This window comes from Myodes glareolus, chromosome 17, assembly GCF_982192425.1.
Source record: "Myodes glareolus chromosome 17, mMyoGla1.1, whole genome shotgun sequence".
In the NCBI taxonomy this organism is placed as follows: Eukaryota; Metazoa; Chordata; class Mammalia; order Rodentia; family Cricetidae; genus Myodes; species Myodes glareolus.
The window spans coordinates 49,751,862-49,810,135 of record NC_142042.1 but is presented as its reverse complement, the minus strand read 5'-3'; the positions used below and the strand labels follow the sequence as shown (position 1 = coordinate 49,810,135).

Here is a 58,274-nt window from a genome sequence, read left to right as displayed (position 1 = left end):
GTTTTTCTCCATGTCTCTCTGTCTCCCTCTTCTTTAAGTCATAAATGTCTCCCTCTTCTTTAAGTAATACTATGTCCTCTGAGCCTTTTATCCGCTGTACCCGCTGCCTGACTCGCCTGGCCGCATGGTGCTGCCACCCTGGAGATCTTGCAGGAACCCACAGCCATCCTTGTCGGACTAGCGGCTGCTCTGCGAGCCTGCCAGGAAACACACATATCTTTTTAAAGAACAAAAAAGTTAGATTGTAATCTTGAGGATAATCTTGAGAAACAGGGAGTTGCCCCCTTGTCATTATCATTGGTATTTTTGGAATTTTCTATGATGCTCTCCCTACCCCTTTGGATTACTGGGCTGTGGATTTTTCCCTTAAAAACCCCTTCTCCCAGCTACTCGGGGTCGAACTCTTCCCCTGCGTGGGTTATGAGTCTCGGCCCCAGTGCACTAGTTCCTGTCATTAAATCTCGTGTGATTGCAGCAAGGACGGTCTCTCGTGAGTTACTGGGGGGGAGGGGGGACGTGTTATCCCGAGACTTGAGTGAGAGTCTCCCCATATCGGGGGGCCTTTCACTTCTTATTTTTTTTTCAGATTGGCTTTGGAGGAACTGTCCTTGTTCCTGCAGAATAGCCAGACAATGACTCAAAGGGTAGGCTCAAGCACTATGGGTTCATTTTCTCATCACTACGTTGGAACCAAATATACAACAAAAGCAATTTAAGGAAGCAGGTGGGGGTTAGTTAGGCTCACAGTTTGAAGGGATACAGGTCTTCATGGAGAGAACATCATGGAGGGGAGTGTGAAACAGGTCATTTTGCCTCCACAAACAGAGAACAAAAGGAGATGAACGCTGATGGCCTGCTCTGGGACGTGGGCTGGTGCAGAGCTCATTCAAGGTGTGTCTCCCATCGGGGACCAAACTCAACAAAAATAACACTCACCAAGGTAAGGGCATGGGGATTTAGAAATATAGTAAAGAATATGGAGACACGAATGAAATAATAAAATGTAGAAACAAATAGGATAGTACCAGGAGGGAATTTTTCAGTGAGTACTGAAAATTTGCCCTCGTTTAATTTCTAGCTGCTTAAAATACCCCTGACCCCAGAAGGAAAGAGTAAAAGACTGCATTAATATGATATAAGGAAATTGTAATCCCAGCCTAGGCCTCCATCTTTGGAGGCCCCTCCCCTGTGCCTGCCAAACCTTGACCCCTCCCCAGGAAAGGTCAAGACCACTCCCACAAGCTGTTTAAACTGCTCCCCAGAAAATAAACACTTGGTTTCCTTCTTCCTCTCCATTGGTCATGGTCACCTTGGCAGCTTCCCATTTCCCCTCAGGACCACCTGGGAGCACAGCTGTCTAATTAAAACTGGATATCTTTTAATTTGGTTTGATAAGGATTATTTTGCATTGGTGGAGTGGCTCGGTTAAGAAATATTCTTGAGAGAAATGAACACACCAATTGGAAGTCATGGGCTACATTCATAGTTAAACATTCTGTTACTAGAACAAAACAAGTCCCCAAGTCACGCTCACATCCTGGACCAAAACTCTTTGTAGGCAAACCACTCCCTAGGTGGAATCCCAAGTTATTTCCATAAAGATCTGGAACTTAGCTGGATCCTTAGACTTTTGTTTGCAGTAGGAACCAACTATTTCCCTATTCCAGGAGCACCAGGTCTAGCAATTAGCCACAGCTGTTGACAACAGCCTTGAGAGAGCAGAACTCTCTTGATTCACAACTAGGTCTTGTCTGAGGTAAAATAAGTCCCAACTCTCTAACCTCTGGTCACTGTGGAAATAGACCCTTTTGGGCCTCCATAGCCTCCCTTGGTTAAGCCTCTTGGAAACACTCTCACCAGCATGCCCAAAGGTATAGCCCATAAATGACTCCTCTTCCAGCCAAGTTAATGATGACTTTTATCATTTGAAACCTTGAGAAGGCAGGCTTTCACTAACAGTGGATCGGAGTTGGGACAGAGTGAGTGCCCAAAGTACAGAAGGGTTTGAAGTTGGCATTAGCTTTCCATGAGGTCCTCTTGGGCCTTATTGACACAGCCTAATGGTCAGCCAGAGATGTGTGGGAAGAATACGTACTCTCTTTGAAGCTCTCTTTCTTCCAGATTCCTGTAAGATTACTGAATTGGTTGAGCTTCCAACCAACAGGGTTACAACCAGCACAGCCCAGAGCAGGCCAGCACAGCCCAGAGCAGGCACATTTGCTTTGTATCAAGTTTGCCCCATGTACTGAAAACTCTACTGAGTGCAGAGTTTTGTCCTCTTTTCCAAACCAAGACAACTTTCTTTGAAGGAAACCATAGCCTTTCCTTACCCAAGCTTGGAAGGAAGAAAGCAACCTAAGCAAGAATACCACAAATTCCCACTTTTCTCATGAATAATCTCAATACACTATTTGTATCTGATCAACTTCAAGAGCCCTTAAATGATGGGATTTTTTTTTAATATAATTCAATCTCACATCATTTTTTAGAGGGTTTGTCAACCATTTAGCTCTTGAGATTGCTAGAAATCTAACTGAAATTACCTGGCACACGTGAGAAGGAAACACGGGACATGCAACAAACCCAAGCGGAGTTTATTAGAAGGGTGGTGTACAGACCTGGGGAAGTCAGTGTGCAGAGAGAGAGAGAGAGAGAGAGAGAGAGAGAGAGAGAGAGAGAGAGAGAGAGAGAGAGAGAGAGAGAGAGAGAGAGAGAGGAGGATGGAGCATCCAGCTTTTAAAAGCTGCCTAGCACATGCGCACCGGGGTTTGACGTGGCTACATCATATGCAGATGACAAGACCCACGCATGCGCGCAAGAGCTTAGCTGAGTCATACATGGATGATGCAACCATGCATGCATGCAAGGGTTTAGCTGAGTCGTATGTGGATGATCCACACCGCACATGGGTCATACGGGGGCCCTTTAACATCCCCGGGAGCCGTTAGGCACTTCTGCATGAGGGCTTGTTTGCACATGCATGGCCCCTAGAATTTGGGATCTTTAATGAGTAGGAATGGGGTGTCGTTAAGGTCTCTCGTGATTGCTTCCTGATGATTTTGTGGGTGTCGGAGAGTTGAGATGCTTGACCATGTGCTGGGGTGGCTGATTATTTTTGTGTTTTTTCTGGGATCTGTGGAACAGGCTGACTGGCAGCTTGGACCTTGTAAGATGCTAGAAAGACAGAAATTATGTCTGGAAAAAAAATTTAAGTGCCGTTAATTAAGGGAGGAGAGTCCCAAGATACAAGATAGAGGGTGTTTTGGGGGGGTGGAGGAGGGAATTTCCCAGGGGTTCCCAAGACCAGAAATGATAAGGGAAGAATTAAATGATACTTATTCTGGGTGAGTCTGGTCCATTTAGATAGGTCCAGTTGGCTCCCTGGAGCTTATAAAAAAATGTTTGAAAAATAAATAAATTTTAGACATATTGAAAGCTTATGATTACAGTGATATAGTTTTTGAATGAAAGACGGTAGGGAGGAGGGAGGAAAAGAAGGGGGAATTATTAGACCCCTTAATGTTTTACCTGAAGTAAATCTTAAGGCACTTGTTCTCCTTTAGCACCATGGTATTACCTTAATATCCAGGAGACACTGCTACAGTCAGTGATAACCCTGTTATGTTAAAGTCTGTTTTGTGAGTTCTTGGAGTTTGGTTCTGTGAATGTCCCCAAAGTCATTATTGTTTCTTACCACCTGGGCTTTTGACAGGCCTTATACCTCCGGCTCTGTGTTTAATGATGGTCCCTGTAATAACAGCTGAGTGGTTAACTGGATTTTTAAACATGACATTGAAGATATAGAGAAGTTGATAAAGCAGATAGGAGAGAGAGGAAGAGGGAGAGCATATGGAGTTTGGGCACAGGAGCGTTGAGTACGGTGATGAGACTTCTATTTTTCTTGAACTGGAGCTGATCTTGGTGCCCTCTGGAACTTAAGGGAACAGCGTCCTGTTTGAGTTACCATATAAGAGGGAGTATCTTAAGCTGGAAGTGTAAAAGGTTTAAGGTGGGACAGGCGGATCCAATGAGGAAGTCCCTTGAGCTTGGCAGCTGTGAGAGTTACAAGAATTACTTTAAAGTGACCCTGCCATTTAGGAGAAAGGGGTGAGGGGCGTTGGTATGGGGGAGAGAATAGTACCTGATCCCCTATTTTAATCGGTGGTGGGCATTAATTATCACATGGTTGAGGCAATGAGTAATTTGGGGGAGAGCCCTAAGCCTGAGAAGGGCCAGAGGCAAAAAATTTACCCAGTTGAGATGAAGCTCCTGTGACATCTTAACAAGAACATTTTTTAAAGGACAGTTAGTTCATTCTACCTTCCCTGAAGACTGAAGGTGATGTGGGATTTGAAAATGCCAGGGAATGTTAAGAGCCTTAGTCAAAGTTTGAGAAATCTGGGAAGTAAACTCCGGACCATTATCCAACTGAAAAGAGGTTGGAATTCCAAACCAGGGGATGATTTCTCAGAGAAGAAAATCAGAAACCGTCTGGGCCCTCTTGTTAGTGTTGGGAAGTGCTTCAATCCACTCAGACATTGTGTCAACCAAAACCAGGAGATATGTAGCTCTTCTGACCGTGGGCATATGAGTAAAATCCAGCTACCCATCAGTTCCTGGAAGAGAACCCCTGACCTGTGGGTGGGAAAAAAAGAAGCTACAATATTTGGTCTTGGGATCTGATTTTTGATGGATTTTACAAGAGGCAGTGATAGCTTTTAAGAACTCTAAGTCCTCATGGGTGGGTTGGAGGTGAGCCTTGACAAAATGAAACAGAGCTTTGCTATTAGGCTGAAAGAGCTGATGTAGGTAGGACAGAATTTGCTGGGTGTCAGGGGGTGTCTGCAAGAATGCGGGCCATATTGTATGAACCCCCTGAAGCAATTGAGGTAGATTTGGGCTCTGGAATGCTGCTATTCTAGCTACTTGGTCATCATCCTGATACAGTAATGTTTACCTGTGGCTTCCTGTTACAGATGATGGTTGTGGTCAGGTCAAAGGAGCCTAGGCAGCCTCACTTGTCAATGGCCAGATCTAGAAGGTCAACTTGGGAATATTTGGCTGATATCTCCAAGCCACTATGTGCACGAGGACAATTGACTGCTCAATGTCCTTCCCTATAGCATCTTAGACAGGTCTCAAGGGACCAAGATGAGGATTAGGGCATGCTTGGGCCTAGTGATCAGTTCTACCACATTTGAAACACAGGCCTGGGAGTTCTTGAGCCCTGGGAGGCAAGGGAGCAGAATGAACAGCACGCCTCGGCTGGTTGGAGGGCCGTGGCTAGCACATGACAGTGATTGTGGGCTTTGTCATTCCTTGCATGGTACACCTTAAAAACCTACTCTAAGACTTCTGCCTGCAGGGTCAAGGGGCCTTTCGCCAAACGTCCAAGTTTAGCCTTAATGTCAGGGTAGCACGGAGGAAAAAAATGAGTCGTGAGTAACTGTCTGCCTTCCGTGGTTTCTATAAGTTAGTTTGTTGTAACAGAGCTTAAGTGAGGTGTTCCAAAAGTGCAGAAGGATTTTCCTTCATATCTTGAATGACCTTTGAGATCTTATTATAGTTTACTGGCTTGAGGGCAGATTTACAGAGACCTGCCAGGAGACAAGTCAAAAACTGGTCCCTAGATAAAATCCCACCTGGAGTGTTATAGTCCCAGTGAGGTTCCTGCCCAGGGACCACCTCTGATCCCAGAGGGTGTGCTGCATGTGTTTGGTGAATCTCATCTGCATGTAGTCTGGCCTGCCCCCAAACTTGCCTGCGTTCTTCAGTAAGTAAGCTATTAGATAGAATCATATAGATATCATGAAAGGTGAAATTATAAGACTGGGAATTGCTTTATGAAAGAGATAGCATTAGATGTGTAGGACCCCAGTCTTTGTTCTATATGGGAGAGTTCTGAGAGGGAGAAGGAGATGTGTACTCTAACCAATCCATCTACACTAGCCACCTCTCGCAATTGGAGAACTGCAACCAGCTTGGCTTGGTCAGGGTTGGGTTCCATAGCATCACATTAGCATGTGAGAGGAGAGGTAAAGGTGGGTGCCAGAGCTGGGTGACTGCTGTGGCCAGGCACTAGAGAGGAAGAATGATCCAGCAGGGCTGATGGAGTAGTTAGTGGGGGGAGAGAGAGAGCTGAAGAGTGAACGGAAGTTGGCAAGGCAGCGGGAAGTAAAGGAGCAGAAGTAACTGTTTGCTGAGGTCGGGAAGGTGTGGATTCCTTAGAGGGGTCCAGAGCAGAGCAGTAGGTGAAGGAATGAGGGTAGAAGCTGGAGGGACAGTGGTAGGAGCTAAAGGAACAGGGTAGGAACTAAAGGAACAGGGGTGGGAGCTGAAGGGATGGCAGTAGGAGCTAAAGGAATGGGGGCAGCTTCCCACTGAGGTAAAAAAAAAGGCAGGGGTTTGTTAGCTGGGTCCAAAGTGGAAGTGGAATGTTCTTCCAGCTCAGAGAGCATAGCCAGGAACATGTGAGTGGCAAACAACTTGCAAGGACAGAGAGCTCAGACTTGGAGCTTAGACAGTAAAAGGCTTGGATATAAGGAAACTCCTTCCATCTGTCTGTGCACTGACAGTAGTTAGAAAGCTCGCAAAGAATATTAGGATCAAAGGTGCCATTAGGCGACCACTTTAGATTGCTGTCTAAATTGTAACAAGGCCAATTTTTGAACAAAGATGGACAAGTGTGAAAATCTGTAAGTAGGGCATTAAGGCCTGAGGTTTCAGGGCCTCTAAAAGGCATCCTAGGGAAGAGGCTTGGATGGCTTGCTACCCATAGCTGAAACTGTGAAAACCAACTAAAATGGCAACACTACAAGGGCTACAGAGAGATGTCTCCACTCTGTAGTCAAGGTGTAAATTAGCGGCAAACACCACAGGACCTGTAGGAGAGCATCTTCTGCCTACAGGTGGAGTGCCACAGCCTGACTGGATCCTGTCTGGGTGACTCAGAAGCCAGAGAGGCCAGAGGCCACTCTGAGCAGCCTTTCACAGCGAGGGGAGGGGAGAGAAAAGAAAAGAAAAAGAAAAATCTGAGGTACCTTGGGCCCCCAGTTGCTGGAGGACCAACCCCAGGTCTTCCAAACATGGTTTTAGCTAAGGGAAGCAATCCAGAGATGAATGTCAGCAAAGGGCTCAACTGTAGCCATAAAGACCATGTTTGGGGGCTGTCCCCCCATTTCTAGGAACACCAGAAGATTTCCGGGAGCTCAACGGTCAATTCCTCAGGTTCAGAGAAACGGTTAAGCTGAACAGAATGGGGGAAACTCACCAATTGAAGCTGGTGGTGTGATAGAAATTGCGCTCGTGTAAATAGAACAGTTGGTTGTTGTTGGAAAAATACCCAGTTCTGGATCCCAACCCCAGGAGAGGGGCTTGGAGCAGTAGAGCTTCCTGAGTCTCATGGCAATGAAATTACCTGGCGCAAGTGAGAAGAAAAAAATGGAACACACAACAAACCCACTTAGGAGTTTATTAGAGTGTGCATGTACAGGCCTGGGGAAGTCAGTGTGCAGAGAGAGAGAGAGAGAGGGAGAGGAAGAGAGAGAGAGAGAGAGAGAGAGAGAGAGAGAGAGAGAGAGAGAGGAAGATGGCACACTCAACTTTTAAAAGCTTCCTAGCGCATGTGCACAGGGAGTTAACCTGGCTATGTCATATGCAGATGACAGAACTCACGCATGCATGCAAGGGCTTAGCTGAGTCATACGTGGATGATTCACGCCGCACGTGGGTCCCATGGAGCCCTTTAACATCCCCGGGGGCCATCGGGCACTTCTGCCTGAGGGCTTGTCTGCACATGCATGGCCCCTAGAACCCAGAAGTATCAGCCTTATGTGGCTGAAATCATTACACTAACCTCTTGTTTTTAACAAGAGTTGTAATCAGGCTGTCCACACAAGCTATACTCCACAGTCCTGAAGCACAATTAATAAAAACTCAGAAAGAGATATTGGAGTTCAACCTGAAGACCAGAAAAGCAAAGCAACTAGCCACTGGCTCTGATCTCAACTTCAGTCCAAAAGTCGTGATCCTGACACCAGGAAACCTCAGAATGAGATTGAGATTGAGAGCTGTCTCTTCCCATTGTATAATTCTCTCTAGTGCTGGGATTAAGGGTGTGCACCACTACTGCCTGGTTTCTATGACAAACTAGTGTGACTACTGAGATTAAAGGTGTGTGTCATAGCTGCCTGGTCTGTAAGGCTGGCCAGTGAGGCTGTTTTACTTTTCTGATCCTCGGGCAAGCTTTATTTATTGAAATACCAATGGAATGTCACTACACAGTCCTCTGCATTTTATAAAGTCGGTGCATTATATAACCCAGGAGGACTGCAGTTAAAGTTAGCCTTAAAACTCACACTTTGCAGAAACATTTAAAATATCACTTAATGAGCCACTGTCTGTGCAGCCAATGAGCAGACTGGGGTGGGGAGGGACCGAGCAAGTCAGACCCCCAAGCCGGTGCCTGAACCCAAGATTGAAGGCCCAAAGGGACAGTGATGTGTGCTTTCCTGATGTAGAATGTCAAAAGCCTGAGGAAAAGTTACACCTTTACTTCTGACGAGGCTGCCCAGACCAAACAGAATGTCAAGTGCTGTTTCCGTGGGCTGAATTCTCACACTTCAGTGAGGCGTGTACGGCCTCTCACACTGGCCAGAAGCCGTGTTGGCTGTTACAGATGTTCACACGGCTAACAGTACATGGCTTCACCATCTTTGCCTAATAAAAGCAGTTTTGCAGGCGAAAAGATCTGCCACATAGGACACCTTGGGGGATGGGCGGTAGGATATTTCAAGACGAAGAATGAAGGAGAGGCAGGCACTGAGCCATGGACTGCCGATCTGAGAGACTGTCTTCTTCTCCTTTGTGCCGTACCTTCAGTGAGCCCTGCTCACCCACCACTCCTTTCGTTCCAGGCTCTGGAGAACAGATCCACAGCTGGTGCCCTGCCAGAGCTGCCCGACTCCCTCCCCCACCCCTCATCATTCCTTCTGCCAGGGAAAGAACCTTCCCTCACAGTGATGGCCCTGAAAAAGGGTAAAAAAAAAAAAAAAAAAAAAAAAAAGTCAAGCAAAGCTATTGGCAGCCATGCCTAGGAGACAGGATTCCCTTTCCATAGGGCAAGATATGCTACCAGTCACGGTGGGGGCAAAGTGCAGCAAGCACACCCAGGAGAAGGGGGTGATGAACAGTGAGCTCCTGGCACCTGTGGTCCTTAGGCAAGCCTAGAACCTCTGGGGTGAGCTTTAAGACACTGCTCAGTTCTACAGGCCTGAAAAGCTGGTCTGCATACATGGACCACATGGAGGGGGAGGAAGAGGAGGCGTCTAGACGGAGAGACCTGGAGGTATGAGGTCAGGGCAGCATCAGAGATGTCAAATTTGGTTGGAGGCTGACAGATGCCTCCTGGCCCTAGTTAGACTCCAAGTCAGTGCCTAAAATCCCCCCCCCCCAAGCTCTCCCATTCCCGTTCCAAAGCTGACACAGTTGACAGCCATTTTTGCTGTGTACAAGGTACAGGGACCCCCTTGATTAGGTCCAAGCAGCCTCAGGAAGACTGGGAGTGTTGTTCTGAGGAAGGCTGGAGCTGTTTAACTTCGCTGAAGCTTCCGTTCCTAGAGGCTGTATTTTTAGAATAGGGAAGGGGGGGTGTCATAAGAGATGTGACCTCAGGTGACTGAAGGTGCCGGGGCTTGAGGCTTGGCAGATAGGTGGGAAAACTCTCATTTTAAACTCTCAAAATCTCACCTTCCCCTTTAAAAAAGAATAAATCCCCCAGGACATTGAGGAGTGTGCAGTGGGGGAGGGTGATGCAGTTAGTTCAAAAACTCAGGCCTGCAGCCCTGCAGTCTCAAAGCCTCTCCTGGTGCGTGGGTGTAGGATGGCTTCAGGGACATCTTCAGGTTGTTACCTCAGTCAGAGCCGCAATCTGCAGCGCCATTATGTGTGGCTCCCTCTGGTGGCTGATGGCCGCACATGCAACTGACTCAGTGTGCTTGAGGAGATTTCCACGGAGGAAGGGGTTCATGCTTTTACAGATAACCTGCTAAAGGTGGTAGGTGCAGACTTCATCACCAAAGTCACACAGCACGGTCTGGGTTACTACTCCATACAGCTTAGCTTGTGCTTCCTATGTGCTCGGCACAGGGCTAACAGGTAACGTGGAAGTAATGTGTAGGCCCCCCAAAAAAAAAAAAAAAAAGAAGTTGAAGGGCTGGACTCATAAGACTGGGGTAGAGCCTCTGGGGACAGTGGGGACAGCCAGTGCGAAAACCATTGTCCTTCTCTGTGCTTTCTGAGTTTGAGGACCAACAAGGAGGCAGCTGGCCCAGCAGAATGAACACAGGGAGGGTGGCTGGAAATGAGGTCAGAAAGGTACCCAGGGACAGATGGTAGAGAGCCTTCTAGGCCACAGAGGACTTTGGCTGTGGTTCTGAGGGTGAGAACAGCCATTGAATTTTGAACAAAGTCATACCACCACCTGGTTTGTTTGTTGTTTGTTTTTTTTAGGTCTCTCTTGCGAAGGTAAGAGCAGGGGCCCTGGGAGTCCTCATTTAAGATCACACTGTCTGGTACTGGTACTGAAATAAGGGATTAGATACTCCATTCAGGTAGATTGGTCAAAGGCTGCATCCTGGGGTTTGTATCTGAGCAATTAAGGGGAGTTGCTACCTAGAGAGGTGGGGGCAGGGATTGGGGCTGTAAAAAGCAAATGAGAATTTGCCAAGCCTTGACTTTAAGTATTTAAAGTTAGACTTTAAGTATTGAAGCTAAGTCACCCAAGGAGGTTTCTTCACCTCGTTGGCCTACGTTGTGGGCTGGCTGGTTGCTTGTTAGATTTGGTCTTGCTTTATTTTAGAGAAGATCTTTTGGTGTAGCTTCAGCTAACCTTGCTGGGCTGACCGGTCTATCCTCGGTCTTCTTGCCTCTGTCTCCCGAGTGCTGGAAGTATAGGCATGGACCGGTGAGTGCGGTCCTTGTATTTCTTTTATTCTTTTATAATTCTCCCTGCTTTTTCTTAGCTAAAGGTCTGGACTCAAGGCAATGCAGACATTCCAGGGAGCAATTAGAAAAAAATCCTTTCCCACACAAGCATAGGGGTCACCCTTCATATGACACAGGGTGTGTCAATGTGTAGTCCCATGAGCCCTGTCTGTAAGCAGATAAGACCATGTCTTGTAGGGCAGGCCTTCTCCCTATGCTCCACTCGCAAGCAAGATCCAGGTAGCATCTTAACATCCATCACCAGATGCCCATCTACCCATCGTCTCATGAGCAAGCCCCTTGAGGAGGGACAGCACCCTTATCTTTTCCTACCACCAGTGTCTGTCAGCTCCAGAGTCTTTCCACCTCACAGACCTAGCCAAAGCATGCATCTGGAGCTCACTTCCAGATGTGAGGTCTCATCACACAGATGAGCAGGAAGAGGGTGAGGGGGCTTCAGTTAAAAAACCTATGAAACTTTTGTTAGATTCCTGTAAAGTATTGTTTTTAACTCTACAGATGCTGCCAATGAATCATTTTTTTCTTTCCCAAGGCCCTAATCCCAGTGTGGTACAAACACTGACCCTGAGAGACAGCGCTGTCTAATCTGCCATATCCTGTGCTGGGAAGGTAAGAAGGACCCTTTCCTCCCTTGCTTTCCCCAAGATGTGAGCATCCTACAGAATGTTACCTGGGACCTCCATATCTCCTCACTCCATCTACACTGTAATCCAGGGGGTCTCATTCTCCCCTTGGTTTCAAAGGTCCTTCCTTGATAAAAGACTAGAAGCCACAGCCCCCAGAGCCTCCGCCTCCATCTGATCATCAAGTCAGCATTGTCATCTGCTGAAGTAACAATGAGGGCCCTGTTACACTGACCCCACAAGCTCCTACCTGCCAGAACTTCCCAACTCTGGGGACTGTCCTTTTCAACAGTCTCTAGCTGGCACTTTCTACCTTCATCATCTCTGTCCTCTTCCATGTAACCTTCCTTTGCTTGAACAAATGGCTTGAGTTCACACCCTTGCCATTTCTCATCTGGAAGCAACCTCCCCTGCTTGGTTCCCAGATCCATTCACTATACTCCATTTTCATTACAATTTCTCTATGAATTGCATAACATTTCTCTCTCTGGAGTTATCTTCATTATAGTTGCCTTTCTGAAACATGGACTAGAGTCTGTCTATCATCTCCCACTCCAAATCTTCAATGTTCCCTGTTCTCATAGATACAATAGATCCAAACTGCTCATATGACCTTTTCCAATCTTCCTCCAGGGGTCTCTCCTGGTTCGCTATGAACTTCCATGATGCATATACCATTGTTGCAGCAAGGTGCCTCCGTTTCTCTGTTCTGTCTGATGCCCTTTACCCTAGAATTCACTCATCCATGTAAATTCTTATTCTGCAGATATGAATTGAGCACCCAGAGTGTTCCACCCGCCCTCGTGGAATTTGATTTCTAATAAAAGGGAGATAAGACAATTAAAAAGTGCATATGCAGCATATTGATAGATAAAGGTACATCACATGAAGAGGCATACAGTGTGATAAAGGGCAGAATAATCAGAGGTTCTTGAGATAAATTGTTCTACCTTCATTCAGCAACTGGTGGAAGCAGACACAGAGATCCACAGCAAAGCACTGGGCTGAGCTCCCAAAGACCAGTCGAAGAGAAGGAGGAGCAATAATATGAGCAAAGGGGTCAAGACCATGATGGGGACACCCACTGAAACAGCTTACCTGAGCTAGTGGGAAATCACTGACTCCAGACTGACAGTGAGGGGAATCCAGCGTAGGACCAAACTCTGATTGTGGGTGACAGTTGTAGGTCCCACTACTGTGGGACCAGGATTTATTCCTACTGCTTGAACTAACTTATTGAAGCCCATTCTCTTTGGAGGGATACCGTGCTCAACCTAGATAGAGTGGAGAGGACCTTGCCTCAAAGCAATGTGCTAGATTTTCTTGACTCCCCACAGGAAGCCTTACTCTCTCTGAGGAGTGGATGGGAGGAGGTGGAGGGAGCAGGAGGGGGGGAGGGAATGGGAAGTGGGATTGGTAGGTAAAATAAGAAAAGATTGCTTTTTAAAATTAATTAATTAAAAAATAAAAAGAAGAAATAGATTGTTCTAGAGAACCTTTTTTCTGGTTGGGAAGGAGGGAGGGAGGAAGAGTAAACCATGTAGATATTCCTGCAAATGCTCAAACCCCACCCCAGGCACTATAGGAATACCTGCAATTTCCAGCTACTAAAAAGACTTAAACCCAAGACGGAGGGACATTGCTTTGAGCCCACGTGTTTGAGACCGTCTTAGGTCATCCACCATGGTAGGCCTTGTGATTAAAAAACAAACTTGCTCAAGCCTCCCAAATGCCCATCCTTTATGAATGCTTGCTTTCTTTCTTCTTTCTTTTCTTTTTATTTACATACTAGCCCCAGTTCCCCCTCCCTTCCCTTCCTCTACCACCAACCTTCTCCCATCCACTCCTCAGAGGAGGTAAGTCCTCCCTTGGGGGGAGTGAGTCAACAAAGTCTGGCATACCAAGTAGAGTCAGGACCAGGTCCCTCCCCTCTATATCAAGGCTGAGCAATGTATTCCACCATAGGGAGTGGGCTGCAAAAAGCCATTTTATGCACCTAAGACAGATTCTGGTCCCACTGCCAGACCCCCAACAACAACAACAACAGATCAAGCCACATAACTGTCACCCACATTCAGAAGGCTTAGTTCTTTCTTTCTTATATGCAATTTTCTAATTAGCTGTCCAGTTTAAGCAACTCTCAGCCTTGGGTCAGAAGCAGACGCTGGCCACTTTGCTTCCCCATCCATCCCTTTAGCATCTACAAATTGAACTAATATGTACGTGCCAGGCTCTGTGGCCCCCACAGAGGTGAACCCAGTGCCCTTGGGACTCAGCCAGGTCAAGACTCATCTCTTCCGTCTGCCCCTGGCTCCCATCTATGTGGCCGTGGGCACGTCACCTTCCCCTCAGCTTTGGTGTCAGTGTGTCCAATGGGGATGAAAACCGTGCCAACCTCCGTTAGATCACTTTCTCACACATGCCTGGAAGACGAGCGGTGCTTTGACCCTCACTCCCTGGTTCCAAGACACCTCCCTTCGGCTCGAGCTTTGTGTCTTACTTTAAATTAATAGAGAAGGAACTTGGACTTGTTTCTGGGAAGTTCACCGATCTCGAAGAGGCTGTGGCTGAAAGAGAAGTGATTCTCAGTCTCCAGCGAAGAAGCTCCGCTCTTCCATCTCCAGCCCACTGTGCTGACCTGAGAGCCATGAATGTGACCTGTTCCAGACGCATCGGGGGAAGGCCAGCTGTCGGGTGCATGTTCAGGCCTTCACCTGTCCGCCACCTGGAAATTCAGTCAGGGAGATTTGCAAGCCTGTGCTATAGAGTTCAGAAAAGAGAGAAAACCCCTCAGGGCATGAACTCCCCTTAAAACTTGACTCTGCCTAGGTTCACAGACTCCTGGGGACTCCTATACCACACCCTCAGCTCAAGAAAATACTCAGTTTTCTGTATCATCCGGACCTTTTCCTCTTCCGCCAACCTAGTTGCTGCTTTTTTAGGCACGGTCCCGCACCTTCTATACATGGCCACTAGGTGGCGCTGTAGGATGATCCTGGAATATCAGGTGGTCCAAGTCTCCTGTTTGGAAGTGTGCGGGAGGAGGAGAAACCACAGGGACTCTCCCTGTGCCTTCCCTCCCCTATCCGCACCCCCACCCTGACCCCGTCCCCACTTCCTACCTGATCATTGTGCCTCCAGATCCTCTTCCTCTCTCAGTTGCATCTTTGCTCTCCAACACCAGGAAATAATCAGCCAAGATGACTCAAAAGCCTCCTTGATCTTCTCATTTTCCCACTCCCTGCTTCAAAGACTGGGTCAGAGAGGCTGAATCTCTCCAGGTCCGTGATCTGAGCTCCCGGAACGAGATCTGCTCTCCCTCCACTCCATGTAAGGTATCCTCCCATCAGCTGTCATTCTGTACTCAGTCTTCATTCAGCAAACATTCAGTCCGAAGTAGCAGCCGGGCTCCTGCTCTGACCTGAAAGATTCCACTGGGTGTCTCCATCTACCCCCTGAGCAGGGTGAGCCCATTGTCTCCCATGAGCACAGCAGACTCCTGAGTTCCGGTGTTGATGGCCCTGCTTGGACGTGGAGAACATCATTATGATGCACTGAGCATCAGTTTGGCACTGTTTTTGAATTCTTGTGGTACTTGTTTTCCAAGTGATCTTGATTTTTGAAGTCTCCAGATCCTTCCTTCCCTTCTAAACAGACAATGGGAGAGCTGCAATGGGAACTGCTGTCCTGGAGCTCAGAGAGGCCTAAGCTCACTCTGTCACTAGGACCAAGTGACCTTGACCTCTGTGAGCCTCATTGTCGCTCAGTACAGTAGAACTAAGGATGCTAGGAGAGATGCAGGGGGTATGTCCAGTGCTTTCTTGAGATGCTAGGAGAGATGCAGGGGGTATATCCATTGCTTTCTTGAGATGCTAGGAGAGATGAAGGGGGTGTGTCCACTACTTTCTTGAGATGCTAGGAGAGATGAAGGGGGTGTATCCATTGCTTTCTTGAGATGCTAGGAGAGATGAAGGGGGTGTGTCCATTGCTTTCTTGAGATGCTAGGAGAGATGAAGGGGGTATGTCCATTGCTTTCTTGAGATGCTAGGAGAGATGAAGGGGGTATGTCCATTGCTTTCTTTTTTAAAAGTATTTATTTATTATATAAACAATATTCTGTCTGTGTGTATGCCTGCAGGCCAGAAGAGGGCACCAGACCCCATTACAGATGGTTGTGAGCCACCGTGTGGTTGCTGGGAATTGAACTCAGGACCTTTGGAAGAGCAGGCAGTGTTCTTAACCTCTGAGCCATCTCTCCAGCCCCTGTCCATTGCTTTCTTGATGCTCCCACTCCTTAACTAAAGTCAAGGCAACTGTCTTCGAACAAAGAGATCATACATTCATCCAACTTTCACATTTTACAGATCAGTAAAGCGGGGTGTAAAGAGGAGAAAGTAACCTTCTCCATGTCATATACTCCATGGCTACCTAGGGAGTAACAGGATTTGATCTAGTACGGTCAGATCTGGTACGGGTCAGGGTCATTGCTTGATTTTAAGTGGCTTGTCTTGTACCTGCTCTGTTCTCCTTCTCTATTATCAGAGAGGAAGAGAGAAAGACTAGGGGTCAGACTAACAGCCAGGCACAGATAAGCCAGGGCGGAACCCGGATACTAGGGGCCAGTGTGTGCCAGGCTGCGTTCATGGAGGTATGCCCACCTTTGAGCCAATTGGGCCACAAACTGAGTTAAGGTGTTTCCACCTGGGGACAATGGTGTGGGTACAGACACTTGGAAGCTGGACCAATCTCAGAGAACGGCCAAGTTGGTGCAAAGCAAGAGAAGGTGAGGAAGCCAGGTTGTACCACAGAGTCCATTTGTCTGCTGGAGTGCACCAGGCCGCAGTGGATGCCACGAAAGCCAAGATAAGAGATATAGCTTTGCCCTCCTAGCAGAAGATAACATTGAATGCCAGTGGGAATCTCAGCCTGATCTGATAGGTTCATATCCCGGGCATAGGGTCAATAGACAGAAACCAGAGAGAGGGCCAGAAAGACTTCCTGGTAGACATAGCATGAACTGAGTGTTAGAAGTCACTGAGTGGGCAGAGAGGGTGTTAAGCTGGCTGAGGGATGACTAAAGCCAAAACAGGAAGACTTGCAGGTTCCAGAAGCTATCACACATGTGGTAAGCAACAGAGGTAAGAAGAAATGGACTCCAGGCCTGTCTCATTTCAGATCTTAGCCTTATACGTCTAGATTAAGCCACTTGGACCTCCAAGTCAGTCTGGTGTGATGCCTGCATAGGCTTCTAAGGTGGGGGTCATGGAGGATAGAGGACCATCATAGAAGGCTTTGCTTGCCTTTCAGGAAATGTTGGTTGATTGCAGCAATACAGAGTTAAAGGGGTGGCGTGATCTGGTTTGCCCAGCAGCAAGGTGACGACTACCACTTTAAGGAGAGGAGAGCAGATGCGGCCCTAGTATGTAGGGAGAAGACCAAAATGGGTTTGGAGAGATGTGATCATGCCCGCTGGTGGCCAGAGCAGACCAGACAGGAAGGAGAAGTGAGGGAGAGCACGCAGGAATGTCAAGGCCGTGTGTTTGGCTGGACATAGAGACCGTCTGCATAGAAGAGGAAGCATGGGTCTTATAATGACTTCCAGGTGTCTGGATTAAGCAACAGGGGTCATGGCAGTGTCTCACAGCGCAAGAAACAAGACAGAGACGTAGGCCTGGGAAGTGAAGCTCGCACAAGTCTGAGGCGGAAGGCAGAGAACTCGGGGAACTTGTCATGAGTACAGCTACAGGGTAGCTGGGATGCTTGGAGCCCAGGCCCACAGAGCAGTCAAGTGGCCTGTGGTGTTTCACACTTTATCCCATTCCAACTGGTCTTCAGATGGAGCCCTTCCAGGTCCTTCCAGGGCCACCATCCTGGCCACACTGAGAATTCTCAAGGAGTCACTGGGGGACATGAACTGTCTAAAGAACGTGTGTTGCCAGCCTCAAAAAGAACCTTGAGAGAGAAAAACCAAGGGACAGTGAGTGAATTTACTGGACATTGCGCTCACAGGCACCTTATATCATAGGTGGTCTGGGAACCCACAGAGTATCTACCATAACTGCCTGGTGTAGACCATTCAGCTCCCATTTCCCACAGAAGATGGTAATACTGTCTGTGTTACACTTGGGTCTGCCTGGGACAGGCTCCACTCCAAGTGGTTTATCCTCCAGCCCCGCCCTGAAAGTGCATGATCGAGGAAACTGAGTCACAGCCAAAGCCCAGCAGGCTGGAATCAGGCCCTGACCGGCTGGCACCTGTTCCGCGCTCTGACCCACTGCATTATTTCATTCACAGGTACATGGGGAGCCCTGCACTGGGCAGCCCAGCCTTAGGCAGAGGCACACCCTCTGCAGCCAGTCTTGAGTGAGGAGTATGGGACACAGCAGACAACTCAGGCCAGGAGCCAAGTCTCGGGCTCCACCCGGAGCTCTTTGGAAGCAGCTGGAGCTCATCTAGACGCTTCCTACTTCCTACAGAAACTGACCTTGACTTTTCTGAGTTGAGTAGCAGATTTGGGAAGTCAGTAGGGGCAACACTCTACTTTCAAGGATGTTCTCCAATGTCTGTTGATATATGCCTGCAGGGCTCCACCACAGCAGAGAAACAGCACTGGTGTTCACGGTAGACTCATCCCACTGGGGACAGTGGACTTCGCCAAACCCATTCATAAGTTCCTTAAGCTCCTTGATCCTTTGAGATTTCAACACGCACTGACTGTAAACATAGGTTTCAGTCTTCTGCCCTTTGTCCTCCCCCGCTCCCAGCCCTGTCGTGTCGTCCCCGTGAACGAGGTGGTGGGGCTTGAGAGATTGCATACCTTATTCTGTAAATGAACTCCTGAAAAGAAAGGTCAAGCGCATATCCATGGACCACACAGCTCTGCGCACCAAGACTGAAACCAGATGTCGTCTGGTCCTCTGCTGAGCAGGGCTCTAAGGCTGTGCAAATATGAGAAGCATTCCCCGAGCCTTTGCTGGAACAGGCAAACAAGGATTAGAGTCTGGAAGCTCACACCACTGTTTCCAGTCCCAGAGTTAACTTGTGGCCAGTTAACCATTGACATCAATCCCTTTCTAGAGCAACCTTCCTGCCAGGTCACTGTCCCTCCTCAGGATAAGAGGATGTGCCTTCGGGGGTTTCTGATGGTCTGAATCCACATCCTAAATGGTGAAACCTGTTATCCCGTTGGCAGAATGACATGGCAACTTGTGGACTCATGCCATCTTGAGTTTGGTCCCAACCATACCACTTACCAGCTAGCTTACCCTGGCCAGTGTCTGGTCCTCTCCGATCTTCAGTGTCTTTCTCTGTAAAACAGTCAGTCACATCTTTCCCTAAGCCTGACTATAGGCATTAGATCACATACCCACAATCCCCCCCTGCCCTGCCTGCCTGTGCCAGCACACAGCCGGTACAGCACCAAGAAGAGGTGCTGCCCATACTAGCAAGGTGACCCCAGTACAATCAGGGAAACTTTCTGGGCCCCTAAATGGTGGTGGGAGGGACTGGGATTGGAAACCCTTCTTTTCTATTTCTGAGTTTTAGTACTTTATTGTTGTATGCTTTATGTACAATAAATTGTATTGCTTAAAATATAAAATTTGAGACATTTTGATACAGGCATAAGCCTGCAAAACTGTCAACACAAGATAATAAACATAGCCCTTAGCCTCCACAAAGAAATCACTGGCTGCATATCTCCCGGTCCCTTCCCAGCACTTCCATCCATGCATCTACTGACCTGCTTGCTTCCTGTCTTTGAAGATCAGTGTTTTGCATCTTCTAGAATCCTATATAAATGGAGCTGCACAATGATTCTGATACTTAGTGTGATTATTCAATATTTATCTAAATAAACCCTTTTTTTCATGACTAGAGTTGCTTGCCACTCCCTGCAGTGGTCACCACAGCCTTTCCCTAAAGACCAAGCAGGAAACTAAGCAGAAGGAAAAGGAGAAGTCACTGTGGGAAGAAGGGAAGGGGGAGAGGGATGGGGGATGGAGGGAGTCTCACCAAGGAAAAGGAACAAAGGACAAGCTAGTTGTCCCTTTGGAACTGGAGATCTGGAAAGGGAACTTGATGATCCAAGCCCTTTTGACTTAGTTTACCCATGAAGCTGGTTAGCTGTACCCTCCTTATATCCAGTCCTACACTGCAAAGGGGCTTTACTTCCCTGTTGGGCAGATTAGTAGACTGAAGCACAAAGATTTTTAATAATTGCTCAAGTTCTCACAGCTAACAAGTGCCTGTGTTTGGATTTGAACCAGTGCTCTTTCCTACTGTTTCCTCCCCAGCCCTGACGCTGTCAAACATACCCAGAGAGCTACCTTTCAGAGCAAGAACTATTGTCATAGCCTTTTCTTCTTTTCCTTCATTAGCAGTTTTATTCCTCATTGTCATTCACACTTAGAACAGATTTTAAAGGGAAGGGAAAAGGGGAGTGCCAAATGATGGGACAATAGCAGGGGCCAGAGGAAATTCCCAAAGGGAAATGAAATTCAGACATACTTGGCACACATGCACACATGCACACACCCTGTGGGGAATCTGGATCCGGAGAAAGATCTGATTAAAGACCCAGAGTCACCATTTCTTGACCTCATGCAGGTCACTTTCCTCTCCCTCTGCCTTTATTGCCTTCCCAATAGATGGCACTGGCAGACAAGTCAGAAGACTGAGAACTGAGTGTTGTGGGTCCAGGGGTCTTAGCATAGCGCTGGCCACATGGTAAGCACAAGCCAGCAGTTAAGATTATTATTATTATTATTATTATTAATTCTCCCACAAGGGTTTTTCTGCTATCCACACCTTTTGCTCTACAGTAAAGCAATGAAAATATATGCACACTCTCCAGTGGACATAAGCATGACAAATATTAGAAACAGAAACCCTCGGGGGAATTTTCCAGAAGGAGTCCATAGCAGAGTGGTAGAGAATGTTTTTGCTGCATAGCTGAGACCATGGGAAGCAGGAAGAACAGGAGACACACACACCAGTGGCTAGGTAGAAGAAACAAACTGAAGGCTGGAGATCTGAGGAGAGTGGGCAGAACATTACAAATCGTTGTTTACTACGTGAATTTTGGACGCTAAACTCTTCATACACAATTTAACACTGAGAGGTTGCCACTTCTGTAGTAGATTTACTTATCCAATAACTGGCAGAGATTAAAGTTTGAAGTTGGCAGGCCAAACACCCAGGCCAGATTCTGGATCCTTCAGTGACAGACCATCTTTCAGGAGTCAAAGGCAAACTAGTACCGTCTCAACAGTCATCAGTTACCCTCTAAGTCTTCTCAGGGTACTCCATGCAGCTCTCGGTAGGGTCCCAATCTTAAAACCCACTCTACAGACTACCACTGGGGAATGGCCACATCCCTCAGACCCTTCCCTTGCAGGGAGGCAGGCTTTCAAAACTTCAGGTACTCTCATAGAAAGGGTTGTCTTAGCAGAGAGGGCCCAGGAAGAGTCTTAACCACACTCGAGTCTTCTGAACACCAGGATTCTGTGGCCCATCTCAATCCCTCCCTCTGAGGAGCACCGATGTAGACAGGGGCCTGCAGAACTAATCTAGTGAAGTCTTGGAGCGTTTGCATGACTTCTAAACCTACCTGGACTCACAAAACACCGCCATCCCCAACTAAACCACAGACTTCCTACATAAATTCTTTCAGAGACAGAGAGTATCCTGCTCTACCCACACCAGGATACGGTGAGCTGCAGCCCCAAATACAGATTATAACGTGGGTCAGCTCGTGTTGTCAGATCTGTGAGAGGGCATTTGCAAGGAGCTGACCCCTCCCAAGGTCAACTGTGTGTCCCCCAGCCTTCCCTGTCCAGAGCCCTAGGGAAAGGAAATCAGAAAGGAAAGAGGCTGGCCCCTCAGTTCAGTTGCTCCTGCTGTTCTCCCAACCCCCACCCGGTTTGGGGGGGCAAAGGTTCTACCACACTGCAGCCAGGCCCTCACCTGCTGCATTGCCCTGAGAAGCCAAAGCTGTGCTGATTAAGATCAAGGTGGGGCTCAGGGCTATAGGAGGGGGATTCAGAAGCAGGAGGTCAGGGGGCGCGGAGGGTGGGGGGGCGGGCCTGGGGTCTTCAAATTCTGTCTGCCAACATCTTAATAATAGCAACACATCTCCCGCGGGGCTGAATCCCGCCTCGGGCCTGGGATAGTTAGTATTGATCGGTTCATCTTGCCTACTTCATTATGTTGGCAAGAACCTCTCCAGAGCTCCTTAACTTCTGCACTCTCCACCTCTCCCGGCACAGGCAGCACCTAGTTGAGTTCTGCACGGAGTTCTGGTGGGTAACCTACGTTCTGCCAAAGAATGGGGTGTTTTCTTTGTGGTAGGGGTCGGGGACACGGGGGTATAACCCGGTGGCCAGCTCGGTGGCGCCGGCAAGCGACACACCTCGCCGGCTCTGGCCCCCGTCGGTCCCTTTAATTCGAGTTCGCTGCGGGGCCAGGTGCGGCGCTGCGTGGCGCGGTGCGGCGCGGTGCGGCTGCGGGCGGCGGCCGGGCGCTCCGTACGCGCCGCCCGCGGGACTGCAGAGTCTGCTCCCGGCTGGCCGCCCGCACCCCGCCGCCACCACCGTCACCGCCCGCTGCTCGGATTCTGCCGGCCCTGGCTGTCACCCAGGAACATGGAGACTCGGATACCCATCTGCAAGGGTAAATCAGTGTCCGGCGTTCGGTTGCGCGTGCTGCCATCCTTGCCCGGCTGCAGCGCCCCAGAGGGGCTGCAGGGCACCCCGGTAGTCTGGGCGGGCGAGCTGGTGCCGACCCCTGCTGTCGACCTGAAGGGTTATGGACCCACGCCGGTCACGGCGGGTGGGGAAGGGGGACTTTCCCCTTCTGAAGAGTGTATGGAATGGACTCGGAGACCCTGTGGTCTGTGCGTGACTTAGGGCGGAGGGCGCAGATTGGAGGTGGCGGGTGATGGGAAGTGCAGCTGACTGCATAGCCATGTCTGGTAAATAGTGGGTGGGTAGGATAGGACCCGAATCACTTGGGTCCTCCCGGTTGCATTTGCCTCTTGGCAACGGAGTCAAATAGGCTTCTCCGCAGTCGCTGTTTTTCCACTTGGCTGGGGTGGTTGGTGGGCTGCCGCGGAGTCCCCTTTTCTAAGAGGAAGCTAGATCTGGGGCAGATGCCTGGAGAAGCCTGCTCTGCACCGTGAGAGTTCAGGCTCTTGTGTGTTTTCGGGTGGAGACGTGCCTCGGTGGTCGCTAAGCTGGACCTCGCAGGCTCCAGCTAGGCTGTCCTCGGGCCCGCAGCGCGAGCCCACTGCACTGCGCAGGAAGGGGTTAAGGTGGCACGCTCAAGCCGGCCGACGGCTGCAGGCTCCGGTCAGCCGCGCGGATTCCGGCGGGAGCGCGCCCGGCGGAATCCCGGCTGGAGCCCTGGGCGATGGGAGAGGTCCCAGACCCCTCCCGGTACTGGGGCCAGCGGGATTGGGTCGGCGGGGGGCCAGCCCGGAAGCCAGCTTCCTCTAGGCTCCCCCTCTCCGAGAAGCCAATCCGCCTCGCAGCCTGGCAGCTTGAGCGTTTGTTCTGTGCTTCCCTGCCGAGATGTGAGGGATTTTCTCTTGGGAAGAAATCAGTGGTCGAGTGCGTGCCCAGCTCAAATGCCACTCAACCGAAAGCAAGGCCTGAGGCCTAGGGATCCCGGAGGGAGAGTAAGTTCAGCGACCCCGGCTATCCAGCATTCTTACAGAGGCTATCTGGCTGTGTGCGGGGGGGGGGGGGGGGGGGGGGGGGGGAGGGAGGTGGCGGGGATGGGGGAGTCTTTCTCAAGCTGGGAAAGAGTGTGTGCTGGGGAGGAAGGATTGCTTCTTCACCCTACGTAGCTAAGGTCAAAAAGGAAAACCTTCTCCTTGGGAGATAGGTGTTCTGACACCAGGATGGAGAAAGCTGGGTCGCTCCTGGTGGCAGCAGAGAAGTAAGGGGAGAAAGTACTTCAAGCTGATGAGAAGAAAGGCTTACCCAGGAGAAGCTAGGAGGGTACAGGGTAGTTCTCTCGGTCACTGACACCATGGAAAGTAGGCACGGGGGTTTGCCACTCGCAGAGAGGGTATCTGCCAGAGTGCTTCTAAGTCTTGGTTTCAGCTGCCAGAAAACCCTGGTTTCCACCTTGCTGCTGTGTTTTCCAGGCAACATCACGCCTCCTGAGGACAACCAGGAGAACTCTGGCTTTTGTTGAGCTGTGTGTCTTACCTCCTTCCTTCCAAAGGCTTCAGACCCAGACTTTGCTCTTCTCAAGTCCAGAATGCCCCTGGCCAGGCATTAGTCTGTCCCTCCAGCCCTATCCAGCCCTAGAGCACACCTCCAGGACCTGGAACCTGCCCTCCCGCTCAGGATGACTCACCATTATTCCCAGCTCAAGTGAGAAGATGTGACAGGGAGCTGAGCTGCCTATCTGTGTATCTAGGATTCCTGTAGCATCTCATCTGTTCTTCAGGGAACCGCAGGCGCCTGCCTGGCCAGGTAAACCAAACCATTAATAACAGCTTATAGAGGTATTGGGGATGGTATGGGGACGAAGACCCAGGCCCCAAACACCCTACCATGAGTACCTCCTGTGCTGCAGGTGTTGGCAAAACATTAGCATCGTGTACCTGGCAGAAGGCTCCCTTCTCGCCTCTTGCTATGGAGCTGTGTCCCAGGATGCTGTGTGGTACAAAAGAGCCTGTCTCGGTCACCTGCTCCCAGTGTATGTCATTCTATAATTGAAAGATTGTTCCCTGAACCCTACTGATCCCTAGACAAGTTACATGGCAAAAGTAATGTCAGTGGCGGGGGTGATGCTATGCTAGTGGTTTTTCTTAACTCTTGGCTGAAAGATGGGGAACGTCAAATGCAGCTCATGTCAGGTTGCCAGTGACTGGCGGTCTCATGCCCTTACCTGCCTCTGTCTTTCAGCCAAGCGAGGCTGCGTCTCCAGCTCTCAGAGGGCTCTGGGGCTCTCCTGCAGGAGCACAGCCTGATGCTTCTGCGTTCCCTCGGGCCCAGTTACCAGCACCCTGAGCCCCCTGCTGCAAGAGGCATAGAGTAAAGCACTCTCCTCAGCCCCAATTATGACAGTGGCTACCGGAGACCCGGTGGATGAGGCTGCTGCCCTCCCTGGGCACCCGCAGGACACCTATGACCCAGAGGCAGACCACGAATGCTGTGAGAGAGTGGTGATCAACATCTCAGGCCTGAGGTTTGAGACTCAGCTAAAGACCTTAGCCCAGTTTCCAGAGACCCTCTTAGGGGACCCCAAGAAGCGGATGAGGTACTTCGACCCCCTCCGAAATGAGTACTTTTTTGATCGCAACCGCCCTAGCTTTGATGCCATCTTGTACTACTACCAGTCTGGGGGCAGGTTGAGGCGACCTGTGAATGTGCCCTTAGATATATTCTCTGAAGAAATCCGGTTTTATGAGCTAGGAGAAGAAGCGATGGAGATGTTTCGGGAGGACGAAGGCTACATCAAAGAAGAAGAACGTCCTCTGCCCGAAAATGAGTTTCAGAGACAGGTGTGGCTTCTCTTTGAATATCCTGAGAGTTCAGGGCCTGCCAGGATTATAGCCATTGTATCCGTCATGGTCATTCTGATCTCAATCGTCAGCTTCTGTCTGGAAACCTTGCCCATCTTCCGGGATGAGAATGAGGACATGCATGGTGGTGGGGTGACCTTCCACACCTACTCCAACAGCACCATCGGGTACCAGCAGTCCACCTCCTTCACCGACCCTTTCTTCATCGTAGAGACTCTCTGCATCATCTGGTTCTCCTTTGAGTTTCTGGTGAGATTCTTTGCCTGCCCCAGCAAAGCTGGCTTCTTCACCAACATCATGAACATCATTGACATTGTGGCTATCATACCTTACTTTATCACCCTGGGGACAGAGTTAGCTGAGAAGCCGGAGGACGCCCAGCAAGGCCAGCAGGCCATGTCACTGGCCATTCTCCGTGTCATCCGGTTGGTAAGAGTCTTTAGGATTTTCAAGTTGTCCAGACACTCCAAAGGTCTGCAGATTCTAGGTCAAACCCTCAAAGCCAGCATGAGGGAACTGGGCCTTCTGATATTCTTCCTCTTCATTGGGGTCATCCTCTTCTCGAGTGCTGTCTATTTTGCAGAAGCTGATGAGCGAGAGTCCCAATTTCCCAGCATCCCGGATGCTTTCTGGTGGGCAGTCGTCTCCATGACAACTGTAGGCTATGGAGACATGGTTCCAACTACCATTGGGGGAAAGATAGTGGGTTCCCTGTGTGCAATTGCAGGTGTGTTAACCATTGCCTTACCAGTCCCTGTCATAGTGTCTAATTTCAACTACTTCTACCACCGGGAGACAGAGGGAGAGGAGCAGGCCCAGTACTTGCAAGTGACAAGCTGTCCAAAGATCCCGTCCTCCCCTGACCTAAAGAAAAGTAGAAGTGCCTCTACCATAAGTAAGTCAGATTACATGGAGATACAGGAGGGAGTGAACAACAGTAATGAGGACTTTAGAGAGGAGAACTTAAAAACAGCCAACTGTACATTGGCTAACACAAACTATGTGAATATTACCAAAATGTTAACTGATGTCTGACGAAGCCTATTAATGTACTCACAGCTCCACAGGACTAATGCAGATGTTGCATAAGAGCCTGCATTGTAGTCAGTGTCCTACAGTGTGCATCTGGTTCTGCATGGAAAGCAATAGTCGTGCAAGTGACTTTTGACCTTTTGATTTTTGATTTAGAACACAGAATATTTATCAATGGCTTTTATGAAATCTTCATCACTGACTTACAGGTTTCCAAAGATGGGAGTCACCTATGGAGCCGGCATCTCATTGGCACAGTGCCGCCACCTCATAGCCCGCACACAATCCATCGTATCAACGCCATCCTAACACCCTAACTAAAGGCAAACACACCTGGCAGGTGCCTCCTCCCTGCCACACCCTACCACCCCACTTCAGCCCACCCACCCCTGCACAGAGGAGCACTACCATGGCTTAGTTTGAAAGTTCTGGTGACTACTCCAAAGGTCGTTCCCATTTTTGCCTTGAAAAGAACACACGGTCCTGTGTGTTGGAATTACTTTCTGTGTCACAGGCTGGGGTTTGTAGATTGCAGTTGCCAACTAGATGCTCCGGAGTCTTATGTTTCGTAATGGACATGCAGCATTCTGCTTTTTCTCTGCAGTGTTGACGTGGGGGAAGCCCAGGGGGTGGGGGAGGGACAATTAACATGACCAAATATGAGTTGTCAAGTTTTATATTTGTTCCCTTAGGCCTATGGGGAGAAGCTACCGAATTCAGGGACTTCTCAACTTCAGATACTGTTTTCGCAAGCTTCAGGGTCACAGAACATGTTCAATTTCTTCTCTTACTCTGGCGTTTACAGACATCTGCTTTCCCGATGGTGTGGGCCTGCTCCACTACAGTGCAGTGGAGTAGACCAGTCATGCAATAGAGCTGCATGGGTGTTCACTGCATGAATCTCAATATTTAAAACACAGAGGATAACTTATCTTCCTAGTAGCCTATACAGTATTCATACGTAGAGTATTAATAGCCTTGGGATGGTACTGAACTAGGCTTTTTTTCCCCATCAGAAGGCAAAAGCCCTCCATCAGGGAAAAGCAAATAGACTATTTGGAATGGGGAACCAAAACTTCTGGCTGGCCCCCCAGCCCATCCACCTCTGTTCTTTCAATGGGAGCAAAGACTCTGCCACACCAGGAGAATGAACAGAAAAGTCAGAGTCTAAGCACTCACGTGACTGAACAGTGGGAATTAATCCAGTCATGGGTATGGCTACAATCCTTACCAGGACATTGCTCCTGAGGACAGGCAGATCTGTGGGTTCAGTGTACATAAATATATATCAGCTATCTATCTTTCTCCCTCATGTGTTCCTCTAGTAAGCTATAGAAAAATTGCATTTGAACATTGTATAAGCTTATGCAATATTTTGACACAGGGCAATTTATGCATGTGTTTGACTATGTGCACTAGAATATATATATATACATACACAAGTGTGTGTATATGTACATTATACACACACACATACACATATATATATATATTCATTCTCTGGAGTGCAGATTCAGGAGCAAATCCATTGCTTGGTGGGTTGGTTGTATAAGAAGCCCAATGGGTATGTTAAAACCCACTGAACCTGGGTTTGCTGTCATTGCCTCAGACACACTCCAGTGTTCATGGATTCCTAGACATTAGAATTGTCTTTCTGCCCTCCATGTGCTGCAGCTTCAGTTTCCCATGGCTGAAGCTTGTCTTACTGAGTGCAGTGCACAAGGGTCCTAGAGCCCTCACAGCTCCAGCTATCCTGGGTCAAGCCCACCCCAGGCCTCTCTACAACTCATCCCATTAACCATTTCCACTATTATCCTCTCTCCCATTTGATTCTCTCTCATTTGCCTCTGCATCCATCATTTTCATGAACCTGTCCCTAGGATGGATCCTCTGCTTTGGTCCTTGGGACCAGATTCTGCTGATCTAGACGTAAAGGAAGCCTCCTATTGGTGGAAATTTCCAGATTCTGGAGCCAAGGGATGGATTCCCTACACAGCCCAAAGCATCCTTTTCATTACTTAACTCAAACTCTCTCCCTAGCACACTGGTAATAAGAGCTGCCCTTTAAAAAATGAGAGTTGTCCCGCCTCAAAGAGATGTGCTAGATTTTATTGACTCCCCATGGGAAGCCTTACCCTCTCTGAGGAATGGATGGGGGTGAAGGGGGAAGATGAAGGGAGCAGGAGAAAGGAAGAAAGTAGGAGCTGAGATTGGTACATAAAATTTCAATTAAATAATAATAATAAAGGAATTACCCCCACCCCAAGAACAGGTAAAGAATAAATGAACGCTGTAGAGCCTCAATGTAGAGAATGTATTGGCCTTAGGAAGTGGGGGACAGCTTGTGCCTCTTCATGCTAGGTTTCTTTGCCTTTTGACACAGTGGCTTAAATTCCCCAAACACAGTGAATCATAATCAGACTGTTCAGTATTGATTCCAGCCCAGGCATCACTGTTCACTAGTTGGTACCTACAGTTGTCTTAGGGGTGCTAGTCCAGGGTGCTCATTAGTCCTGGTCACCCACATCCCCAGAGTATCCCATGCCAGACACAAAGCCTCTGTGCTTTTTTTCTCCTTTGTGGGAGGTGGTGCTTCATAACGTGGGGTGGGAGGGACATACTGGAGGGTAGAAAGTTAAAGAAACCCATACAAAAGTCTAGGTAGGGGAAAGTTACCTATTCACAAAATCCTTGGCCTGGGAACCATAAAATGTGCGCACATGTGCATCATAAAATAAATGATACATCATTGTCACACAAAAATATAAAATATGCAACATATATGCAAAATACCCATAGGCCAAAATAATATAAACAGTATACAAATAAGAGATATACAAAACAAACACGTCGCCCAAATATAGAATGTGCATACCAACACAGAATATCTGCAAGAGAGATATTTAACCTGTGTGCAAACACACAGCATACAACTCATATGCAAAATATACAAATCCAACTGGGGGACAATGGATATACATCAAAATGCATAAATGATGCTTTGTCATTGTTTCTGCATACGAGCTCAGCATGTATACATAGTGCACAGAGTTATACGAGATACACACAAAAAGCAGTACCCATGCCCAACAATACACACAAAATTTAGACATTGAATCACTAATCATGCATACACTTCCACATCTAAAATTTGATGGACAAAGGCAAGGGATCAGATTTAATTGCTTTTCCTTGCCTATATCAATAACCCTCAACATTCTCCAAGGAGTCTCTTCTTTGACATCCAGCCTCCTTCCTGAGACAGGATTCCTGAGGTTTCAAGCAGAAAGATGGGCCACTACATCAAGCACTGAAATCTCCTGGGTTTGCTACCATTCACCTTCTTTCAAACAGCACTCAGAGTGCAGGGTGTGCGAAATGACCTGCAAGAACTTAGCAACCTAATATGGGCTTCCATGATGTACCTTTTCTTTCAGAGAAAATCCACACAGATGACTCAGTCTCCCCTCCAAGTATCCACAATCTCCAGGTTTATCCCTATTCTCTTGAAGCAGTGATGGCTCAAGAAACTATAGGGTTCTGGACCCTAAGCCAGGTTGAAATACCCCAACATTCTTTGAGCCAAAAGATCTTATTACCCAGCCTTCCAAAGTACCTCTTTGTCTGGAGCCATGTCAGAAACTTGATTCCCTATATAGACTTAGCTCCTAAAATGAGACTCCTTTTCTTGCTCATGGCATTTCACTCACCCTTGGGCACAAATTTAATAAGTCAACTCTTGATCACCATCTCTGAGTGTTCAGTCTAGGCATGCTTCCCCACCAGGGCTCCCAGGGAAGCCTGACCTCCCATTCAATTGTGGTGCCTTGACAAACCTGCAGACCAATTTAGCTGAAGTAAAATGTGACGAAGGACGCTAAATCATGGCTAAAAGAGCGTTAGCAATCTTTTGAGGACCTGATTTCTATCCTCTATTCTAACACTAGATTTAAACACTTTGTAAGATTACCCACCATCATAGAGCCCCAGGTACTACTGTTCTTTCTGCTCGTAGGACCAGGTAGGGCCTGAGTACTTTTTGGCAAAGGTTTTATGTAGCCTTGGATCAACTTCTACGGTTCCAGGTTTATTAGCACTCCCTTCAAGGTTCCAGAGAGGAGACAACAAGAGCAGAAAATGAGCATGTGGTCCAAAACTTGTACACTGGAACTTGTGTTTCCAAAGCGAGATACCAATTTCCACCCTAACTTTGTGAGATGCTCTGTGGCCTTGGACATTTTAAAAGTTGGAGTTTCTGGGAGGTTGGGAAGGAAGGAGTCAAGGAAAGGCAGAGAAATTGTCAGGAAAGAGAAAATAACTGAGCAGTTGACTTTCTAAGTAAGTTTATCAAGAACCAAGTTTTCATTGGTTAAATAAATTTAATTTTATTTAGTTAAGACTCTATGCCTTTCTGGAACTTCAGTGGTGTATGATTGTCAAGTCTTGGTGAGAAAAGATGGCTCTTCTAAGGATCCTCCGCCTGGGAGCTCAGTGCCAGTCACAGACATGGAAAGGAGGTGGAAACTGATCTTCCCCAGAGAAAGCTAGAGGAAGTACAAGGGCATGTGAAGGTCATAAAGAGTGCACAGTGCTCTGACCTGCTAACCTAGGAAGGAGGAGGACCCCAGAGCTCTCCTGTGGCCCCCTATTCCCCTGCCGTAACAATCTGAGTGTGGCGGATGGGATGGCTACCTGGCCTGAAAGGGGTCTGATGTCTAGGCTACTATTTCTGGCTACACAATAGAAGTCCCTTTTACCTTGATAAAGTTTCCATTGTTCAGGTTCAAATTCATGACCTTAGTTCACCAACATCCCTGGCCACTCGAGTCAACCAGCAGGAGATACATGCTGGAAGCTGTCTTCATAGTTAGTGTGACTGTCATCTGTACCCTCAGTCTTGGCCCTTGTTGAGACCCCCCCCCCCAACCTCCATGGAGCAGAAAGCAGGGAAGGACAGGAGGGGTAAGAGAATCCATTACAAGCACCTCAACTAACCTAGTCCACTTTGCCTCTCTTTCTGTCCCCCTTCCCCCGGAACTCAGCTCCATCCCTCATAGTTTGTGTCTAATGTTTTTAAAGAGGAAATGTGCAATAAAAGCAATAGTGACTGTTTCCTTTAGCAATAGCTCTTTCAAAATCTTGCTCTCAGGACTGAAAAGTGATAGATAGTACATAGACCACCAGATAACGCCCTTGACCTCTGGACATTTGTTCCCAGTTTCTGTAGTTCTTCCCACTTCATCCCATGAATGATTCCTGTCTGCTGAGGTCTGACCTCCTTCTGCAGTGAACGAGTACACAGAGATGCAGTGTTCCCCCAAGGAAGGCCTGTGAGAAGGCCTTCTTTTGTCGTCTTTCGGGCTCTTTTCTGTGTGCATCTCTCTCGATATGTGTCTCTGTGCCCCTCTTCCACTGCCTCTCCTTCCTACCTGTTCTTTCACAGCACCCTAGAGACATCTAGGCACCGAAACCTTTGCGTTTGAGTGACCTCATGCCAGCCCATCTTGTTGACTTTGTGTTGTCTGTCAGGTATAATGGAAGCCTATAAGAGAGCGCTTACTGATAGATAAGAATAAAGCATCCTGAGCCATTATAGAAGATCCTTTCCGTGCAGAAAAAGCCATTACTTGATTCTTTTGCAGCCTCTCCAGGGAGATGAATATGAAATGTAGCCCTGAGGTGTACACCTGGGATCAGTTACTTGGGCAGATTTGGGGATTGCCCTCTGACTCTCCTTCACAATAGACTGACTTGCTCAACCGTATAGACTTTATCAGCGCTTCAGAGCAAAGTGAGTCTTATGGCTTTGAAGGGAGGTGGACAGGCACAGAGGTGTGGGTGGTCAGGGAGTAGCATTAGTGAAATAAACCCCACTTGCCACTACAGGGTGCAACTGTGCAAATATTTCACACATCACCCAGGGCTTTGAAAGGGATCCCTTTCTTGAAACATCTGTGAGGCGAGCTATTACCATTCAGACTGGACTCAGGGAAGGCTGGCGACCCCGGGAGCCCTTTCCATTCCTTCTCAGTTTACTTTGCTCCACACATCCTTGTATAGCCTGACCTTGGGGAATCTCAGGGAGGAGAGTGTCCTAAATGCTTTGCAATCTGGTTATTTGAGGGGAGATGGGAAAATGTGTGGTTCGGCTTTTGTGATTGGAAAGTGGTATTTCCAAAATAGGTTAGGGTAAACTCTTGCCTTAGTTAAGTAGAGCGTTTTGAGAAGACAGAAGACCTTGCATGGCTCAGCGTCAACCTTCTAAACCTCAGTGCTTGGTGTATGAAAACGAAGGTGAAGCAGACCAAAGAAACAGGCTAAATAATGCTGGCTGCAAAATAGATGTGGGCACATTATAGCTTATCAGATGCGCTGTTTGCCTCTTCCTAAAAGTATAGAAAGACAACATAATTCCTGTCAATAAAGAGTTTAGTTAATTGGTCCTGAGTTATTAAGAGGTTTCCCATATATACATATACCTGTGTGTATATATGTATAGTGTATGTATATATGTATGCCATTTATTTCAGAAAATTACACAAATAGATGTTGACCAATCTCAGTTTCACTAGTGTGGAATAAATTTGGCATTCTAAGGAATAAGCTGCGTTTACTTGAATTTTAATGTGACCTTTTTTTTGCATTCTTTCCGCCTCTCCAGCTCTGTGCTTTTTGTGCTTAAGAAACTATCTAGAAGGCATTTCTTCAAACAAAAGGACAGGCTCAGGGTTGCCTCTTTCCCTTCCCTGCCAGGTGGCTGCCTGACTCAAGGATCAAAGGGAAGTGTGATCCCAGGACCAGGTGCTTTCTTTTCCTTTTTTCTGCCTGCCTTGTTTGGCTGTAACCTCATCCCTCAAGACCAGAAAAGTTATGCCCAACTTTGTAGCTCTAGGGGAGTGGAATATTCTGAGACTTGGCACAGGGCTGGTCTCTAGTTTTCTCTCGGTCGGTGTTAGAGTCCTAGGCTTGGATTTCTTGAGTTCTGACTTAACGTCAGTGAAGAATGAAAAATATGGGCTTTGTGGTCGTTGGTGAAACGAACCCGGTATGCAGTTGAGTCCGCTTAGTGTAAACAGAGGGCCAGGCCTAGAGCAACTAAGACCCACTTGTCTTCTTGGGGGATGAGCTGTATACACCATTCAAGAAACTTCTGGGTAGAAGCCTAAACATGCCCTCCTTGCTATCCTGTCTGGCAATGTTAAACTCCCAGGGAAACACTTTTCTCAGCCTCATCTCTGCATTAAACTGAGTGCACTCTACTTGGAGGTGGGTGGGAGGGATTCCTCACTAGTATCTGAAGGTGATACAGGGGTGGCTGTCATCTGCCCGCCTTCCCAGAAGCTCGGCAGTCTGGTCAAGTGAGCCATCATCCAGGAGTGGAAGCCTTTAGCCTTGACTTAGCATGACCAACTGGAGAGTGCTGCCATTGCCCTGTCTAAATGGTCCCCTCCCCTCCGGCTAAGAAGTCCTTGCATCATTCCACTGACGGATGCCTAGTGCAGGTGTGATTACATAATACTGTGAACAGCTGCTGCATCGGCTCCATAATGAAGGGGAGTAGAGAAACGGCTGGGTCATGGAACCTTAGGTAGCTACCCAGAGGACTCCACGCTGTGTCTCTGGGTCCTTGTGAGAGGCCTCCGAGCCCTGCTTCTCCTTGAAAACGACTCCCTAGACACTGCTGCCTTGCTTGTCTGACTGCGTAAACACTTGGAACTGCAGAGAAAGCAAAGGAGGAGCTTAGGGAAGAGACTGTTCAGGGGCATGCTTCGCTAGCAGACAGTTTCCATATTAGCTGCTAGCGTGACTGGCTTCTGAACTTACGAAGCGAAGGGCAGACACTTTGGCCTGCCAGGCGAGGCTAGAAGGGAGCACACGAGTTCGCAGCTATTCACTGGATAGGGAAGCAAGAAGCAAGGTCTGGGTGGCTTTGGCAAGGGTGAGTCTCAGCTCCTGAGAGTTTGAACATGCTCCGTGCTTGCCCCAGTTCTGCCTTCACGTGGGAGCCAGCGACCCAGTTTCTTTTTGTTGTCGTGCTTGGATGGTTCCTTCATTTGAAGGGCTCCAGGAAGCTGGAAAGTCCCATGACTGATCTCCAGCCCTGCTGGGCAAACAATGCCCCAGCCAAATTGGCCTCTTCCTGGGTTTCTGCATCCATGAACCCCTCTCTCCCACTGAGGGTGATCTTGGAACAGCCAGGGTTAATGGTGCCAGCAAGCAAGAAGGATTCTCTTGTTTCCATTACAGACAGAGCTGTAAAGCTCTTAAGTGGGGGGTTGTTGCGTGCTTATGGGCTTATTATATAGGCTGTCTCTGGAGAACATATCTATATATAATATATTATATATATTATATACGTGTGTGTATAAATATATGTGTGTATATTTATACACACAGTGTGGAAATAGGCTCATGCAGCGTAGACTAATTAGGGTTTCCACTGGCTTCTTTGCTGCTCATGCATGACTCTGCAGCTGCTCTCCCATGTCCTGTCTCTAAAAAAAAAAAAAAAATCACCAAAAACTCAAAGAGGAGAGGAAGATAAATAAGCCTCTCTGGGATCAATAGGAAAAGGAACTCCAAGGCTGATGGCAAAGCTTCCTAAGGATGATGCTGAAAGGGAACTTGGGTCTCCATGGTGATAAGAGACAGAGAACCAATGAGAGCTGAAGGCGGAGCAGGACTTGTGAGGAGGACTCATGGGAGTTGGAAGTCATTTAACTATTTGTTTGCTTCATGAAAATTTAGACACCAGCTGTAACTGCATTGCACAGGATGTATAGATGTTAGCTTTCTTGCTGACATAGTCTGGAAGCTTTCAGTCCCACCAACACTGCCCCCACCCAGGACTTCTGCAGCTGAGAGTCCCTGTGTCAGTAGGGTCTGATGTATGTACATAGATTATACATATATGTGTACATATGTGCCTCAATGAACATTGCCTGTTCACCTTATCATGGGTGTACATAGACTTCATAGAGCTCCACAGTCTTTTGTAAATATCGACACAAGTAAATAAGTATATAAATATATATTACTGAGGATTTATTTTACCATCATTCTGTGTGAAATGACAAAAATAAAATTTTTGACAGACACCAATGCTTTCTGACCTCATTCCTGTTTGGATTGTTGTCTTTAGAAAATAAAAATGTGCCTTACTCTCCATTGTCTGCAGCTATGAAGGCTCATCATCCCAGGACTGCCCATTTGTGGTAATGCATCAGAGACCACCTTGGCTATATGCCCATTTGCCGTTGCCTGCAAATCCCATGCAGACACTGTGGGACATGGGGAAAGCAGAAATGCGTTTGGGATCTCCGCCATTACATCAGCATCTTACACATAACTGGAGAATGTACGGAAAGGGGGACTCGAGTACAGAGTCCCAGGGCAGCCAAGGGTTCATTTAACTCCTTCGTTCACCTTTGCCAGCCCTGTTGTCTTCAGACCCAAACTCGCTTCTCATGACTGCAGGTGCCATGGAGTCTGGACCAACTAGATTCTCAGCTCTCAAATGGTACTGCCTCCTTTGGCCTCTCAACAAATATCTATGACACTGTAGCTCAGGTGATAGAGCACTTGTTTACCACACACACGACCCTGAGTCCAGTTCTCAGCACTGCATAAACCGAGCATGGAGGTCCATGCCTATAATCTCATCTCAGCAATATGAAGGCAGAGGCAGGAGGATCAGAAACCCAGGGCCGTCTTTAGGTACATACTGAGTTTGAGGATAGCCCAGAGTACATAACACCCTGTCCCAAAAATAAAATTTAAAAGGACAGAGGTATCCTGGTTCTCTAGCTCGACGAGGTATCCCTTGGAGAAAATTCTGACACATATTGCTGAGACACATGTGTCTTCTTGCCTTTCGGGGCTAAGTGCATCCAGAACTGGACTTCCCAGCTTTCCAGTGACTCAGAAGCTGCCAAAGCAAGGTCCTTGTCCTTAGCTACCAGCAAGTGCAACCTATTTCACCCAGCACCCATCCTTCGTCCTGCCCAGGTATCCCATTCCAGACCCCAGTTTCTCCTCCCGACAGTCTGCCATGCTCTGTCCCTAGGAAACAGGCCAAGCCTTCCCTCCAGTCTACCCCCAGCTCACATCCTGATCTCACCTGCAGAAAGGTGTGTTTCTGGGCAGCAGGCACTGAGGTCACAAGGAAGAAGATGGGGAAAAAGTGCATTAATTTGCTGCTGACCCCACCAGTGAGTATTTTTTTTTTTTGTGGCATCAGAGACTTGCAAGATCTCTAGACCTCTGCAGAGCAGACCGTTCTGACCAACAGGATGAATCTCCTTTCCTAAGAAGTGGGGAATGGAGTCAGGTTCCCAGGCTAGCCCTCTTGTTAGTCTACTCTACTAGATATGGAATTCCTGACTCCAAGGGGCTGAAGGGTAGCAGCTGCGGAGATGTTTGCCTGTCTCTGACTGCTTGGGGCTTGTTAGGGGAAGCGAGTGGGGAAGGAAGAAAAAGTTTTTATGGGTGAGAACGGAAACAGCAAGGTCCCCAGTAGTCTTTCTACTTGGAGATGGAATGAACGCTCAGATAGCCCCAGGTAGGCCTCCCCAGCCAATTGAGCATGCTGGACGGTCTCTGCCTGGCCTGGAGCCCCTGTCCTGTTTTCTCTCCACCACAGAGGCCTGGAGCCCTGGACTGTGTCCACCAGTAACCCCCAATTCAAAGAGGCATGGATGGTGACGGGGTGGAATACTAGGGAGAGATCCCATGTAGTTCAGGGCCAGGTCTGAGCAGGGAGAAGCAACATTGCACAGGCCCAACTGAGAAACAAAATGGTCCCTCCTGCCCTTGTGAACGAGAACAGGGCAAAAGGCTGCGGTTTTAGTCTCTGATCGTCCCTCAGAAGCTGAGACACTGGGACATGATAATATATTCTCTCTGAGCCTCAGTTTCTACACATCTACAAAAGGAGCCATGAACCTTCCCAGTCTTGTGAAGATTAAATGAGCATCTGGTAAATCATAAAACGTCAATTAAAAAAAATGTATGAATATATCTTCTCCCAAAATTCCATGCTGTAAAGACCCACACAGGGCAGGATACTGAGGGCTATGGGACATAAAGTTGAAGGATTTGGAGCTGGGGAAATGCTTCAGTGGGTAAAGTGCCTGCTGCAGACTTGAATACGCAGCACACATGTAAAAGCTGAACAATGGGGCATGCACAAATGTAATCCCAGGGGTGGGAGACAGGGGCAGGTAGATGCCTGGAGCTCATTGGCTAGATAGTCTAGCCAAATGGATGAGCTCCAGATTTAGTGAAAGACCTTGCTCTAACAATAAAATGGGGAGTGATGAAGGAAGACACTTAGATCAATCTGTGCCCTATACACATGCTGTGTGTGTGTGAGTGTGTGTGTGTGTGTGTGCGCACGTGCACGCATACCTGCCACCTTCTTCTATTCTAAGGATTCCTAACCTAACCCAAATTAACCCCAGAAGACTTGAAACCTCTAAAAAACACATGTGACATGACATATTACAGCCATTTTTCTGTAGAAAGTGTCCGTAGCTATCCACAAGACCCCAGAATTAAAACTACCGCCCTGTCCTAGCCTGAGATGACTTCATCGTGTCTCCAATGTCCAGGATGGAAAAAAAAATACTTTCCCAGAATTATTTCTTTTATTTAAAAAAAAAACCGTCTGGAGCTCCGAATGCTCTTGTCCTGTGTATCTTCGTGTCACAAGAAGAAAGGAACTCACCCAGCAGCGTGTTAGTGCCTGCCACAGAGCCAGGCCAGACTTTGCCCACCACGGCCTACCCTACCCCGCCAGACGTCTCTTTCTACGAATCTGTCCTGCAGTAGCTGTGCCAGGGCCTGAGCCCCAGAATTCGGACCTGAAGTGTCCCAAGGCTGGTTTAGCATAGCTGTCAGGGAGGAGCACATATGTTCTGATGTGAAATTCATGCTATTTAAATGATATGTAAATGCCAAGTCTGTATCTCTTTGATCCCCTCTCAACCCGACTTTCTCGCCATGGCTTTTACTCCCTTTTGTTCCCTCGGGCTGCCTCCTCCTCCCTACACTCCTCTTTAGGTCAGTAACCAGCTGCTTCCACAAATCACTGCCTTATCAGGAAAAGATCAAGGCTCCTTGGCCAAGTACCTGTTCCATCCTGAACACTAGCCAGAGCTCTGAATGCTTAATGGTTTGTAGTGGAGTTAGGAAGAAGATCTTCCGTCTGCACGGCTGCCAGCACTAAAGGAAAAGCTGCCTCTCTCTCTCTCCAGGTTTGCTGGGATGAAAGATTTACATTCTCTGTTTCGCTGGTCATTTGGGGAGCCAACAGTTGTGTGAGAAGGAAAACTGCTGTGAGGTAGGGTGCCTTCTTTCCTCTCCTAGCCTCAGCATCTTACATACCATATCTACCTCATTAGCTTCTCGATACCTAGTATCTGACACTGGTGGTCCAGACACAACAAATATCCATTGAATGAATGCATAAATACACCCTTCAGTCACAATGGCAGCCAAACTATCTGTGGTTCTGGTCCCGCAGAGACAGGGTGATAACCTAGGGCTCCTTTACCTCTATGAGCGGCTCTGAGTCACCTGATTTAAATGGCCCTTGATCAAAATGCCCCCTATTGCCTAATGCCCTGCCCCACATGTCCCAGAACATCTAGTGTCTAGAGCTAAATTTCACAGAAACCCCATGGCCAAGCCTGTCCCAAGGAACTAGAGCTCAGAAGGACTCCCACAGGACTCTCAGATACTAAGCCTGAGAAAATCCTGTGGCTTGGGAGTTAGCATTAAGTTCCAGTACATAAAGGTTACAAAAACAAGACACATAGAAGTGTTTGAGGGCAGCACAGTGGTTATGGGGGTATGCGGTGCCTTGCATGTGCCAAGAACTTACTTTGTGCTCTGTGTACTCCAAAATGTGCTTCCCAAGAGGTATGTCATTAATTTACCTGTAAGTTTTGTAAGAAGGGTGTAAGCTACTGTTTACATTTTACATATGGAAACTGTGACCCGGGTTGTATTTGTAAGTCAAGGTCATACTGCCAAAGAGCTGGCAGAGCCGCTGTGCCACTGAAGCCCTTTCTTAATGAGCCTTGCAATCAATAGAATCCTCCTGTTACCACTGTCTCCTTGCCCACGTAACTGAGGGCTTCAAAGTCTTAGAGGAAGACAAATAAGAAAACCTCATCTGCGCTAAGCAACCTCGATAACAGTCAAACTATCCCACGTAGCCTGGCAGAGCTGGGTTGGAAAAGACCTTGACTTTGACTTTAAGCCCGTTGTGCAGATCCCTGGAAAGTGACAGCAAAGATCTGTGGGGCAGGGAAAGGCTTCAGTCTAAGGAAGCAGTTCCTCCCCTAGCAGAGCAGGAAGACAGACCAGGTAGGAAACTGAGCTAGAGCATCACGGTCCAAGGGTGTTAGATGAATGATCTCCTGCCAGGCACAGTTCACATAAACAAGGCTAGGACAGCTAAGTGCTTTCCTGTTTTAGGGGCAAAGCCCCATTCAGATCCCGGTCAACGAAGCGTCCAAGGCAGCAGGTGGCAGGCACCTCACCTACACGGTCCACAACACAACCACCCAGGCTTGTCATGCTTAGATTGCTGCACCAGTAGGACCAGAAATCTGTGAGAGACTGGGAGGTAGGCAGACTCCCTGGTAGGCAGACAGAGAGAGGGATGTGGCTGGCTAATAAAGGTAATGAATTCCAAATATGGCCAGCTTCTTCCTCACCCTCCTGCCTTGAGACAAAAGCCTAGTAGTTTAAAACAAAGGCCTTGTTGGCTTTTATCTCCGACTGGCAGGCCCCCTGCTGACGGACTAGCTCAAGGAGTTACAGGCAGGATCAGGAACTGTCACACAACAGTTCTGAGCCAATTAACTGCCCTAACTTTCTTTAACTTGACAAACCCTAAATTAGGGGAGGAAAACATGTCAGAGACTTTAAAAACAGAGCCCTCAAGAAGAGAGTGGATTTTTCAGCTTTAGGAGTCCTGTGTCCCTCTGTCATCCCTCACCTCTCCCTGTGTGTCTGTTGTGTGCATGTGTTTCCTCATCCCCAATAAACTCTTCTTCAACTGCTGATTCTGTCTGGTGCTGTCTGAGGTGTCTGAGACTTATCCACGGCCACCTGTGGCACTCGAGAATTTTCCTACCTTTTAATTCTTTAACTAGCAGAGCAAACGAAATCAAGAACCCCTAGACTATGTCATTAGCCACATAGTCCCTCATCCACAACTGTCCTACCTGTTCCTAATACTCCTTCCTCTCCAAGATGCTTCAAATAGTAGCTGTGGATCTCTTTTCTGCCTCTCTCAAGGGTAAAGAGGAAACAGAACCACTGTGTATCGGCGAATCAATCCCACACCAGTTATGTTTTAAGGGGTTATTTATTTTGGGGGGTAAAACTTACATACACCATAAACCGTCAGGAAGGGAGCCTAGTCGCAGGAGCCGGGAGCAGGAGCCAGGAGCAAGCACCGGAACCAAGAGCCGGAACCAAGAGGGCCTATTCCAGATATGCTTCTCTTTTTAAAAGAGAAATATACCACGCCCCAGTGGGCTGGTATTTCAGCAGCTATTGGCTGACGGAGCGGAAGTCGCTCCCCACTGCACTGTGGGCTCGTATTTCAGCAACTATTGGTTGAGGCAGCGGAAGTTACTCCCACAACACCTCCCCCTTTTGTTTAAGTAAGAGAGTTCTAAGCCTACTACGAAATTATATACAGTAAGTACAAACCTACACAATTATATACAATAAATACAAATATCCTATTCTAACTAGCTTAAGTCTTGTATAAGAAATAACTTGGCCACGTCATGAAAAGAAAGTAACTACGTTTATATAATCTTTAATCCCATCAAAGATCTGAGAAGGGAAATAATGTTACCTGAGTAATTAGGAAGTGCAATCAAACTTCCAGAACATGTAACAAATCACATAGACAATTGGCTACCTGGGCAAACACCCAAAATCACGTTTGCAGCGTTGAAGCAACCAACTTTGGCTAAGGCCTAACGTAACTGACATACCATTTTTAAAGGCAAGGAACTTTTTAAAACTATCTTATCCTGTCTTGGCAGGATATGACAGTCCTGTTTTATCCATTTACGGATACTCTGTAACTCTGTCAGTAGTTGAGGTATGGGCATTTCTTTACCCAAAGGCCAGTTCTGCCAAGAAGAAAGGCTCCAGGTGGAGTGTCTTTGGTGCTCAACATTTTCTCGGGAAATAGATCAGTGTTGCCAGGAGCGATTGTGTCTCCCTACCACAGAACTCTGAGTTAGATTAAAGGCCATTTTCTACAGCTCTTTGAAGAGGTTGAAGATTATCTATCTATACTGAATATAATGTCTATGTATCTAAAAAACCTGATTAGTCTAATTATAAATGACAAACTTAGATGACTATTGATCTATATTATTTTCAATATCTATCTAACTTAAAGACTGAAATAGTAAACAACTGTGCAATAAATGGGGACAATATGACCTCCAAGTATAAACAATGTGCAAGTATACATTGCAATATGGTAAATATATATATCAATACATAAACAATATATAAGTATCTTAATCAGAGGTAGAAGTGTACAATGCAATATGGTAAAATATACATATATCAATACAATATATATATATGTCAATACATAAAAATGTTTTAAACAGAGGTAGAAGCATGTATGCATAAAATAGTCAACATAATTTAACTTTGTATCAATATATAAGAATCAATACCAATATATTTGTCAAAAACAATAACTCACAAGTCACGTTGCAAGGAGAAATTTAAAAATCCGTGCCGAACAGGGCAAAGTAAGCCGGCAGAGACTGTCCGGACCTGTGTATCCTGGGAGGCCGAGCTGGGGGTGGGGGGGTGGGGCGGTTCTTAAACCAAACGTTGGGCGCCAATTATCGGCGAATCAATCCCACACCAGTTATGTTTTAAGGGGTTATTTATTTTGGGGGGTAAAACTTACATACACCATAAACCGTCAGGAAGGGAGCCTAGTCGCAGGAGCCGGGAGCAGGAGCCAGGAGCAAGCACCGGAACCAAGAGCCGGAACCAAGAGGGCCTATTCCGGATATGCTTCTCTTTTTAAAAGAGAAATATACCACGCCCCAGTGGGCTGGTATTTCAGCAGCTATTGGCTGACGGAGCGGAAGTCGCTCCCCGCTGCACTGTGGGCTGGTATTTCAGCGACTATTGGTTGAGGCAGCGGAAGTTACTCCCACAACAACTGTGAGACATACATTTGTTAATACACACATGCACGTGCACACACACACACACACACACACACACACGGTAGATGACTCTGAAAGCTGACAGGAATAAAAGGGGCATTGTGTGTACAGTAGATTCACTGACTAAATACATGACTCAAATCTACCCATGATCACCAACCACATGCAGGCACTATGCCCTGCACTTTGCCTGTGTAATCTCATTTAAGTCTCACCACACTATGAGGTCACCGTCACTATGCGAATTTTTAGATGAGGAATTAAAAATGCAGGGAGGCAAATTAATACCCACTCATTCACAGCTAATGAGGAGCATGTTTAGGAGTCAAACGCAAGACATCTGGGAAGCACTGAAACACAGAACAGGAAACAACAACCACCTTGGTGGGGCCAGCACCCAGGTGGGAGTGTTACTGCTGCCACATCTGCCAAGGACACTGACTCTATTCCCCTGAGCCCTCTGATACATGGACTCCTCCAGGAAAATACAGGAATGTTACCACCTCGATGCCTTAGGGAGGGGAGTTAGGAAGTCTGGGGATTACAATGTGCAGCAGAATTGGATCACCTGCCTTGGGTATTTTTATCAATGGGACTCATGAGGCTGTAAGGTGTGAATGAGCAATTGCTATATTAAAAGTTCCTGAAAAAAAATCTTCCTCCCTTGGGCCTCAGCTCCTGAGAAGGAGAAAGAAGACAAACGGGCTGCTGAGCTTCTTCCCAGGTCTCCTCTTCACTTTGTGTTGGCAGGGTCCAGGAAGTGGATAAAGGGATCACCTACACCACCCATCCCTTCAGGTCTAACCAAATCTCCTGGTTTATAAATCAAGGTAAGAGCAGGATACATGTCTTCATGGTGAATTCACTTAGCACAATGCAGTAAACGGTAACGTCCTCTCAGGGGAAGTGCCCTATAAACCAAAGTACCCAGCTCTGTGCCCAATGGGCCACACTGATCATCTCTGTTTTTCCTGCTTGTGTAACTGGGCCCACCAACTTCCCCATCTACAAAGTGAGGCAACACTACTCACGCCCCAGATTGCTAGAAGATAAGAACTTTGTATAACATACCTCTCAGGGAGTTGACAGATCATGGCAGTTAATCACTGTAAGTTCTGAGGCCTGGTCATCAAGCCAACATGCACGAACGAGATGGAGCGCACCCCAGCGCTTCAGTCACCTTTACACAGAGTGATAGGCTAGGAGACGACACCATCAGAGCGCTTGCTCTTGTGAGCTTGATTCTGCCTTATGGTGGGTGATGCGTAAGAAAACTAGGAAATAGAATATAGTGGTGCGGGGGGAGACACTCATATAGGGCAGGTGGGAAAAGTGTCATGGATAAAGTGACATCTAAAGAAAGATTGTCAGAAGGTCAGGGAAAGAGTTTTGTAGGCCCAGAAAGACAAGGGCAGAGTCCCCATGAGAGCAGAACGTGTATGTATGTTCAAGACCAGGGTTACAGCAGCAAAATGGTCAAAGAAAATGAAAAGCAAAGCCTCAAGGAAGGTTGGAAGGGGACTTGGTGACAACTCGTTAGCTGGAAACAGGATTCTGGGTTATGCTCTGGTGGGGCAGGAAGTTGTAGCATCTTTTCAGCTTATCGGATTTGGTTGGGCTTGTCCCCAAAACTGTCTAAATCAGACAGCAGGGTGGGAGTGGAGGCCCAGCGGAGGGCAGCAGCAGAGTGAGCATGTCAGCTTAGATGGGGACCATCAAGAGGTGGTAAGAAATAGATTCTGGATGCTTCATGAAAGTAGTGTCAGCCGGTCTCTTGCTAGGCTGAGTGTTCAGTGTGAGGGAAACAAAGACATTCCGGAGGACTCAGTGGTTTGGGCCTGAGAATCTGGTGGATTGGAGCCATATTTTCTAGTGATGGAGAAATCCATTGGCAAAACCGAGGAAGGCTTTAATTTCCCAAGTGACTCACCTACGCTCTCACCATTTAGCTTTTGACAGTCTTGGATGCGGACAACTGAGTTTTGGGGAACTCCCTTTAGACAAGACTAAGTCAAGATTACCCCTTGCAAGAGATCCTCCCACGAACCTTCTGCCCCATCATAAATCCTTTGCCTTCTCGGAGGCAAACTTGGTCTATCTTGGAAGCCAAGAGTGAAAGCCCAAGCAGGGCCAGAGCCCAGATGGTCAGCCAGGCATAGTCCTGATTTAATTATAAGATCAATCGGACCAGCTGTCCTGCCAGCAGGAGTGTCCCTGGGCCTCAACTTGGCCAGCCCCTAGGGTGCAGTTCCTGGACTTGTCAGAGGGAGTTAGGCTCACACACTGCTCCCTGGGCCCTATCCAGCAGGCTTGACTGGCCTTGCCACTGGCCGCTCAGAGCTTGACACTCTTCCCTCCCAGCTGAAGACAGATCTAGGACATTGCATTGGTTACTTTTCTCCTTGCTATGACAAAACACCCGAGAAAAACAGTTTAAGGTAGAAGGGTTTACTTGCTCATGGTTTGAGAAGACAGTCCATCATAGTGGGAAAGCTGTGGTGGAAGGAGCCTGAGATAGCTGATCATATAGCATCTGCAGTCAGGCAGCAAAGAGAGACAGATACAGGTCTGCTTTCTTCTTTTCTTCCAACACAGGATCATAACCCATGAGATGGTGTAGCCTACCTTCAAGGTAGGCCTTTCCCCTTCAACTAGCCCTCTCTACAAGCATCCTGACAGACTTTGTTTCCATGGTGATTCTAAATCTAGCCAAATGAACAACGAAGATGAACAGGACTTGAAACTTGTGGTCTGGGTCTACTGAGACTTGAGCATCTAAGGGTCCAAGGAAAGGAAAAAAAACCATGAATAGGGGACTTGAGTCATCTGAAGCTGACTGAGATGCAGGGTTGGGATGGGGGAACCTCCAAGTGCTGATTTGAAAACTCAAAAAGATACTTACTACTCCACAAGGGAAACAGGGCAGAGAGCTACTGTGTACTTGGGCTTCCTGCAATGATGGAGCATGCTCAGTTGCAAAGTGTTTTGGAGGATCCAACTAGAAATGAAGCTGCCGACTGTTGAAGCTCAGCACACCAGGGTCAGGTAGGAAGAGGAAGGCAGAGGAAGTCAGCCTGTATGATAGGGTACAGAGATTCCATCGCTGATCTCAGGGCAAGCATATCCAGAATTTACATCTCTCACCAGTTCCAAAATGGCGCCACCAATGCTCCATAGATCCTCTCCTAAGGTAAGTGTTCCATAGATCCTCTCCTAAGGTAAGTGTCATGCATTTTTCAAGCACAGTTCCTCCACCAGGCCCATGGCCATCTTCCTCTGGGACTCTCTAAAGACAACCCATATCTATTGTTTCTGTCCAGTTGTAAAACTATTCTTGGTGCTTAGGTGAGCTGACCGGGCTATAACGGAATGGAACAATATGAGCAAGCAGAGCCTTTAAAAATTGCCTGACTCATAAGAATAAGGAGTCTGAGGCCAGTAGCACAGGTACAAGTGGTAATGAGGACAAGGGCCCAGAACACAGGAGACCCAGTTCAGAGCTATCACTATTTCCCATCATTATCCGCATGTGCCCCTACACCCCAAAGCCCCTCCCCTAGTCTCAGTGTCTGCTTTTCCACTAGCGGACCCGACCTGCAGCTCTCTCCAGCTTCCTTGATCTCTTATTCTTTTTCTGAACTAATCAGATTTCTTCCCTTATGATAAAACATCTGAGAAAAATCAACCTAGCTGGAGAAATAGAGAGTTTGTTTGGGCTTATGGTGTCAGAGGTTTTAATCCCCGATTATTTGACCATATCTCTTTAAACGTGGAGCAGCACAGCACACCATGACAGAAGCTTGTGGAAGACAGAACTACTCAACCCATGGCAGCAGGAAAGCAAAGGGGTAGGGAGAAAAGTCCTGATACGTCCTTCAAGAGCCCTCTCTTCCATGATATCCTTTCCTCCCACAAAAAGCCCCACCACCTCCCAAGAGTGCCATAGGCTTGGGATCAGGACTTCCACATATAAGTCAAACCGCATGACAGCCGTCAGCATCTCCCTTAGCTTGCTGGATGATGGAACAAGCAGATTATTGACCCTTTCCAGACAAGCACTTGCAATGCTTCTTGCTCCTGGAGCACAAAATACGAGGCAGTCACGATGCACTCTGCTCTTTCAAAGGCACATCAGTATGTGTGCAGTTCACAGAGTGGGCACTACACCCTCTTGTACAGAGTTTCTGCAAAGTTTCATCCACCTCGAAAATGCTGTGTGGAACCTTGGACCTAGGTCTATCTTTTCGCTCTAACAATCTGTGCTTGCTAGTTTTATGTCAGATTGAAGCAAGTTAATGTCATTTTGGAAGCAGGAACCTCAACTGAGAAAATATCCACCACCACCCGCCCCCCCCCCCCCCCGCCACACACACAATCTACCTATCAGTAAGCCTATAGTACCTTATCTGTGGCTGATCTGATAAGGCCAAGCTCACTTCAGGTAGTGTCATCCCTGGTCTGGTGGTGTTTGGTGCTGTAAGAAAGCCAACTGAGCAAGTCATAGACAGCAAGCCAGTAAGCATGGCCTTCCAGGGGTTGTGGTTCAGTTCCTAACTCCAGGCTCTGGCTCTGAGTTCCTGCCCTCACTGCCCTCAGTGCTGGGCTGTATTCTGTGACGTGAAATAGACCTTTTCTTCACACAAGCTGAAGAAAATTTGTTCGTTTGCTTAATTTATTTATTATGTGCATGGTGTTTTGTCTATGTGTATGCCTGTGTACCACATTCATGCAGTGCCTGAAGAGATTAGAAGAGACCTTCTGATGTTGCTGTAACTGGATTCACACACATTTGTGTGGATGTTGAAAATCAAACTGAAGTCCTCTGGAAGAGCAGACAGTGCTCTTAATCCTTGAGCCATCTCTCCTGCTCCCTAGTCATGTGTTTTAATAGAACAGTAGCAACCCTCCCTAGGACACCATCACTCCCCTGTGATAGGGGCTGAAGTCTGACCATAGGTGAGAGTCCTACCTCGTGGGCCTCAGTTACTTCTCTTGAAAAATTATGAGATTGAGCTGCCCTGATCCACAGAGTTTTCTCTGTAAAGCCGGTAAGGCTGCAATATTTCCAGATCGGAGGTAGACTCAGGTTCATCTGCGAGCTGAGTGAGGCTGAGCCAGTTCCTTCCCTCTGGGAAACTGGGCCATCCTACCTGTGAAGCGCTAATGCCAAGAGTCATGACATACAGCCGGAAGCTACACTGCTCTTCCTCTGTTCCTTCCAGCTCTACAGAGACGAGAAAAGATACAAACCCAAGTTCATTTTCCTCTGGATTAATGCTCCCGGACCCTGACTTTAGCATCATCATTTGACTCCACTCAGCAGCTCGTGAGACTGAGCCTCTTCCTTTCCCTTAGGAGACCCAGTAACAACCCACAGATGATATGTTTACCCTCTGATCCCCAGTGTTCCCCTACTGGCTGTCAGAAAAGTCCCAGCTAGCCCTTCTTCTGCCAGCTGGGAGGAGGTAAGATTGAGGACCAAAAAGAACCTTGCAATCTTTCTTTCCACCCCCCAGAGGGACTCTGCATTCTCAATATAGCCTGAGCCTTGCACTAGCAAAGAGGTGTGAACCATTATTCCCTTCTGCAGATGATGGGAGTGGGACCAAAGACACAAAGAACTATGTCAATATAACATATGCTAATGGATGGAGAGACAGAGGCAAGCAGAGGGATCCAAAGCATTGTCATGTCCTAATGGGTCTCAGCCATCCTGGGAGCCAGAGGTGACCTGCTGATGAAAGTCCCTGAGATTCTGTGTGTTCCCTGTACTGCAAAAAGCAGAGCTAACAGGGAATCCTGGACTCTGACTCCTAGCCAGGCCCTTGAAGCTTGCCTACCTGGCTTGAGAATCTTTGGAGTTGCCCACAAACGAAGTAATCAATTAAGCAGAAACATCACTATAAGTATTACAAGGACCTACCTGATCCAGGCCGGGTCTTAAAGTACAATAGCAGAGAACGGACATCTTTAACCTGTCCATCACTCTGCCTAAGAGGCTTGGGTACAAAGCTGGATACAACTCCATTTCACAGACGAAGGGACTGCACCACGGAGTGAGTCACTGAAGGCGGCACAGCTAAGAGGCGCTGAGCAGAGAGCTGTTGATGGAACGCTCATCGCTGACAACCTTCTGCTCTCAGCTTAGATGCCACCATTGCAGGCAGGTCTTTCCTAAACAGCTCTTCCATATAAGCAGGACTCCGTGTTCTTGGCATCTGCACTCTGTTTATTTTCTTCTGAACATTCATCACAACCCACAATCTGCTTCACGTATTTATTCGCCTGTTTATTTTCTGCCTCTCCCACCAGAATGTAAGCTCCAAGCGGACCTGTCTTCATTCCTGCAGCGTCTCTAGAATGGAGCCTAGCACACAAGAGGCACTCGTTGAGAGTTTGTTGAGTGAATGTTGACTTCCAACAGTGGCCAACAAGAGTCTGGTAGGAGAACTGTGCGTCTGCCTGAGCTTGGGTATATGAAGAGGAAACAGGGGTTTTGGAGTCAAGCAGACCTACGTTCCAAACTCAACATGGACCAGCAATGTGGGCCCTCGGCAGGCTGCAGCCTTGGGCTGTCTCATTGGCAAAGTGGATTAGTTTGACTTGCCATGGAGGGCTGCAGTGATACTTAAATAAGATAGATAACAGGTTGTGAATGTAGAGAGTGTATCTCAGGGTGTCCTTCTGGGCAGAGCAACTCTCCTTTTCTCTCTGTTAGCAGTGATACCCAAACGCCAGGCTAGGAAAGATCAAGGACCCTACTTGGGTTAAGGCCGCTGCTGCTAGCCCAGCCTGGAGCCAGTTACTGCACCCCCACCCTGCGCATGCAGCAGCCAATTTCAAACTATGTAAATATGCCAGGCTGCCTCCTCAGCAAGGGAACAGCTATACTTAGTGCAATTTGCATGTATTTTAAGCTGACTTGTTCCAGGCAAAGAAGCCGATTCATGAATTTAATAACATTCACAGATTCCCAGAATGTCAGCGCTGGAAGAAACGTCAGAGACCATCTAGCCTAGCCCCTCCTTTGGCAAAGGGGACACCAAGGGCAGTGGTATGTCCAAAGTCATGCAGCCGTGAGGTAGCTGCGCTGGCAGACACCCTTGGCTTCTGATCTCAAGTCCCAAGTTCATTTCAGTACCATCCATATGCCATTCTATACATCCCCAGCCACTCACTTTAGCAGGGTGTGGTTTTCAGTCTCGGACCCTCAAGTTTGCTGAATATCCTAGCTCCAGAGGGCAAGTTGGGGTAGCCTTGAAGCAGAAGAGAGGCTGCAAGGGTGAAAGTAGGTGAAAGGACTATTAGGGTTCAGGCCACACACACAAGACACAAAGCAATACAAAGGAGACCAAGTCCATAAATCCTGCCAAGGCATGGAATGAACATGCAGTGAAATCTTCTAAGCCTTCCCCACTCCCCTGTATAGCCCATTAAGATGATGCATTAGATCATCCAGGGATTCACCTAGAGCATATTTTTAACTCTAGCCGACAGCAATTGCATTTGCCTGTCCAGCGAGTCTTCTCCCTTCTGGTAACTGCACACGGTTGTTGCTTTATGGGAATAGTCCCTCACTACAGAGTGCACTGGGGCTGTCAATCAAAGGGCCTTAAGGGTCTTGCCATAGGGCTGCGTTTGGAACCTAGACCCACTCTATCCTTTAGTTCAGATGTGGTCGCATGACCCAAACAATTGTTTTAAGGGAGTGAGATGTGTGAGCAGGCCTCCTGGGAGAGAAAGTGTTGTTCTTTGCTCTGCAGCAAGCTGTGGGAGCTGTGGGATGTTGCAAACCCAGTGCCAACAGCAGCTGCCTTTGCAGCCCCAGGGAAAGTGTCTGCGAGAGACATCAGCATAATGGGAGGGAGAGAGAGAGAGATGCAGAGACAGTGCACCAATGCCAGCATCATCATCCAGCGGCACCAGCTCCACCCCTCTGAGCTTCCTTGTTTCCTCAAGCTGGCTTGGGTTGGGTTTCTTTGCTCAACTCTGAAATACTCCTAACTGAGGCTCTAAATCACACCATCTCCTAGGGTAATAAATCCTATGAACTAACCTCTGGCCATGCAAGAAAGCACTGTTCCGTAGGAGACACCCTTAAGTGACCCTCCGAAGCATGGAGAAAGTTTTCTCCTTAGGACCTGGAGCCTACTCTATGCTTGGGTGGTAAGGACTCAGTTATTTAGCTATCCTTTTTTTTCCTGAAATCATCATTATCTTCATTGTTATTAATTATTATTTAGCCTGATTTGTGGGTTAGACTCATGACGGTCAAGTACATTTACTAGGGTCACATAATACTTAAAGATCAGACGTGACCTCAAATCAAGGTATTTGCACTCCAGCTAACGATAATGAAGATGTTTGCAGCTGTGATGATGAAGCACTCTGGGTATGACAGGCACCATGCTGTGCACATCAATCTCTCCTCTCGGTAACCTTGAAACCTGACAGCAGCTGAAACTGAGGCTCAGGGCATCTCATAGTTAGGAGGAGCTCGGACTGGCTCTCACAACAACACCGCAGCCCTTGTCTCCAGGATGCTGGTTTTTGAGGGGATAGTTACATGTGTCTAGACTCTAACTGAACTTACAGACTCAGTTAACAGGTTTGGTCTCTCCTCTCCTGCCCACTCCTTTCCCTCGGCTTCTGTCTCTCTGGGCCTAGAAAGGACCTCCTGTCTTAGAGCTGGCTCCAGTACCTAAGTTGAAGGTTAGATACTGAGTTATTCAAGTTAGTTTTTTTTTTCTTTCAGTCAGAACAAGCTGCCCAGCCTCAGACCCTGTTAGTCACCTGGATCCTCACACTCCGAACCTTAGGTCAGACGACAGGGATGCATCTGAGACTCCTTTGTTCACTCCTTTCAGCAAGGTTTAACAAAGTACCGCCCAGAGGCTGACCACAGTGCCCTCCACATTCCGTCTCTAGCTCTTGTGACTCTGCCCCTCTGCTCTGGGAGCCCTACCTGGAGGCATGCTGGGCTGCGGGTCTCAGGGGTGTAGGCCATGGCTGCAGTGCACTTATTTACAGAGCAAGAATGGTGGTGCCTGCCTGGAACACTGGCACACTGCCCACCTTCCAATAATAGCTCAGTGACCTAGGCCAGAGAGGCCCCATATTTGGCAGAAGGAAGAAAATCTTTACGCAGAGAGCAGCAGAATGGTTGAGAACTGCTGTCCTTTGTCAAAACCTCTCCTCAGGCTCCAGGCCACAGTCTCTGGGGACGGTTCCTGTCCCCTGACATGGCCCTGGATAGCCCTCAGAGAGGCAAACAGTTAACAAAGGACTGTTTTTCTGCTGGCTGTGACCTGCCTGAGATGCCAAGGAGAAACATAGGCAACCACCTGGCAGGCACAAACTTGGTCTTTGGTCACCTAAGTGGCCAGACGGTTTCTCAGGGTGGGATTGGCCTAATAATGCCAAGTCTGCCCTGGAAGAAAACATCCAAAACAGCAGACACAGATGGCTCCATCTGGGCTAAGCCAATGAGACTCTCCTTAGTGACCACTGGGGTTAATCATCCAAACCTTAGTTTCTACTTTGACCATGCATAAGAAGTTATAGGCACTGTTTCATAAGTTCATCGATTCTTTGAGTCTCATGGGAGTCTACCTTTCTTCCTCCTTGCCTCCTGTACATCCTTGAGTAACGGAAGACAGTTTGTTCGAGTGGCCAGAGCACCAGCTTCAGGGATCTGCCTGGTTTGGATTCGAGCTTTCTCTCTACGCCCTTGAGTAGACAGCTTTGCCTTTCTGAACTTTGGTTCTCTCGCCTGTATGAAAAGGATGGTACTGCCTGCCTCCCCTTGCCAAATAGCTATAAAATTTAAAAAGTGTCTTATTCAAATTGTCTGGTGTGGATTACTGCTCAGTAAAAGCCAGCCATTGTCACTTTTGTTATTATTGTTAAATTTTCACCCAGTAATAGCCAGTCTTCCTCCCAGCAGACCTCAAACCCTCCACAGCTGTTTTTCTGGACAACAATTTCTCCGTGCCCTCTGCCTATACCCTGTGCAAGCCCTTGCGTTCCTTCAAGAGACCTCGTCCCACTCCTACATGTCCAGCCCAACGCCTGCTCTCATCCTTAGGCTGTTCAACCAGGGTTATCTACCTTCTTCTCCTGCCTCAGACTGCAGGGAGACTTCTGCAACTCCACCACCCCCACACAGCAAGCCGTCAGTGGTCACGGACACTCACATCATATGTGACAATGAACTCCAAGTGAATCCCAACCCTGATGGTCAAACAGAACCATGAAACTTCTGAAAGGAGACCGATTAGAAAGATCACCCAGGAGTCCACTCAGTTGGCTGAAAGCACAGGCCAACTCTACCAAAATGAAAACTTTTTGCTCTGTGGAAGAAATGATTAAGACTAAAAAGGCATGCTGGTAGAAACACTTGCAAATGACATATCTAGAAAACAAACCTTATATCTAGTTTGCACTTTTTAATAAATCTCAAAACTTGATAATAAGAACACAAACAACATCCTCTGAAAATGAGAAAAACATTCAAACAGACATTTTACACAGAGAGAGAGAGACAGAGAGATGTGAATGGAAAAGAAGCCCATGAAAAAGTGCTCAATTACCTTAGGAAAGATGCTCATTAAAACTACATATGAGCCAGGTGGCACGCGCCTTTAATCCCAGCATTTGGGAGAGAGAGGCAGGTGGATCTCTGTGAGTTCAAGACCAGCCTGCTCTACAGAGCGAGTTCCAGGACAGCCAGCACTATTACATAGAGAAACCCTGTCTCAAAAAAAAAAAAAAAAAAAAAAAAAAAAAAAAAAAAAAAAAAACAACAACAACGGCAACAACAAAATATAAACACGAAATACCACCACCACACACCTATCAGAATGATGAAAAACGCCCTGGCTATTGCAAGCACGGCCGTGGCTGTGGAACAGCTGGCCTCTTGTATGTGCCTGGCTGCAGACTATGCTGCCACTTGGGAAATAATCATTTCCTTCAAAGTCAGGCATACAGATAACCTAGTAATCCCACTCTTAGATGTTTCCCCAAGAGAAATGAAAATGGAAATGCTCACACCAACCACTGTGTGAATAACGATAAGCGCTTTGTTTGCAATCCCCGAGACCTGGGAACAACTCGCATTCCTGAATAAGCAAGCCGGTGTGTTCAGCAATAAAATGAAAGGAACTCTATACACACAGTGACGTCAATGAATCTCAAATGCATTTTGCTAAGCAAAAGAAGTCAGACCCCAAAGCCTATATAACATATCTCTTCACCTATTTTTTCTGGAAAAGGGCAAACTCTGGGGATAATTTTTTCCAGAGGGTAGAGGTGGGAGCCCTGAGAACTGGCTATCCAAGGGAGACCAAAGGGAATAATTCAGGGTGATGGACTGATTTGTCAGAATCCACCACAAAAAGGTGAAAAGATAAAAGAACTGAAACAATCGAAGTGAAGACGGTCTAGGAAGCGAAATGAGCCAGGCTCCAAAAGGCAAAGACTGCATTATTTTCTCATCTGCAAAATCTAGACTGGGAGGGGGGCATGAAAGTGAAGGGGGTTTATTTAGAGGGAAGAGAGAGCAAACAGGATCAAAGTATGTTGGATATACACATGACAATGTTTTGTCTTATAAAAGTAATGCATACTAGCAATCTATTTTGATTTTTAAATATTGAAAATACAAATTGGCTAAAAATAAGTGATAAAATTTATATAAACCAAATAATTTATACAAATGCTCTCAACATATGACAGACAGGATAAAGGAAATTATAAAATATGAGAGGAAAATAAAGGTTACGAAATAATTGAATAGGCCAGAGAGTAGTGGTGCACACCTTTAATCCCAGCACTTGAAAGGCAGAGCTAGGCAGATCTCTGAGTTCAAGGCCAGCCTGACCTACAAAATAAGTTCCAGGACAACCAGGGCAGTTACACAGAGAAACCCTATCTCAAGAAAACAAATAATAACAATAATAATAATAATCGTATAACACAAATATTCAAAGACATAATAAATATCATTGCTATTTATAGAGAGGACAGGTAAAACTGATAAAGAAGTTTAGAAGACAGCAAAACAAAACTTTCCTGAAAAGCCTGCATATTAAAAAACAACAGCAACAAAGGTACATAGCATTTAAGGAAGCAAAAATATATGAAGAGCAACCTATAGCTAAACATTCTACTGAAAGGATTGAACTTTAAGGGCAAAGAATCACAAATATCAAAAAATAAAAAAAAGTTATACATAAAGTGGAAAATGTCAATTTCTTGGTTAAGTTGTTAACTGCTTGCCCATGTTGGATGTGAGTTGCTTGGGGTGAAATGATGGGACCTAAATAAAGCCAAGTTCTCAATCCAGAAAGCGTCTTCACAGGATGAGGGACGGAGGAAATGGGCAGCAGGAAGCACCCAGTCTCTGAGTGGTGACGTGTGCACACCCACGTGCTCAGAGACGGTGTGCTAGCACGGGTTTTAGTTTGAACGATAGAGGCGGTTAAAAGTCTCCAGGTCTGAAAGAGATAAAGAGGAAGCAATAAGGACATCAGAAGGGTAGAATGTTCTGAAAATTAAGTGACTAAGAAAAAAAATACTATGTTGGGATGACACCTGCTGTTTCAAGGGTCAACAAGACATGGTTACGACACAGCGGGCAAGCGGCTGGTGGTTGGCAGAAATGAAGTCAGAGGGGTCGCTTGGGTAGAATAACGTAAGGTGTTATCAAATATGCATTTATTCTAAGTGTGATGGAAACCATGAGAGGCTTCTGGCCGGGCAATGGCACAGTTTGATTTTAAAAGAAAAGCTGGGTATTTCTGTAGGCTGGGATAAGACAGGGCAGAATAGAAGCAAGAAATTAGCTAGGAGGTAACTACAGCAGTATAAGGTTTTTTATTGGGTTTCTTTATTGTTGATTGTTTCCAGTCTTTTACACAATCTAGACATTCAATCTTTATCAAATGAGTGGTTACTAGAATTTTTCTCCCATTCTGTAAGTTATTTCTTCATGCGATTGCTTCCCTCTTAGTTCCACATCGTTCCATGAACGCTCATGAAGATGAAAATGCCAACCACCCCGATGTAGTGTTCTCACACGGATGCACATATGAAATTATCACACAGCACCCCCAAGCCATGCTCTATTAAAATAACAATGTTTAGTAAAAATAGATCTAGTGAAAACTATGGGGAAACGAATGTGACAACTTGAGCTGGGACAGAACCAGAGGAAGAAATGTGAAGGGACCTGGATTTGCTACACTTTGAAGACAGGGTAATTGCCTTTGCTTTAAAACTAAGAGGTGTGAAAAGACAGAGGGGGGCATTGGAATAGCTGGGGAGGTCACTTTGGGTCATCATAACTTTGCATATTCAGGCCATCAGAAAGGAAACACCACAGGCTTCCCTTTACCTCCACTGGGCCTCACAGACAAACCAGTAATGGCTACAGGGCGCTAAAGAGATGAAAAGCATCATTTAAGATAACCAGCACTCAGGAGGCAGAGGCAGGCAGATGTCTGAGGTCAAGAACAGCCTGGTCTACAGAGCGAGTCCAGGATAACTAGGATGGGTACACAGAGAAACCCTGTCTCAAAATAGCAGACAGAACAACAAAACGATGACCAGACATGCCCCTTTCCTCCAATGGATAGCATCATGCATACACAATTAGGGACCTTATTCCAAAAGAACTCAAACTACCTTGACTACAATTCTTACCAACGAAACAGTAAATTAAACTCTTTCAAAGAGCACATTTGTGGTTAAAATCTGACGAGCCCTGCCAGAGAGCATCTTGCAGTTGTCCGGAGCCACGGATTAAACAATTAGAAATTGTAACCAGAGAACAGAAGCGTGTTATTAAGTTGGGAGACATCAAAGTGACACATTGAATGAATTCTTGTGATGTGGAAGGGGAAAGAACAACAGACTAATTTCTTCATCTCTCATAACAAGTGTCTGAAATTAAAATCTTGCTTGAAATGTTATTCTACTTTCTTAATATTTATATTTTTTCTTAATTTTGCAGGTTATTTTAGGAATCAATATTTCTTGTTTTTAAAAGACTCTATCTGAGCCAGGCGGTAGTGGCACATGCCTTTAATCCCAGCACTTGGAAGGCAGAGGTAGGCAGATCTCTGTGAGTTCGAGGCCAGCCTGGTCTACAGAGTGAGTTCCAGGACAGGCTTCAAAGCTACAGAGAAACTCTGTCTTGAAAAACAACAACAACAACAAAAAAAAAACTATCTCATATTCAGAAATTCTGTCATTCCTTGAGTTTCTTACTGTATTGTTTAAAATTCTGGTTAATTAAATTTAATATATTTTAGTAAAAATACTAAATATGGGAGGATGCAATTCATCTTGATAAAATCATTTTCCCATGTCTCAATTTCATATACCTCTTCTTTATGAATATCTGCACAGATAGAAGCTTCCCTCCGATGGTTACCTCAGACTTTTAATAATGGTCCTTTGGGGATTATTATGGGGGTAATTTTTTTCAATTGAACATTTTCTTTTATAAGAACTGCTTTTATATATACAAGGGAGTAAGGACAGTTAATATTTAAAAGTGAATAGCAAACACAGTCTCAGAAGATGGGGGAAGAACAATATGCAAAGGCCCTAGGAGGGGAAAGGTCCCATAGGCATCATCTGGTGCTGGTTTTCCTAGACATTTACCTGGGCTCCGTAGGAGGAAGTCACTGGCCAAGGATGTGATGGAGTCCTAGGAACCCAGGACTTCCCGTGGTGAGGAAATTCTGTAGCACTGAGGTTCAGAGTCTGTTCTGCTGTGTGGCTAGAAGAGAGTATGCATTATAGAAGCTGGGGAAAGGGATATTGGCTGTTCTGATCTTACTACTGACAATCCCCACTCCCTCTCATCAACTGCCATATTTTTATTATGTATTATATACTAAGAAGCTAGAAACAAAGTGAAAGCACTGAAAACTCTACCACAGAGTCAGCAAGATTCTTGTGTGGCCAATCGGTACATCTGATGTCAGGAAGATACTCAGCAGAGCCCCTCACAAAATCCTGTAGACAACTTCAAGAAGTCTCCAGGCAGCAGGGGCCATGGAGGCTGCATGGTGCCAATGTCGGTCCCGTCCCAATCAGCAATCTCAGCGACTGTTTGGATGAGGAAATGGATGGCATGCTGATCAAACCTGAGACGGCGTGAAGCCAAAAGAGATGTCAGTGTCCATCTTCTAAAAAACCCTTAGGCTTAAACAGTATGCTGAAGAGTAACAAGATCCGCTAAATAAACATAAGATGGGAAATGCCTGCATCGGGAACATTTCTCCAGGCAAAGACTCTGGGACTTTAGTTAATTCATCCCCTTGTAAACTAAACAGATCCAAAAAGCCATGACTTGCAGATCCCCACACATGCTGTCCTCACTTGAGCTTTCTGAAACATGCTGTCTCTTCTGCCTAGACACCCTTCATTTTCATCAAAGCATCTCCTCTATAGACTAGTGCCCGTCAGCACCTTCAGACCAGCCCTGTCCCCACTACACTGCCCTTCTATGCTGTCTATAGTTATTGTCCGAAAGCCGTTACAGCCCTTTGTCTGTTTGCCTATAGTCTTCTGCCTGCTGTGTTCCTATCACTGAATACACCTAGTACACAACAGCTAATGAATAAATACTTGATAAATAAATGGATAGAAGAATTGGGTGAAGTGCAGTGGGAGATACAAGCAAGGCCTAGAGACAGATGGCCCACCTTTTGTGGCCACAGTCTCCCAACTTCACAATCTCCCAATGTCAGTGACCTCATAACTAATTCTAACCTCAGAATGATGGTGCCTTTGAGGTTTGTAAGCAGAGTCAAAAGT

General features: G+C 47.1%; 1 protein-coding gene and 1 long non-coding RNA gene across 4 annotated transcripts; one reads left to right on the top strand and one right to left on the bottom strand.

Annotated features, from left to right (window-relative positions):
• Positions 1-21,816: 21,816 nt before the first annotated feature.
• Positions 21,817-35,301, top strand: Kcna2 (potassium voltage-gated channel subfamily A member 2). 3 transcript variants are annotated; one of them, XM_085677854.2, is made up of 3 exons: positions 21,817-21,928; positions 23,779-24,112; positions 24,548-35,301. In XM_085677854.2, exon 3 carries the CDS (start codon positions 24,703-24,705, stop codon positions 26,200-26,202), a length of 1,500 nt encoding a protein of 499 aa, XP_085533980.1. In that variant the 5' UTR covers positions 21,817-21,928; positions 23,779-24,112; positions 24,548-24,702; the 3' UTR covers positions 26,203-35,301. The 3 variants fall into 3 exon arrangements, with proteins under 3 accessions (XP_085533980.1, XP_048299388.1, XP_048299387.1); XM_048443431.3 differs by lacking the exon at positions 21,817-21,928 and adding an exon at positions 22,155-22,298; XM_048443430.3 differs by lacking the exon at positions 21,817-21,928 and adding an exon at positions 23,000-23,304.
• An 11,509-nt stretch (positions 35,302-46,810) lies between these two features.
• Positions 46,811-51,469, bottom strand: LOC146891252 (uncharacterized). Its single transcript, XR_014997640.2, has 4 exons — positions 51,406-51,469; positions 49,619-49,714; positions 48,364-48,807; positions 46,811-47,664 (listed from the first exon to the last, which is right to left on the bottom strand). It is a non-coding gene; the product is annotated as an uncharacterized LOC146891252 (long non-coding RNA).
• Positions 51,470-58,274: the final 6,805 nt, after the last annotated feature.

What these genes read in the sequence shown, in the direction of transcription:
- Kcna2 (XM_085677854.2), top strand. Translation starts at nt 24,703, where the DNA reads ATGACAGTGGCTACCGGAGACCCGGTGGATGAGGCTGCTGCCCTCCCT.